Genomic DNA, 72,089 nt, shown 5'->3' on the forward strand with positions numbered 1-72,089 from the left:
GATATTAGTAATTATATTAATATTATAAAATATAATAATTATAATCTCTATTAAGAATATCTCTATTTTATTTAGAACTTTAAATATAACTTTAAGAAGATAAAGAAAGTCGCTATAAAGAAGATAGATTTCTTAAAAAGGACTAAAAATACTTTACTAGAGATTAAGAAATAAACGATATTTCTATTAAATGCTAATACGAAACGACTTAAGAAGGATAAGACTATCTATAAAATTAGATCTATAATAGAGAATATTATAATTAAAGCTAAATTCTTAAGAAAGATCGTTAAGAAATCGAAATTTAAGAACTTAAGTGATAAGATGATAATTAAGAAAAAATCGATTTATTAGTCGTTCGTTTTTAAGAATTCGAATTTAGAGTTAGAAGTTAAGAAAGTAGATACTTACGATAATTATATATATATAAAAAAGAAGATTAATTTATTAAAGGATACTCTTTTAAAAATATAAGAAAAGTTAATAATACTTTTAACGACGACGAAAAGAATTTATAGAATAATTACTTTATTCTTAATATAGTATAAAAATATAATAAAACTTATTAAAAGCGCTGCGAAACTTTTCTTTTTCTAAATTAAAATTATAAGTAAATTAAAGATAAGAAAATCGATATTAAGAGTATTAAGAAATATTAGAATATTAATAAGCTATTATTAAATAAGATTCTTAATACCTTAAATATAGTATAGAAAATCTTCGCTAAGGAATATCTAGATCTAATAATTATTATATTCGTTTACGATAAGAATAAGAATCCTTTTATAGAGTTCGAAGAGTGAAAGAAAGATTTTATTTCTAATGCTACGACTAAGAAGTAATATATATCTCGATATACTTTTCTTTCTCCGCCTCGAATCCGCCTATATATCTTTTTTCCTATATCTTTATTAAATCTTATCGAGATACTTTTACGTCTATTAAGAAAAGTATATATCTTTCTTTCTCTACCTCGAATTCGATTTTATCTTTCTTCTACGAAATTCGAAAATTAAAAGAAAGGATTTTCTATTTCTAATTCTATAACTAAAGAAAGCGCTTAATTAAAGAAAACGCTTTATACTCTCCCGATCTAGCTTAGATTATATATCTTTATATCTAAATCTTTACGAGATAAAAAATGCGAATATTCGAGATACCTTTACGTCGAATACTTCTACGCTTTCTCTTTTATTACTTTTTAATATCTATTTTAGATTTAATATAATATTTTCATAAGAAGTAAAACTCGTATATCTTCTTTTCTATATCTTCACGTTAGAAACTTTATAAGATATCTTAATTCTATTTAAAAATTATCTTCTTTTATACCTTATATATCTTTATATCTAAATCTTTATAATATAAGAAAAAGCTCGAGGATAATACGGCTTTTTATAAGGGAGAGTAATTATTACGTTCTTAATATAGCGTAAGAACTTAATATATCGCTTTCTTTTCTTTTTTCGAGAAACCTTACTAGCGTAACTTAGTATATCGCTTCCTTTCTTCGTAAACGTTTATAGCTTTAGCTTATCAATCAATCAATCATAATTAAAACTAAGAAATACCTTTTCCTTCTTCGTGAAACTCCTTTCTAGAAGTACATATATGCTTCTTACATAGTATTTCTAATAATTATTATAGATTATAATCTCTATAGAGATCTCGAATATAAAAGAAGAATATCTACTAGATAAGCTTATTAATATAAAATTTCTTACTTAAATAATTTTTAGAGATTTCTATATAGCTAATAAAAGAGAGCTTAATAAAGATAAATTTAATAAGATAATATTAATTAAAGAAGATTTTAATAGCTTTACTAGCTATATAGTAAGATTATCGAAGTCTCTAATTATCTTATAAAAGAAAGGCTTATTAATAGCTTAGTCTAATAACTATAGTATTAATAACTTAAATCTTAAAAAATTAAATCTAGTTTTTACTCTATTATCTTATAACGTAGATAAAAATCTTAATAGCTCTAAAGACTTAAGAATATAAGTAATAAAATATCGAATTATAAATACTATTAAAGGCTTTAATAGATTAAGATATAAGTATACTATTTTAATAAAGTCGTTAATTCGAAAGATTAATATAATTATTTTTTAATTAATATAGATATAAATAATATTAACATTAAGAAGATATTTTATTAGATTAAAATTACTTATTAGATTAATAAGATAGTAGAGACTTTTTAATTAATAAATAAAAGAGTATTAACGAAAGACTTAGATAGTAGAATAACTATAAAGAATTAAGTAATAAAGTACTATTAAATAAATAGATAATAGTGGAGAAGCTTCTAGATTATTCGATAGTTAATTAATATCGAATAATAATATTATTATTATATTATAAGAGTAATATAGAAATATAGATATAAGAGTAATATATAGTAAAGATAATTCTTTTTCTACTAAGAAGTAACTACTTATAATACTAAGCTAAGATTCTTATTAAGATATCTTCTTAGCAGATATAAAGGTAGATAAAACTATATATTTATATAGTCATAATAGCTTACTATAATACTTTTCTATTACTCGCGTAAGAGTTAATTAATTTTATTTTAATTTTAATTTAATTAATAAGAAGTTAATTTTAATATATATTATAGTTTATTTTTATTAATTATTTTTATCTTTATTTTTATATTCTTTTTACGATTTTTACGATTTTACGATTTTACGATTTTTTTAATAAGAAAGATTTATAGATTCGAATCGAGAATAAAGCGAAATACTTTTAAATTTTATTAAAATTACTATTACTCGACTATTTAAGCTTATATTAAAGAATATTCTTAATAAAGTAAATAAGTTTTTAATAAGCGATATTTAAATTCTTTATCTTAAAATATTTATAAGATTAAATTTAATAATTCTTTTTTTATTTAAAAGCTTATATTATATTCTATAATTTAAAAAAACTCTAGAATTTTAATAAAAATTAAAAAGGTTATTTTAAAATTTAATAATATATATCTATTTTTCTAATTAAGACTATCGACTATCGAGTAATTTTAATAAGCGAACTTTTAATTAAATATTTAAATTTCTTATCTTTAAATAATTATAGTTTTTAATAGAAAATAATAAAGTTATTAAGGGGTTAAAAGTAGAATAAAAAAAATTTAATAATTATAAACGTTAATTTATTTATTCGCGATTACTTAATCGATCTAATTAAAGAGCGTAGCGAATTATTAAAGACTTAATAATATATATAATAACTCTATATTATAGTATAAAGAGAATACTATTTATATAGAATTATTATAAGTATAGATTTTATAGTAAGATAGAAAGATTAAAAGATCTTAATACGCTAAGTCTAATTAGATTATAATTTAAGTAAGATTATTAAAATCGTAATACGAACTTAAATTTATAATTAACTATATATAACTTTAAGATTTTTTAAATTAACTTTATCTTATTCTTTTATATATATTAATATAGGCTTTTAAATAAAAAATGAATTTTTAAATTTAATCTTATAAATATTAAAGCGTAAGGAATTCAAATATCGCTTATTAAAGTTCGCTTATTAAAGATCGTCTATCTATTTACTCGATAGTATTAGAACTAGTATAAATACGATATTAATATAAATGAGATAAAACGAGAATAATAAGACTATCGAATTATATAAATAAAAAGAAGATATAATATAATAGAGAATATCTTCGTTAAGGTTCGCTAGTTATAGAATTAAATAATATATTAAGAATACGCTCGTAATCGATAACTCTAATTAAAAAAAAGATTATAAATTTAATTTATAAATTTTTACTCGTATTAATATAAAAGAATAATATAGAATTAAGCTATAAAATCTTAAATTTATATATATAGTTAATTATAAATTTAAAGTTATTACGCTTTTTAATTAAATTAATTAAGTTATTAATATATATAAAAGAATAAAATAGAGTTAAATTAGAAAATCTTAAATTTATATATATAGTTAATTATTAATTCGAGGTTATTACGCCTTTTAACTAGATCGACTAAATTATTACGAATAAATAAATTAGCGTCCGTAATTATCAAAATCTCGCCCTTCCGCGCCTCCCTTATTAAAAAAATAGGCGTATATTATTAATATATAGAATAACTTTTTTATTTTCTATTAAAATTTTGAGATTTTTTAAATAAATTTTAAACCGCCATTTATGCTTTTCGAATTCTTAAGAATTTTAAAATTAAGTCTTATAATTATTAAAGCGCAAGGAATTCAAATATCGCTTATTAAAGTTCGCTCGACAGTCGAATAGCCTTAATCAACTATACATTATTTGATTTTAGAATAACTTTTTTATTTTCTATTAAAATTTCGAGATTTTTTTTTAAATTATAGAACGAAATATAAGCTTTTAGAAAAAAAATTATAAAATTAAGTTCTATAATTATTAAAGTATAAGAAATTTAAATATCGCTTATTAAAGTTTACTTATCAAAGATCGCTCACCTACTTAAAAAAATGATTATGAATTTAATTTATAGGCCTTTACTCGTTATAAATAAATAAATCAGCGTTCGCAACTATTAAAATCTCTTATTCTACTTTTAACCCCTTAATAACTTTACTATTCTCTATTAAAATTTTTGAATTTTTTTTTTAAATTATAGCCCGCAACTTGCGCTTTTCAATGCTTTAAGAATTTTGAAATTCGGTCTTATAATTATTAAAAGGTAAGGTACTCAAATATCGCTCACCAAAGATCGCTCACCGATAGCCCTAATCAAAAAAATGATTATGAATTTAATTCATAGGCCTTTACTCGTTCTGTTATATATACTGATTATATACTGCATCAAACAAGCGAAACAAGTGGGCCCTCGGCGTCTCCAAGGGCCCGATGGTGCGGAGAGATCACCCTACGAGTACAACCACAACATTCACGTACGGTACAAATCTTCAACTCGACTACACCGTACGCGCCGTGCACAATACTCTTCTTCTTGGCCCAAAACGTCATCCACTGCCTTAGATTTCCTAAAGTATGGATTTCTCCAATCCCAAACGCTCCACTTCCGCATCTCACAACAAGCCCCCCTCTCGGCCCTCCACCCCTCTACGCCCCAGCTCACGCACATCCCTCCGCGACAGTCAAACCTTCACCCCCAAGACCGGCTCTTCTGCCTCTCCTCTCGAGTTTCTTGAGCCTGCCTTTGCCGAACTCTCCGACTCAATGGCCGACCTAGAGGCCAACTTCATGCATCTGCAATTGATGCACGAGAGCTTGAGCAGATTCAATGAGAGCTTTGCAAGTTTCCTGTATGGGATGAACATGAATGCTTTCTGCGTGGATTTCCCAGAGGTGCGTTCTGCGTCTTCTTGAGAGGACGGTGGCATTGAAGCATCGTAACAGGCTCCCATATTGGATTCCTTCAAACGCGCGAAACAGAATGAAGAGCATGGCCAATCTACAGATCATGTCTCCCGTCCCGACTTTGCCGATGAGACTTTTATGACAACGGATACATCCTTTGTTGAAAATCCGCCTTCCTCTCGAGGCCCCACCAAGTTTGCAACACCGGCACCCATGGCCCGTCCAAGTTCGGGGCTTAACAAGCGCGGAGGTGCTGAGACTCAGCCAATAGGAGGAAGAGGAGGAGCAGCGCGTGGTAATCCAAGGGGCAGCGGTATCGCAAGAGGGAAGCCAAGGGTTACACGTTGAAATGATGAGGGTTCCGATTCGGGAGGCGAATGACTATGCGCCACTCCTGATGTATGCCGTGCAAGTAGCTTGTGTTGATAGATACTCCAAATCGATTATAGTGTTAACCCCATCTAACAGAGAGTCAGGGGGTACCTAAAAAGACAGTAATCTGAACGAAGACTTACTGAGGTCGGGGTTTGCATAGATAGCAGTAGGTAAGGCTCGGTAGAGTACTACGTTTATGGAAGGTACACATATCGTGATTTACGCAAGTTTCCTCATTGACCGTAATGGGATTTTCATGTACAAGTCGGGCAGCACAAAAGCATAACAATGCGTACAGGTAATGCCAAATTGACACTCGCATCGATCCCCCTAGTCTTTCAATACTGCAATCTGTACTGACTTTCATTTCCCTTGCTGGTAACAAAGCCTCAGCGCCTCCTAAGGCAACACCGAGGACTACTTTCTCTGAGCAGTCTACAATTCTTCTTAAGCATTTGCCCCACTCTCGGTCTGCGCCTCTGCATGTCTTGCCATGGTGTTTAATGCACTGCCATCCTTGAACCACGCGATCTGGCTTTCGTTGAAGGTGTGCTGCAGCTTTGCTTCCCAAACCTTGCCATCTTTGGGGTGTACCCTCAACGTCAAGGGTTTGCCGACGGCCAATTGCGTGCACATAACATCGACTTTGTCATCTGGGTTGATTTTGTCATAGTCGGTGGGGTCGGCAAAAGTTAATGGCAACATGCCTTGTTTCTTGAGATTGGTTTCGTGCTGTAAGAGTGATAATCAGCGAGCCGATGGAACAGCCGGAACGTAGATGCGAAGCAAGCCTAGGGAAGAACTCACGATACGGGCAAAACTACGAGTAATGATCGCGATACCACCGAGATGTCTTGGCTCGAGAGCGGCATGTTCCCTTGAACTGCCCTCGCCATAATTCCAGTCACCGACTACGACCCATTGGATACCTTTCTTTTTGTAGTCTCTGGCTGTTGCAGGAACTGCACCGACCTCACCGGTTGCGAAGTTCTTGACCTTGTTGGCTTCGCCATTAGCAGCGTTGATGGCTCCAATTAACATGTTATTGGAGATATTGTCGAGATGACCGCGGTATTTGAGCCAAGGACCCGCCATGGAAATGTGATCGGTTGTCGTCTTGCCTTTGGTTTTGATTAGGATTGGGATGTCTGTAGCATCCTTGCCATCCCACGCTTGAAATCCGGAGAGGATCTGAAGTCGGTCGCTTTCTGGAGACACAGCAACAGAAATCGAAGCTCGCTCCTCGGGTGGTGCTTGGTAAGTATCCTGGCCAGGGTCATAACCGTTTGCAGGTAGGCCATCTCCGGTAGGAGCAGACAACTTGAACTCGTTACCGTCCTTGTCCTTCAAGGTATCGGTCAGAGGGTTGAAATTTAGCGTGCCAGCCAACGATAGGGCGACCACAAGATCTGGTGAGGTGACGAATGAGTGTGTTGCAGGATTCGCATCGTTTCTTCCAGTGAAATTACGGTTGTACGACGAGAGAATGGAATTAGCCTCGCCCTTTTTGACATCCCTTCGATCCCACTGACCAATGCACGGTCCGCAAGCGTTCGCCAAGACCATACCACCAAAATCCTCAAGAGTCTTAAGCTGACCATCTCGCGCGATTGTAGCACGAATTTGCTCGGATCCGGGAGTGACCGTGAACATTGATTTGGCCTTAACGCCGTGATCAAGAGCATCACGTGCAATTGATGCAGCGCGAGACATGTCTTCGTAGGATGAGTTTGTGCAGGAGCCAATCAGTCCAACTTTTAACTCCTCTGGCCACTTATTGGCAGACACCGCTTCTTTGAACTTGGAGATGGGGGTCGCCAAGTCAGGGGTGAATGGCCCATTGATGTGGGGCTCCAGTTCTGAAAGGTTTAATTCAATGAGTTCGTCGTACTGAGCCCCTTCGTCTTCATGCAACTCTGCGGCATATGTTCTGGCGAAGTCTCCAATAGACTTCCGCTTCGTCGCTGCCAGGTAATCATACATTCGTTCGTTGAATGGGAAGAGCGAGGTGGTGGCACCGATTTCAGCGCTAGAAATGCGTTAGTGTGATGCTCAGGACGCCATAATAGACAAAAAAGGAAAGAACAACTCACCCCATGTTACATATGGTCCCCATTCCTGTCGAAGACAATGACTTGACACCAGGCCCATGGTACTCAATGATGGCTCCTGTTCCACCTTTGACTGTCAGGATACCAGCAACTTTCAAGATGATGTCTTTGGGCGCTGTCCAGCCAGACATCTCCCCAGTCAGCCGTACACCGATGACCTTTGGCGCTTTGAGCTCCCACGGAAGATTTGCCATAACATCCACTGCATCCGCACCACCGACCCCGATAGCACACATGCCGAGACCACCCGCGTTAGGTGTATGCGAGTCAGTACCAATCATCAGACCTCCGGGAAAGGCATAGTTCTCTAAAACGATCTGGTGGATGATACCCGAGCCGGGTTTCCAAAATCCGATGTTGTATTTAGCGCAAGAAGAGGATAAGAAGTCGTAAACTTCCTTGTTGATATCCTGAGCTCTCGCAAGATCCTTTTCGCCACCGATTCGGGCCTCGATCAAATGATCGCAATGGACAGTTGTAGGAGTGGCTACTGATGGCATGTTTGCAGACATGAATTGTAGAATGGCCATCTGGGCTGTCGCGTCTTGACAAGCAACCCGGTCAGGTCTCAGCTTCAGGTATGACTTTCCTCGCTCGATGTCTTGTCCATGAGGATCGTCGAGATGTGAGTAGAGGATCTTTTCCGCATATGTCAAAGGGCGGTTAAGACGAGATCGAACAACGGAGAGATTTTCTGACATTTTCCTAGCAAAAAAAGCAAGGTTAATAATATTGACGATTTTGGGCCTCCCATGCCGGCATCCAGACATTATCCGCCATACTGCGTAGAAGCCGAATGTTGCGACATAGAAAGGTAGGCACATACTTGTAGTTGATATAGTGACCCTGTAAAGCCACATCAGCGTCCGATTCAATGGGCAACTGAGAACACAAAGCATTGTGGACTCTAATGCATGCAGGAGCCATACCTTTTCCCAGTTGGTCATCTCGACCTTCTGAGCCAAGGGATCATCTGTGACTGTAGCGAGTGTTCGAGTACTCGAGAGCTATGGAGGACGTGGGTAAGCAGATAGAACGGCACAAGCAAGTTTGCAGCTCTGGAGTTGGAGCATCCTCGATAAAAGACGATCGCGAGGGAAACATACAACTCTGACACTCGGGACCTGTTGATGCAGCTATCAGTATCGTCTTTGCTTGGATAGTAAGGCCGCTGCACGTATGCCCGTGGCCAAAGCTGGGGTGGGGAGCAACGGATGAACTTACCAGCTTGCCCAAGCGGGCAATGTGCCTTGTTGAAATCATCCTGATACAACTTGACTCGAAGAGAAAGTTGTGCCAGCCCGCACGCAACACAACTGTCGTGGGTAAGTAAGGTGGGGAAGAAGAAAGTTGCTGTTGGCGGCGCTATGGACAAGAAGGAGATCCGAGATAAGTGATGCCGAAAGAGGTTACCTCCCGTCACCTAAATGCAATACCCCCTCGATCGACAGAATCACTAGACATCTTCAGTCTACGTACTTTACTTCACGGACATCAAAGTACAGACTAAGGAGGTGTCGAAGTTTCTTCTCCATTAAGCCGAGTTCTGAGCGTTTCGGATTGTTGAATATTTGTTTGTCCAGAGTTTTGGCTTGCGTCGGAAGGTGACCAATCACAAATCAGAGATTTCCTTTATTCATCTCTACGACTCAAAATTTATTTTCCACAAATCATATTAATATCACACCCAAAAGATATTGATTGTGAGAATGGGTTCAATTCGAAGGAGCAAGACGAAACGTAGAACAAGGTCCGTTTGCAAAACTCGAGTCTGTATAGTAGCTAAACATGAATCCTAGAGATCTCGATCAGGTTCACGCAGATATCAGATCTGCAAAGCATTTGAGCCAGCATAAGAGCGCGAAACCAGCCGAAGACCGACCGGGCCTAGGCCAATTCTATTGTATTGAGTGTGCGAAATGGTTCGAGGGAGAGATTTTGATCCAGCACAGGAAAGGGAAGAAACACAAGAAAAGGTACTTTTGCCTTGGATTCTTGCTATCAGCTTTAATTTCAAAATGGGATACTAACAATCCCCAGGCTTCGTGCGTTACGTGCAGAGCCATACACACAGAAGGAGGCTGAAGCTGCCGTGGGGATCAGAACGGACAACGGCATCAGAAATAACGCATTAGCTGTGGCATCTGGAGAGCAGCCAGCTGCCATGGAGGTTGAGACTGCAGGTACCTGATGATATCCAAAATGGAAAAGTCAGAACGGCGAGATAATAGGTAGATCCTGAGTATGGCCACCGACTGTCGTCTGGGTAATTCCGAGACTGCAGACAAGCACTTGGTGCCAAGTTAGCCGATCCACGAAACCGCGGAGCTCACAAACCCATGTCAAATAGACAAGTATCTGATCGACCATGGATTACCCGTGGAACTGGAGGACAATGGCACGCATATCGAGGACTAGAGTCACATGGGGGAAAACGATGATCGCGAATGAAATGCTCTGTATAGAAGTAGCAAAGGTCGAACAGTATAGATGATTTCTTGTAGGAGAAACTGTTGCAGAGAAGCTCGTATTTCAGACGAGAGCAAATGAGGCCGCCTCTCGGGGTCGCTGAATTTGTGAGTTCTTGGTGGCTCAAACACCGCAACGAAGATTAATGCTTGGAACAGAATCATAGTAGATCCCAAAGTAGTAGAGCGTTAGGGCAAGAAGTCAATAAGAGGATTGCCAAGGTTTGCTGACGGGAAGCTCGCGACGATTTGTTTTCTTAGCAACAGTTCAGCTTCGTTCGTTCATGAGAAGAGCTGACCAGCCACAACTCTCACCTCACGCTCATTACTCCGCTCTATCCTTGTCTCTTGACCAATGGTTCTCTGTGGTATTCCATAAGGACTAATCAAACATGCCGCCAAAGTCTAAGGAAGGCGTTATGTTTTCAGGAGCCTGGATTTCCTGGGCTCATACAGTGGTGGCATATACTGCTTTTCTCGGCGCTTTGGTCACGGGCTTATACCTCCATTATCACAAGATCGTGGAGAATGAGTACTATGTACGTCGTCAACCCAAAAATTCGCCCGCTCTTTCAAGCTGACCCATTGCTCAAGGGCTACCCGGATGAATGGTTTCCTTCGGTCTCTGCCACCATTGGAGATAGATATCCGGAGCGTTCAGTATTTCAGATCTTCATTGCCATGACTTCTGGTACGCTCTCTCTTCTCGAGCTGTCCGAAATTTCTCGGCTAATAATGGACGCGCAGGTCCTCGTTTTGCCTTAGTATTTCTCTGGTATATTTTGACAGCACGCCCCGACTCGGTCCTGCCAATTTTTGTGGCAGGTACCGGCCTGTTCCGTACACTAACGTGCGGTGGATGGACGTACGTGACTTCTACGGATGACCATGGGTGGCACGACGTCTTCATGATATCCTACTTGGTAGCTACATTGCCCTGGACTTTGGGCTGCATAGCCCTCAGTCCAAAAGAGAATTCGAAGGCTTTGAGATACAGGAAAATCCTAGCCGGAACATTTTTCGGGACTTTGGTGCCTCTGATCTACTTCTTCATTCAGCACAAAGTTCACAGAGTTGCGGGAGGTCAGATTTGCTCTTGTCTTTCATATTAGGGTAGTTGCTAACCCCTACAAGCCTATACTACTTACGCCTTTTTTGAATGGGCTCTTATACTCCTGGATGTAGGATTCGACGCTGTCACGGCATTAGATTTCCAAGGCTTCGAAGTTGTGATCAGAGACGTCCAAGGATCTAGCAGAGGGTATGTCTACTGGCTTCCAAAGTACGCAAATGTAGGGAGATGACTTTGCTTTCCCATGGGCATCGGTCTGACAATTTGGTCAAACAGTAAGGATTTTCGGGTTTCTGATGCTGTGTTGGAGAAAGAGTACGTATACCACAATCCCTTCAGAATGTGTATCTCATTTTCTATCAGGAAAGGCAAACCTGCTGGGCAAATATTTGGCTCGGGCTTTTTCTGGTCCGAAGCAGTTGACGCTGCTGCTGATATATACAATGGAGTAAGTCCAACATTACGAGGTATTCCCGTAGTGACTACGCTGATAAATTCTGAAGTTCGTCTTCTGGTCGATGTTGACGTCTCTCGGGCTTACCGTGTGGTGTGAGTCCAGCCTCCAGCGCTGTTCAGGGTTGCCATTACTGAAGACTCCTAGACTTTCCACTTTGGCATATGGGCATTTCAGGTTACGAGGTCATGGTCATGTGCACCATCTCTCCTTTCTTGCTTTGCTCGTCATCCGTTCGCTCCCTCGTCATCAAAAACACTCGCTACGTCCATCTTCTATCTCTCACAGGCCTTTTGGCCTATCTCGTCAAGACTCCGGAGTTTCGTCTGTTTGCTGTGGGTTTCGGTGTTTCGATGACCTGCCTAGCCTGGTCAGCTACATGGTACGCCGAAAGATCCCAAGCTGCCCGCCTTGACGCACGAGTCTTAGCCTGGAGTATTGGCTTGCTAGCCTCGAGTCTGACGAAGTTTGCTTCGCACACCAACAACCCAATTTGGCCCATTATGCATGCCGAGAACGGCGGCTGGAACAAATTAGGCCTTTTCTTAGCATTGGCAGCTATTCTACGCTCGACTAGGCAAACCACAGACAACAGAGGGGGCCTCGAGACCATGGGTAGCCCAGCCAGCTCTCACATATTAGCCGGCCTTGGTCTCGGTGGCTTGATCTTTGGTATGCATTCTCTATTGTCGGACTCTAGCACCATGATCCTTTGGGTTTGGGAAGGCTTTCCAGTCAGAGGGCCAATCGCAGCCAATGGAGTCATTACGCTTCTTGCTATGGGTGGTGGTGTACTCCTCTTCATTTGGCTTCAAGAAAGAGCCTCAAGTTGGCGTAACTTCTCTCTGCTCGGTAGTGGAGCCTTTCTTCTCACAAACTATAGCAACTGGACAGGTTTTTTTGGTGCCGTACTAATGGCTATCGAGTTGATGTCCCTCGCCCCTTCTTTAATTGGGTCAGCCGCTCGTCGCGGTCCTGCGGCGTTTGGCTTAGGATTCTTGATATACAACATTTTGGTGCTTGCACATGTGTGGGTGGTTGCCTACGCCTTTGTACCTGGAGGACCTCTCATGCGCGAGCACACCGACTGGGTCATGACGGCAACTGTAGTCTTCATCGGTGCGGGTATCTATACCATGCCAGCATCAAAGGAGAATATCAAGTCGCGCCAAAGATCAAACAGGAATGGGCGAAGTAGGTTCAAGTCCTACTACGTCTATTCTCTAATGGTCCTTGAACTGCTTGCTATCTCCGTATCCTACCTTCGCTTTCCAACCAACGACTATACTCCCTACCATAAAGAGGAAAAGGTCATTACTGCGGGCGTTTGGACAATTCACTTTTCCCTTGACAATGATATGTGGTCTTCCGAGCGACGAATACGCGATCTGATCAAAGAACTCGAGGTCGACGTGATCGGGCTCATAGAGACGGACCTTCAGCGAATCATCATGGGCAACCGAGATACCACTCAATATTTGGCCGAAGACTTAGGGATGTACGTCGACTTTGGGCCGGGTCCAAACAAGCATACCTGGGGCTCAGCACTTCTCTCCAAATTCCCCATCCTGAATTCAACACACCATTTACTTCCATCACCGGTTGGGGAATTAGCTCCGGCCATACATGCGACACTCGATGCTTACGGCGAGCACATTGATGTTGTTGTCTTCCATTCGGGTCAGGAAGAGGATCCGGAGGACAGAAGACAGCAGTCTGAGTATTTGGCAAAACTCATGAAAGAATCGCCGAGGCCTTTGATCTTGCTGAGCTACCTGGTCATCAAGCCGCAGGAAGGGAACTACAATACCTATGTGGGCGACAAGAGCGGAATGAAGGACATTGACCCAAGTGATTGGGATCGATGGTGCGAGTATATACTATACAAGGGCATCAAGAGGTCAGGATATGCTCGAGTGAGTAGGTCGACTATCACGGACACAGAGATTCAGGTAAGCAACCAGGCTTCGCACTCCCTGACCGTTTCAACCGTGGCTGCTAATCATGGCCATTACAGGTGGGCAAGTTCATTGTTGGTGAAGCAGAAGGCAGCGATGAACGGGTTCCGGAAGAACAGGTTGCTGAGGGTTTGCGATTCCCTGCAATGTTCCGAGGTGAAGGAGTGCGAGGTCATCAATACCACGTCTTTGACGAGCCGAGGTATTACTATTAGATGGTCGAGATTGTCAAGATCTGCTGTATAATAACCATTCATCTATATCGAACCTCAATATATTGAAGCTCTAGTGCGAATATTAAGTCAAGCACATCTTGAATAAAACGGCTTGTCTTTGACGCCAAACAAGCGGACAAAGGCCTGTCAGACCAATTACCTGGGTGGCACTCAACGCTTGCGGCCTTGCAATTGACATAGTACTGTACAACAGTAACAATCAAGAATAATGCAGGCTGGCTATCTGGGCATTAGCGGTTGGGTGCTTCTAGCTTACGGTGAACTGGCCAAACTGGATGCACCAACCAAAGTAGTGCGGTATCTCGAGTCTCAGCAGAGCAGCGCAGAACAAAGAGGTCCACTATTATCAAGCTATTATATAGCTTAAAACGGTCGCACCATCTCGAAACGGGCAACAGGCTCCAAAACGTTGGCGCGTAAACATTCATTGGACGCCGTCCCTTGAAAGGAAATTATGATTGACGAGATTCCTACGAGTAGCAACCTCAAGAATTTCTTAGCGCCGGCCAGAAACCTTTCCTTCTCCCGTCTCCTGCCAACAAATCCGCCTCTCCTCTTTCCTACTACTATTTACTACTACTCTCCTCAACCACTCCAGCGAGTATGCAAATGGACGAGTTGAACGGCCTCCGTTCACACTAATCCCATCAATGCCATTCCTCAGCGATACCTGCTGATTTCAATCATTCTGCAGCATTGCCCACTGTCGTTACGTCCTCGCCTTGCTTAGGGGTCGCAAAAAGCTTTAATTCGAAACAATTACCTACATTCCGGTCACCGAAAGTCCATCCACCGCGACAATTCCCGATCTTTCAAACTCGAGTCACACGCACAAACGCACAGAATCAAAGGGCTGCTGGCAGTTCTTGGCTTCTGGATAACGCGTTGTTCATCTCACTTGAAGTTTGGGAATCTCCAACCGACATCGACCTTTAACACCGACATCGCAGCTCCTTCAGAACGATAGAGGTCGGATAGCCTTTGTGTGGGCTTGGACAAAGAACTCGTGACCTTCATTGTGCCACGCAACCAGCTAAAGCATTATTCACTCGTTGAGTCTTTGCACAATCAGCGTCATCTATTTCTCGAGGACAATCAAGGTAAATTTGCCCATCCAAGTTTGTGTTTGTCTTTGATAAGTCATACTACAACACCAGGTGCTGGATATTTGAACTGACCCATCACTCCACGATAGATTTTTGATAATAATCATTCATAATTAACCCACCCATACCAACAAGAACATGAAGTCGACATCGCTGAGGGCCGTCGCGACGGCCTTGCCTCTGTTCTACGCTTTTCCTTTGGTATTTGCGCAGTCTTCCTCTAGTCTGGAGCCTCCGGTCTATGAGGGTTGTTTTACTTCGTCGGCCGGCATGACGGATCTAGGCTCGTACATGTATCAGTCGCCAGGATACTGCCAACAACAATGTGTCAACCAAACCAAGCCAGTGATGGGCACAACCCTGGGATCTAATTGCTGGTGTGGTGATCTGCTTCCGGCGTCGAGCAGCAAAGTCTCAGATTCTGAGTGCAGCTCAAAATGTTATGGGTACAACTTGGATACATGTAAGTTGCAGCTAAGACCGCCGTTTTACTTGTTGCTGACTGTGTCACAGGTGGCGGGCCCAGTTCTTGGTCCGTCCAGCTAACTGGAGTGAATAACAATGTTGCGAGCCAAAGCTCTAGCTCAGAGTCGAGCTCGGATTCCAGTTCGACTTCGAATTCGGATTCGGATTCAAATGGCAGTGCAGCATTCTCATCGTCGTCGACGTCATCAGCTGCAGCATCACCAACAAAAAAAGGGCCTCCGTCCGTCGTCACCAAGGCTAGCACTATTATAGTGACTGCCGCCGGTCAAACCACCCCACAAGAGACGATCATTACCACGACACAAGCTCCTTCCTCGAGTGGGCCCAATAAAGCTGGCATTGCGGCCGGCGTGGTCGCCGGCGTAGTCGCTATAAGTGCTATAGCTGGAGGGATCTTTTTCTTCCTCCGAAATCGCAAGAGACGAGCAGTTGAAGCGGAGTATCGTCGCAATGTGGCGGGTGACTACGGTGCGAAGCTCCCGACTAGTTCTGCTGGGTCAGTGTCGGATGCCAGGCTAGAGCCCTCAGTCATGATGCAGAGGCGGCAAAGTGATGGCAGCATAGCAGACAATCAAGATTACTCGAGGAGGATATTAAAGGTATGTATGCTCTTCTGCCGCGGATGTACAATGTTACTAACATTATGCCAGGTCACGAATCCTGATGGCACGTGACATCGCGGGGTGAAGCTCTATCACGACAACGATTCCCGTCCTTCTCCAGCGCTCTGTCAGTAATGTATCTTGAATGTATCTCGAATGTGTTCTACTCTGCGCACCTCTTCTTGTATAATAGGTCGGTTTGTTCGGGGGTAGTGCACTACCCCCGAACAAACCGATGTGAGACGAAGGTACGAGGTTTCGTTTATACTTTGACTGCAGAGTCAAGGCCATCAGAAGGGACTTCGCGATTCGGACGACTTATGAGGGCAGACTCCCTTACTTTGTCAGTCCCCATCGGCATGCATTGGAATATATGTAGCACCCCCTTTTCTTGTGTTCGTGGCTTTACTGGAGGCGCATATATACCCTGGCCTTGGCGGAGCCAGCGTCATCCTGCTTGGATGATGGAGGTGAGTGGAATGCTGGCAGAACCGAATGTATGCACCTCATCTAGATTCGTTCTAGCAGTCTATCGCTCGAAGTCAAAGTGAAGATTATGTGTTTTCTACCAGCTTTACCGGTAACGGTGCTGCGTGCAAAAGTAGAAATTTCCTGTAGAAACTTTTGTCCATACAAATATATATGGTGTCTGATACATATCTGTAGTGGAAATGCATGTCCAGTGCTAAATGTGTCTCGCGATCAGTGCTGGATTTGCTAGGTAAATAGAACTCGGAAAGGCTAACGACTTCACCGCAAACCCACTTTGCACTCGCACTCAATTTGCTCTGTTTATCACTCCAACATCTTGTTAGTAAAAATCGTGCTCTTTACGCCAGCTAACTTCCTAATCACACGCATCCTACCTCGAGAATGTCCCTCCGCTCTAGCGCGGACAAGAAAGCCCCAAATGCACCTCAACCAAGTCTGTTGCACTCTGCCCCTAAAGAGCTCTCGAACCAGTGGCCAGTCAATTGTGCTGAACATGATACAGGTCAGGAGAAGCAAGCAAAGCTTTTAGCATCCGACACAGGCCATTTCTCCATGATCAAGTTCGGCTTTCTTTGCCTACTCGCCCTATTCTCTACTGAACTTGTCCCACACTGATCCTCGTCTTTTCCAGAGCTCTCCACCTCGCCGACCTGATCACCGAATTGAACGGTTCGTCGTCCTCCTTTTTACTCTCAGAGCTATCCATGCAGCTTCTTCTCACGCGTCCTTCCCAATACCATCGCTGATGCCCAACCGTAGGCTTCTGTGGTTTCATGTCCATCCTCTCCTCCATGCGCTACTGCCTCGGCCCGCCAGACTCTTTTGGTAACATGTGGGCCGCGCTGGCATTCATGCCATTCGGGCTCTTCTTCGACTTCATGGACGGCAAGGTTGCCCGGTGGAGGGGCAAAAGCAGTCTAATGGGACAGGAACTGGACTCTTTGGCAGATCTGGTACATGAGAAGCCTCTTTCAACTATCAATCCTGCCTGCCTGCACCAAGGAATGTCTGAAACTAAGCCTACATAACCTACACTTACCCCCCCCCCCCTCTTTTTTTTCATTGCATCAATGCTGACATCCCGCCTAGATTTCCTTCGGTGTCGCACCTGCAGCGTGCGCCTTTGCTCTTGGCCTCCGCACCCCACTTGACACCCTGTTCCTCTCCTTTTTCGTCCTCTGCGGGCTTACCCGCCTTGCCCGCTTCAACGTTACGGTCTCGTCTCTACCAAAGGACAGTACGGGCAAGAGTAAATACTTTGAGGGAACCCCTATACCTACCTCTTTAGGTATCGTATCCGGCATGGCTTGGTGCGTCTGGAGTGGCATGGTGGAGGGCGGCAGTCAAGGTGTCCTGGGAGGGGTCTGGGACCTCGGGTTTGGGGGAGGGGTGCACCCGATTGTAGGCATATTCGTTGGATGGGGTTGTGCGATGGTGAGTAAGAGCATACATATCCCGAAACCGTAGGGTCATGTAGTACGTGTAAACGTCCGGGAAGACGAAAGCAATTACAGGTTCCTTCTACTCTTGCCATTCTCGCTCAACGGTCGCGGATCACAATGCCACTACTCCCTAGCAGTGACTCTGCCAATCGTGCACGAGACAACCCTCCCGGTTTTTTTTGCATTCACTGCACACCTTATCATCTAATATCAAGCCCCCTGTCAACTACGTCTTCGGGCCGAAGGTGGTCAATTTTGTGTCCTGGCCCCTGATATTGAAGCTTCTAAGCAGCAGGGAAAGAGGAAACGCGGGCACGTTCAATCGAGAATAATATATATCTACTTGAATTCAAGTTGATAGAAAAAGGAGAGAACACCAGGTGCAGATTGGGATCAAGCAAAAAAAACCCCCAAAATCAAAAGCAAGGCGATTGATCCACCAAATGTCATGTCGAGTGATATTCAGCTGCAAAGCACTTTTCGAAGAAGCTGTTCGATCTCTACCTGCGCCAGCTGAACACCAATCATCTTCGTGTATCTTACATTATTGATCCCAAATCTAGCACTTCCCAAACAATTGAGCCGTAGAAGAAGCTCGTTCCTTGCATGCCAATCGTCAACTTTCAAGATGATCATCCCAGCCAGCTGGGATGACACCATTGATTACTCATTATATTCCTATTGTCGCTGTTCGCGTGCGGACGTACACCGCTTGTGGGAATCTCAACGATCCTCAACCCATTAAACCCCAACGTCCTTCCCACCGTTCTTTCCTGCCCCAAGCAAGCCGTGACTCAGGCCAAAGAACATGGTATCCAAAATCGCCAATGCGTTGCTGCCCGATCTCCAAACGAACGCCTGAATGGGACAACGCCAACTCCGACATTGCCTCCCTAGATTAAACTCCGAACGGCGCAAAGGGAATCTAGCTGCATTCCTCTGGCAGGCGTTACCATCCCTTCTTACGTGCGAAGCGCTTGTTCAGCAACGCCAGAACCTTTGTTACGTTGAATTGGACGTATTCCAGATCGAGCGCCTCCGTATTATCCTTCTGCATTTCAAGAAGATCATCGAGCTTGAGATCCAGTTCGAGTAGACCGCGATTTCGCCCTGTCATTTATATTATCAGCAACTTCGCAACCTCAACTGTTATTGAGGAAAGTAATAGACTCACCTTTGTAATGGAGACTGATGACGAACGTCCCGGGCAACGGACTGTTAAAATTGAAAAAGATATTAGCTCGGCGGTTCTCGGGCACATTACTCCGTTGGATAACGCCCTCTTTCTCTAACTGCTGATGCGTAAATTTATATGGTCCCAGTGCCTGCACCTTCTGCTTGCCTCTGCTCTTGCCCTCGCTCTGGCTCCGAACATTGTGCAAGTAAGACTTGTAAGTTTCTAACTGCCCTACGAGGTAGCTATTATGGTCTCGAATGGTGCGGAAGACCTCTTCGAGCTTCTTGGTTTCTTCGAGCACCTTCTCTTTGAGAGAGCCGAGGTGAATGAGTTCGGATTCGACTTCATCTCGAAGAAGCGAGAAGCCGTCCGATTTATCAACAACGCGGAGCTCCTGCAATTGGCTCAGAAGTTCCATACTTCTGATGCCCTTACGTACCATGACGGCATCGTTCTTCAGCGTCGCCGCTGCTTCAGCAACGCGGTCAAGGCGTAAAGGCCGCCGGCCGACAGATGAATTAGGTGGAAGCGACCTCAAGATTTGTACAAAGGTTGCCTTTGCTTCCATGAAGTAGACTTCTTCTTGGGTGATGTCAAGAGCAGCGGTGAGATCGTCGATGGCGTGCTCCCATTTGCTGAAGAGGGGCAGATTAATCGCACGGTTTTCTTTCCTTAGTAGCTGAGCCGGGGCTGGACCAAGCTCTTGGAGGATGACATTCAGGTGCGAGTCGTCGTCCTTCCCAAGCGCAGCGCTATGCTTTTCGAGCAATGCATGTGTGGCGTAGACTTCATTGAGCGTGATTGACAGCTCAAGATCCTTTTTGGAAAGAGCAACATAGTTGTCCATTTCTAGGCTTTCATAGAAATCTTGCACCTCGCAGAGGTCCAACATGAATTTGTTAACTCGCTCTTTGTTCTGATGGATGAAAGGTTGAAGCTTCAACATGTACGGCTCCTTGGCGTATGACGGCTTGTTCGCCAAATTCTGCAACATCTTGGCTATGTACGTCAACGTCCGCCTCGGATTCTCTGCGGGCTGACCGTCGATGAGCATGTAGGATCTCGGGGTGACGATAGCCGGGTTAATGAATCTTAGAAAGAAGAAACCCCCAATGAGGGTACAAACTGTTTGGTCGTTTGCATCAGGATACTTTCTTTTCGACAAGCTGCGAATCTGTTTGCAAATCCACCGTATACCATATGGTGTCTCATCCAGCCCTTGGATGATTTTCTCCAGGAACGAATTCGCAAGTTCAATTAGCTTCATGAGTCTTGGTGCAATGATCTCCTGAACACGCGGGTTCTCTGCGGCTTCTTCGGCCGTCACGCCTCTTGGAAGTGAGTCAGAAACACTGCCAGGGTCTTCCTCTTCCCTTTCAATCATGTTTGCGTACACTTTCAGTGGGTTAATTTCCAGGTCCACGTCCTTGAGTTCAATTACCGGATTGATCTTGTCTTGCAGTACGACCTTCAAGTAGCTTTGTCCTGGTCCGCGCCTGGTGTAAGTCGTCATCATGCGCGAAACGGGAGTGTTGGCCCGCAATAAGGAGGAATAATCGGGAGTATTATCAAATTGGTATGTCAGTACAGATTGGAACATGGTCAGCAGGAGGTGTTCTTCTCGGCTCTCGTATTGATTACCATATATTGTGAACATGACGGTTTGCAGCAGAGAGTCGATTTCGGCCATCGTGACCAGCCTACAGAGGTGTGCAATATGTCGAGGCTCCGATTGGAGAAGAAAGAGCAGATTGCCGTATTTTTGGGTTTTTTCGTCATTAGGGAAGAAACCTTCCTGCAAATCTGCGGCATCTTCGAGATGGTTCGCGACCTCGTTTTGCTGTTCGCAATTTTAGCCCAATCACAACTGGTGCGCACTTGAACATAGTACTTCTTCCAATGCCATGCGATTCTGAATCAAAAGCGCTATTCTCGAATCAAGATATCGAACATCCTTTTCGAGTACGAAATTCTTTTTCGATTGACTGGAGATTTTAGCTTTATAGTCGCGCTGGACCTTCTGGGCTTTGCGATCCGTCAGCGAATAGCTGGCTGATTTTTGGCTTCTTTCCTACCTCTTGCTAAATCATCTTCGATCTCTAGATCTTTTTCCTTTGCTGACATGGATAGATACAACGCGGTCGAGTACCTCTTCGACTGCCGCGCAGAGCGTCCATCGCTAGAGGAGACGGTATTTTGGCGGGAAATAGGGACATGGGATGAAGAAGAGGACGTCGACGCCCGCGAGAGATGCGGCATAATTGCTACAGACATCCTACTGTTGACCTTGGAGGTAGATTTTGCGATGAGGGCTGGATTCAGGGATGTCGCCCAGCGCCGATTGGTAGGCGTGGTTGCACTCGCATAGGAACCTGATTCAGGAACAGTGTAGGGGCTTCGGTTCGGAGGTCCGAGAGAGGGTTGTCGCTTGCAGTGGCCTTGATAGGATGTGCTTCGCCTTCACAAGCTCGCCAACAGCGCGGGACTAATTCAGACCTGCAGTGGTCCAGGGCGGGAGGGAATTGGGTGGGATGCGCAACGCTGTTCTGCCGAAGCCGTGATAGCTTGGGATCAGTCCGAGCAGACACTCCTAGCTGGAGGCTTCTTTTTCTGTCATGAAGTATTGGAATGTTGGGCGGCATCTAAGAGTAAGCAGACATGAGGGGAACCCTGACTTTGGCGTTCGTAGAGAGAGGAGCGGAGGGCAATGCAGCAAGATGCAGCAAAACTGATCTAGGATGTTACCCGAATTACAGGAGAGGGATGCGAGGATATGGAGTGACGCGGGTTGTAAACAATTGCGATGAGAAGTCAATGTTAAATGACATGGCCAACCGGAGGTCATCATCATTGGATGGCGCTAGTGGAGCAAAGGCAATTGGTACCTTAGCTCGCGGGGTGTTCTACCATGTACTATACTGTCATTTATATCTTACGCTTGCACACATATTTGTTCTAAGCTTCTGCATGCTTTCATTGATCGTTTAATGGCAAAGAAAGTGTGATAATAGTGTCGATCGAATGGTGAACATCCATCGGTAAGATGACCGCAACAAGATCGACATTGATTGCAGATACGTGCGACAGGCAGCGACTGTATCCGGATCTAGGTATGGCTCTGATAGAGTGCTGACGCTGGTAACCATTCTGCTTGTCATTCCTACCACAAGAAATAAATAAACCAGCGGATTCCAGGGAATCATGCCTTCAGTATAGGTACTCGTAGTAAGCGAAGGATGAGACGTGCCACATCAGCGTTCATTATCATGTCCATCATTTATCTCTTCTGCATAGATCCATATTTTCATTATCATATTTGCATTCAGGTACATACACACAAGCTCAGCTGACTGGAGTTGACGTGCAGCGCCGCGACTCCTTCACGAGGTGAGTAACCTTAGAGGCAACCGATCGCCGTTGTGGGGTCATGAGAGGCGGGATCTTCTTCCTGTGCAGGATCTTCTTCCTGTGCAGGATCTCCACGAGCTTCTCTGCTTCCGGCCGAGTAGCTGCCATCTGAATAGAGCACGGTTCTGTAAACCGAAGCGTCGCACATGATAGATATGCAATGCTACAGACTAGACAAGCTGTTTTCATGAAGCGAACAACTCAGTAAATATCATCGCTGCTCCCAATATTCTGCGTGTCTAGACTGAGCACCTGCATCCGCAGCGTCAACCTTTGAACGTAAAGCTTTTGCCTTCTTGCTCCTTCTTTGCCTTTCGCATTCCCTTGGGAGCATCACCCGATTTGGTGTAAGGATTGATTTCCTTGCCTGTTACCATCCGATTGCTGTCTCTTTGGGCATGTAAAACCGATGGAGCATCTGCATAATCGATTGGCTCTAGATCTCTAGGCTTCTTACTCTTGGCATCTTTTTTCTCTCGAAGCCCCTCTTTCTTCAGCCGCTTACTCTCAAGTCTCCGAGCGCGCTTTTCTTCTTTCGTTGCACCCAACACCCTAGAATTTTGATCGTGTTGCCCCTCGTTTTCGATAGTGGGAGGCGTGTCGACCTCGTCAGCGCGTTCTTGAGCGTTTTTGGCCGCGTTGCTTTCGGGTCTTGAATACGCTGCTTTCGGAGGATCGTACGAATCAGTTGCCTTGCGTTTACGGCTATCCCCAGCTTCTTTGACAACGAATACCTCATCTGCTTTAGGTTTCCTGTCCTTCACGTATTGATGCTCAGCACGGGCGCCAGGACTGGTCTTAGATGGCTCAGTAGCAAATGCGCCGGCTGCATTTGTATCTTCGAAGATTTCTGCAGTAAGTTGTGCCATCGGCAATGCTAGACAAAGGCCCTCCCCTGGTACCTGGGCGGTTGCTCTTTGATCCATATCATTCGGAACGGTGGAGCCCCAGAAATGCGAATCCCTACTCTGAGCTGGCAACCTGCTCAAATTACGTTGTAGCTGAGGCGGGAGCGCCAACTTTGCAGTGGCAAGTGCTGGAAATACTTGCTCTGACCCGTTTGCTTTGGAGAAGCGGTCAGCAGTCATAGCCTGCATTGTGTGCATGAACTCTTTCATATCAGACCCTTTGTGGCCCAACATTCTCGCCTTCTTGATAACGGCAAGTATTTCTGATTTGCGGTGCTTAAAGCTTTTGGAAATGGGATGAGAGCAACCAAGCAGAGTAGGCATGTCGACAGGCATCTCTCTGGCAAGATTATAAAGAACATGTTTTGGCATGATGACGTGAACACTCTCGTCTTCCTCTCTGGCAATTTGATCTCGCCATTGGTGTACTGCTGTAAATACTGCGAATTGCTCCCGGTTGAACAGAGCTGGCGTACGACAGAGCATGTTGTACCAACCCATCGGTCCTGACCCACGGTGTATGTCATATATTGGATGCTCATAACGCTGGAGCGTTTCTTCTTTCGAGCAATTCATAACAACCTCAATAAGGTCACCGACTTCCTGGGAGGTGTTCGACCTATCGATGAGCTCATTGCGCATGTTGTCATAGACGTGGAGTAGAAAGTGGGTGTCAGAGCGAGCATAGTTGAACATCTCCTCCGGAAGTGGTCTACCCCATAAAGTCAGTGTGAGATGGCAGAGATTTGACTGATTAGACTGCATTCGAACCGTATTCGCCAATCCGCCATCTGGTATTGTTTTGCTGCGTCGAAATTGGCGAATCGTTTCAGCAAATAGGCCAGCCCATGTTTTGGGTACCCCAAGGATCGCGACGCATGAAAAGTATCGAATAAGCCAACAACGTACAACCCGAAGTCTCTTTGCAGCCAAATCATGTCCATTGAGGAACCGTGAAAAACCTGCTGGAATGAGTGAAAGATCGTCAGGTCAGCCTTGCGGGCTTACTTTGAGTATCTTCGGGTCTGTGAAGACTTCGTTGAGCACCTGAAGCTTCTCCCGCCATGGCTTCAAAGTATCAATTACCCAGTCTTTGTCTCTTGTGCTGATTTGCATCAACGATACTAGACCTATATAGGAATGTTCATCATGGTGCTCTAGGTCGACGGCAAGTTCCTTTGCTAACTTAAGTTCTTCCAGCATGGAACGCAATGTCTCGGGTGTGTCAACCAACGTCGCTTCTGAACATTCGTACGGCAAGAAAGGTATTGGGTGCACTTTCACGCGGGTGGTAAGAGGATACTGAGAATTTCTGATCTCGATTTCGTATGGGTGATTGTACCTAAGCTGCATGTCAATCAGTCCTTTCAAGGGTGCTACAATATGTTTCGAAGACAAATAAAATTGTAGGTCATACTGCGTGAAACTATCTTCAGCGACAACGAGCTTGAGGCTCTCGTCAAGTGGGACGATGGCATTAGGCTTCATGCGTAGCAATGGTCTGAATGGAGTTGTCTCGTCGTTGGTAGGGACTTTTTCGAACAACAGTTGAGGTTTTGCAATGTTCTGCGTGCGATAAGCTTTGCCAGGCTTTTGCTTCCCAGGAGCAGGTGCAGCTTTCTTTATTTGCTCTTCTTGAGTTGGGCTCAATCTTCTGATGACGCCAGTGTATTCATCAAGACAAGCGTCGGCTTTCTCGAGGAGGTTGTCGACCACATCTACAATTTCCTTCCAATTATCTTCGACGGAGTCCGCATTGACAACGTAAGGGTCGGTGACCGCGGTGCCTGAGGCTGCAGAGCTTATAAGGCTCCGGGCAAGGCCGAGAAGTCTTGAGTTTCGTTGCTCAAGCAAAGGCACAATTGAGGGTTTGGAGGAACGATGGAACGGGAGATCCTCGTTTGATATTTGACTGGCAGTCCGAGTGGTATTAATCAAGGCCAAAGAAATGCTATTCTTCAAGTCCTTGAAGGTAGCATCTGAAGCCATGACCGGAAAACTCATGCCAAGTGATCGCCAATAAGCATTAAGAGAGGTACTCGCCGCTGAAGTGGAATCATCTGAATGACGAGTATTTTGGGTTGATGATCTGCGTTTTGTAGATTATTGCAAGGATCCTAAGCCGTGCTTTAGCGCTTCCGCAGAGCCTCGGCCAAAATTGTTCTAAACATTAACTTTGCCAAGAAGGCCTGAAAGCTGCGGGGTTTTTTCAGCAAGACTCTAGAAATGCTCAAAAATTGTTCAAGACCTGCATAGAATGTCCTCCTCTCTTGCACCGGAGTGTAATGAAGTCAAAGAGTGAGTGTATATCCTTGGCCTTGGCACAGGTCTATCTAATGTGGCTCTAGGCGCTACGACTCATGTTTCCTTAAGTGGTACAGTGACAGTAAGGAATCATCGTCTCCTCTTTTTGCATTCTTCTAATTGAAATGCAGAATACTTACGGGGGGAATCAACCATGGATGAATGCCAATCGCTGTTCAAGGATTACAAGATTTGTCTTGATGTAGGCAGGCTTAGAGCATCACCTGGCTCTGAGAGCTAATGTTCTTCAGAAAGCATTGAACGAAAGGAATATCAACTCCATGTTGGAGGATGCAAGGAATGATAACAAGGAGACTGACGCTGAGCATCTCAAACGAAAATGTGAATACTTTCGACGAAGGACTAATGCTAAGGGTCTGACAGTCTACAGAAGCTTTTATAACCTTATATTCATAGACGCAATATTAACTTAGTACCGAGATTGCCTCGTATTTACCTTACCTACTTACTTATATAATTTATTTATTTATATAATTTATCTACTTATATAATATAAATTTTATAATAAATATATATCTTAGATGTTATGATAGTAGAAAACGAGTAAAGGCCTATAAATTAAATTTATAATTTTTTTTTTAATTAGGGCTATCGAGTAAATAGATAATCGATCTTTAATAATTTCTTACGCTTTAATAATTATAAGACTAAATTTAAGAATATTTTTTTTTCTCTAAAAGCCCATATTTCGTTCTATAATTTTAAGAAAAAATCTCAAAATTTTAATAGAAAATCAAAAAGTTATTCTAAAATTAAATAATATATATCTTATAAGAGTAATATGAAAATATAGATATAAGAGTAATATATAGTAAAGATGATTCTTCTTCTATTAAGAAGTAACTACTTATTAAAAAGCTAGCTTTCTTTCTATCGATAAGTTTTAAAAAGTACTATCAAGATCTGAATCGAGAAAGCTAGATATCTATTCGGGAAGTAATATTATAATAGTATAAGATCCTTAGAAATCTTTCTAAGAAAGACGTTTCTTGATGTGGTAAAAGGATGATTCTTCTCTATAGAATCTAATTATCTAAATATATCTTAGTGCTAAGTCATATTAAGCTATTAGTCTCTAGCTTCTATTATAAATATAATCTATAATATATATTAATAATAAAAAGAAAGGTAGCGTTCTCGCTGTAAGCAAAGCTATAAAGAAAATTATATAAAGATTCTTATTTCTTTAAGTAATTAAGAAAGCCGTTTTTTTAGATAAAGCACGAACTTTCTTTCTTCTCATATCACGATCTTTCCCATAAAAATAGCCTTTCTCGAAAGACGTTTTATTAAATAAGAAGTCGTATACTATAACGGGTAGTAGAAGGATTTAATAGCGGGACTAGCGATAATATAAATAAAGATAAATCTATAAGAATCGTTTTTCGAGAATACTCTAGCTTTCTAGCAATAATAGCTTAATTTCTAATAGCGTTAGCTTTAGGGGATTTCTTAGCTAATACTACGCTTAATAGAGTAAGAACTTTCTTAATTAATACTTACGCCGGTGTTTATATAGTAGACTATTTCTTTTCTTAACGATTTCTTATAGAATTAGTAGAAATTTAAGCGTCGTATTCTACTATAAGATTTTTTGCTTTCAAGAGAGTATATAATAGATATCAAGCATTATACTTCTTATTACTATTCTTTCAATATATTAAATACTTAATATTTCTTTTAATTCCCCATCTATTACTTAGTTTCTCGATTTCGAATAATAGAAATCTAGCGATAAGGTCTAGATCTATCTATTTTTTTTTTTTTTTCTATTATAACGACATCTGCAAATCTGAAGTTTCTATAAAATTTGAATTGTAATCGCTTGGAATTACAAAATCTGATTAGTAAATCTTTGAATTTATCTAAATCTATTTTTCGTTTCTTTACTAATTATAATTAATATATTTTTCTACTTAATTTATAGTAATATATAAAAAAGAAAGTTCTAATAATCGACGTTATAATAATAAGGTTTTACGATAATAGTTTACGTCACTTAAATTTAGCTATAAAATTAAATAATTTAATAAAATTGTCGCTAGATAATCTCTAATATAGCGTATAATAATACGTATTTAATAATAATATTATTAATATTTATATATATAGAATAATACTTAGAGTATATTAGAGTATATTACGCAAAATTTTTAAAGTTTTTAAAAATTTTTTAAATTAAAAAAAAAAAAAAAAAAAAAAAAAAAAAAAAAAAAAAAAAAAAAAATTTTATTAAAAAAAAAATTATTAAAAAATTTTTTTAAAAAAAAAAAAAAAAAAAAAAAAAAAAAAATTTTTTTTTTTTTTTTTTTTAAAATTTTTTTTTTTTAATAAGAATCTTTAGCTTAATCTAATATAGGCTTTAATTAAACTATAGATATTATAGAATAAATATATATAATATTCGATAGATTTAGTCGATAGATAAGATTTTTAACTTTCTTTAATACTTTAAATAATCCGACTCTCTAATTAGAAAGCTTAGAATTAACATCGAAAATAAAGTAGCTATAATATAGCCTTAGATAAACTAATAATTTTTTATAAAGATTAATAGCTTTATAATTACTATTGTAGCGAGTTTTCGTTATAATATTAGCGAAAGTAATAGTATTATTAGCCTTCTCGCGTTTAATAAAACGTAGTTAATCGAGATTCTCTAGCGGTAAATCTATAAGTAACTCTAGAGTATCTCTTACTTAAAATCTATAGGCGATTTTATTTAATATAAATCTCGTTAATATAATTAAGTTATTAAGAAATATTTAAAGAAATAAAAGTACGTTTAATTAATTATTTATAATAATAATAAGATAAAATCGTAGAGTAATCTCGATAGTCTAATTCGTTTTTTCTAATTATTTATCTATCTAAGAATAATAAGTAGTTAAAGTTACTATAGTAGTTTCGAGCTTCTTAAAAATAGTTTTCTAGAAGATATTTATAAACTTAATATTACGATCGCTAATTACGATAATAGAAATATCTTAATTATAAGATATTAGAGTAATAAGTAAAGTATTTATTTAATTAGTCGTAATCTATTCATTAAATTCTAATATAAAAAGTTTTCTCTTAAAGAACTTACATATTATAATAAGAAGTATATTCTTATCTTCTTAGAAAGAAAGTACGATAATAAAATCTATTATTATAATATAGAATAAAATCGATAGCGTATAAATTAAATTAAGCTCGCTATAAGTAGAATATCATTTAATTTAATTAAGTTAATACTTCGAATAATATTTTAGATAGATCTAAAGATGCTTTGATAAGTCTTTAATATAGATTAATAGCGAGATCCTAGTATAAGTAATATAAAAACCGATATGGAAACTCTAATTATATACTAGCTAAAAAACTTCTTACTATATAGACTTAGAAATATAGAGTTATTACTTACTAATATAATTAAGCGTTATACTATAAATAAGATTACTATATTTCTAAAAGCGAAGTTTTTCTAATAAGTTACTCTGCAATCTGAAGTTTCTTAAAATTTGAATTGCTATCGCGCGTTCGTCGCGGAAATTATAAATTCGCTAGATTAGTAAATCTGATTAGAATCCACTCAATTCTATCGTTTAGTAAATCTAATTAGAATTTATCTAATTCCGCCGGTTTAGTATTATTCTATTTTTTGTAGTTCTATTAGTTTAATAGTAATACGCACAAAAAGAAAGTTCTAATAATCGATTTATGATAATAAGATTTTATAATAATAGTATTACGCTAACTTAATTTAACTATAGATTAAATAATTTATAAAATTAGTCGCGTAGTAATCTCTAGTATAGCGTATAATAATGCGTTTTATATATATATATTAATGCTTATATATTAGATAGTACTTAGGTTATTAAGTGCTTACGTAAATTTTTGAGTTTTAATTTTTAAGTTGCTAAACTAATAGACTGGCAAAAGATTGAATAGTTACTAAACCGACGAAAGGTTGATATGGCAAGTCTGCTAAATGACTAAATCTGCTTATGGTGCGAACCCGCGAAAATCGTCACTTTGTTTGGATGTAGGCTACTTAAGTAAGTTAAAAATCTTAATTTATTAAGAATTCTTACTATACACCTCGATAAGACATTTTTTAAAATTATTATTTATTTCTATTAAAGTTATATAATAAATCGAGATTTCTTCGAGCGATACTATCTATTTATTTAATTCTAGAATACTTTTATAAAGACTTTCTAGTACTACTTACTTTTCTTCGAAATCTATATTTATTTAAAGTTTAAATAATATATTAAGAATAATATTCGCTTTATTAGTCTTATAGCGTATAATAAGATTAAATTCTAATAAGTATTAAGAAGCATAAATTAGTCGAAGATTTAGTTTATTAGTAAACGACGTGAAAAGCGTAATTTATTAAGCGATCTAAACTATAGTAAAGTAATTAATATAAATTATTATTAATAATACTTCTAATATTTCGATTAGATATCTAATCTTGCGAACTACTTAAATTATAATAGCGATCTTAAGTTTTATAGACTAGTAATTATATTTCATAGTATTAATTAATTTACTTAAAAATATTATAGCTTATATATCTCCTCTAGTAAAAATAAAGACTTTCTTTTCTTCTTATACATAATAAATTATAATAGCGAATCTCTATATTTTAAAAGTATCGATATCGATATATAACTTTCGCTTTCGATTAAAATATACTAGAAAGAAGAGTAAGTAAAAAATATTCTATAAATTCTAGAAGATAAAGATTTTATCTTAAGTCGATTTATAGCGTAGCTATATAGAAGTTCGCTTATATATAAGTTCGATAAATTACTTCTTAGAAGTAGCTTTAAATTAATCTAAGAAAGTAGTAAACTTAGCTATTATTACTTAGATAAGAAAAATCTTTCATTTTTATAACGGCTAAGTACGCTATATATAGCGAGAAATCGAGTTTCTTAGCTATTCTATTAAGTTAAGAAAGATCTTTAAATTATAGAGACTTAATGAAAATCGAAGCGTAGTAATTATCTTAATCTTTTCTTTTATTATAGATATACTAAGAGAGTTAACGCGCTATTCTAGCAGTATTATAGATAGAAATTCTAAAAAGAATTTCATTAATATTAGAGAAGCACATTTTTCTCATAATAGCTAAAAAAGCTATCGGAGATAAAATTTATATTTCTAAAAGATTCTACTAAAGATAATAATATTATTTATAAAAGTATATATAAAAATATAAAGTAGATATAATAAGATATTCGTCTAACATTATATATATAGTAGAGATTTCTTATATTTTATAAATACTATATTAGATTCTTTCTAATCGCGATAGTTAATAATAATAAGTTTATATCTATTAGAAAGCTTTATACTAAATTAATAAAATTATATAATTTTATCTATAATAGAAATATAGATATATTCTACTATTAATATAATGATATTTAATTATAAAAGTAATAAATAGCTATTATTCTCTATTATAATATTAAGTTCTCGAATATTAATAATAATCCTTCTCTTACGACTTTATAGTATATCTTATTAAATTATAAAGTAAGGCTAATTATAAAAAGTTAGCTATATAAAAAAGCGAAGCTTTTCTTACTATTATAACTTATCGAAAGTAATATTAATTACTTCTCGATCTTTATAGTTAAAAAAATAGATCTTCGATAACTTTACTTTAATATCTGACTTTAGTAAAATTAGTATCTACTATTCTTTAGAAATATTTATAATACTTTCTAAATCTATAAAGACATTTTTAAATTCTATTATAATAGAGCTAAAAGTATAATAAGTCTCGTTCTTATTATAGATAATTACGTCGTTTAAAAGTATATACTTAAGATTAAAATCTATTATAGTAATATAATTTATATTAATAGAATTATTTATAACTACGATAACGATAGCTATCTTTAATTAATTTAAAGTATATTATCTATAAGCTATTAAGCTAGTTAACTTATAAGAAACTTAATAGTATTTATTTATAATATACTCTATTATAGTATTTAGCCTCGTATTCTTAGAAAGTAAAACTAATACTTTTATAGAATTTCTTATTTATATAAAAGTTATAGCGGAATTTACAACGTAAATAAAGATATCGCCTTCTCTATCTAGAAAAGTAGAGAATTTAAATTTAAATAGATAATTATAATTATTAAAGAGCGTGCTATAATAGCTAATTAAGATATTTATTATAAAGTTAAATAGTAACGTAAGTATTAACTTTACTTTTACGACTCGCTTAATTTAAGAGTAAAGCTTCGTTATAAAATAAGTAGAAATCTTAATATTCTAATAACTACTTATAATAGTAGACTATAATTTATAGTTTAATAGAAACTTATATAATATAAGAACATTCGTTTTAATTAATATATTAGTCTTAAGGTTATTTATTAAGTAAATCTCTATCTATATCTTAATAAGAATAGCTTTTTCTATACTTCTTAAACTTTCTAGAAAATATAGATTTATAAGAATATACTCTATAGTATTTATAATTCTATTATTATAGCCTCGAATCGGTATAGAAGATATTTATTTCTAGATTTATTTCTTGAAGTTAGATATGAAAGTTAATAAAATATAACTTTCAAGAATAATTAAATATCTAAGATTTAGATAAACTTTTATATTAAAAGAATTTAAATTTAAGCGAGTATTTATCTTAATATATTAGAAATTACGGAAAGCGGTTTTTTATTTATATTTAGGCGGTATTACAATAGTAAACTTAATAATTTTAAATATAAAATTCGTCTTAATAATATAAGTATCTACTTCGATAATATATTTAAAATTCTTAGAATTCTTAGAATTTTCATAATTCTAGTATTACTGTCTAAGGTGATAGAATAGCTTATTTCTAGATTTAAACTTCTTATAATATTACTAATAAGAGTGTTTTAATAGCGGCGAGTTAATAAAGTTAATTTCTAATTTTATACTTCTATAAGATTCGTAAAAGCTAAAGTAATCGTTTTCTTATCTCTCGATTTTCTTCTTATTATAGTCGTTATAAAAGCTATTAGAATTCTTCGAGTAACTTAGATTCTATTAAGAATTATTAAATCTCTTTATTTTATTAATTAAGGTTTAATAAGCTCGCTACTTTTATAGTTAAAAAGATCGAGTAATAGTATTCTAGTAGGCTTCTTTCGATCGATATAGGATATAACTAAGCTAAAAAGACTAACGAGAATTATACGTATTTTATTATTAATATTAATTTAAATTAATAGTAATCTGACGCTATATAGATAAAGCTAATAGTTAAAGTACTTACTATATATCTCTTCGAGAGTAACTTTAATAAGTAGAACTATCGTTTTAATAAATAATTTCTAAAATTAATTATAAGCTTGATAGTTCTATTAATTAAGGAAAGTTGAAGATTGCTACTATAGTCGATTAGAATTCTAGAAACTAGAGTTTATAGGTCGATTAGATATACCTTTTACTTAATTATATTAACTGAGATTACCTCTATAAGATAGATTTAATATATAAGAAGTATTACTTATACTTATATTAGACTTCGTTATTCTTAAAATCTTTATCTACTATTAATTCTTTCTTATATTTATAGTTATAAGAAATTAATTAAGTATAATTTAAATAATAAATAAATCTACATTAGACTAGAATTCGATATTAAGATTATTTTAGATAATATTAAGTTAATTATATTTATTATCGAGCTTTATTATTTTAATAGCTTTAATAATAATTATAGTATACTTCTATAACTTATAATATCTCGTTATATCGTTAATTATATATCGTTTCTTAACGATAATAGCTATTTCTAATACTTTAATAGATTTAAATCTCTTAAGTAAAGTAGTACTCTATTTCTTAATATTATTATTATAAGTTAGTAGATACTTCTTATTATTAATAAGCTAATATATATTTTAGTAAAAGGAAAAAAAAAAAAAAAAAATAAAAAAAAAAAAAAAAATTAAAAAAAAAAAAAAAAAGGGGGCCCCCAAAAAACCCCCCCAAAAAAAAGGGAAAAAAAAAAATTACTTAAATACTTCGCCTTAAAGATAAATTTATAAATTATTCTATAGTAGCTCTATACTCTTAACTCTCGTAATATTCTTAATTCTATTAATAAAGATAATAATGATATCTCGAAAATAGATTTCTTTTCTAATATACTCTATGCCTACTATTATATTAGAAGATTTATTATTATAGAAAGAATTAAAGAATTCGATATCGCTACTAAAAAAACGAAGTTTATTACTTTTATTAATAGTATTCTAACCTAGTATTTCTAGATCTTCTAGATTTTCTAATAAACTTAATAAGTTAGAAGGTTCTAGATTTAGATAATTTCTTATATAGCGATTAATGATATTAATAATAATTGCTTCTATATCGATAACTTAGAGATCTACTCCGAATTCTTTATTTATTATTCTACTATTATTACGATAGCGAATAGTCTTATTAATAGAGATATTTAAGATTTCTAATAAATAATATTATAGATCGCTAAACTTAGCAATAAGTTAAGGATTATTACTTGAAGATCTAGTAGACGAGATATTTATAGCTTAATCTGAAGGGGTATATTTTTTTATTTCTAGAGTATTACTAATAGATAGAGAATCGAAGAGATAACGTTTTTAAGTCGTAGATTCTTAAAAGAAACGAAGTGTTATTCTTAGAGTAGTACGATCGATTACCTAATCTTTCAACTAAGTTTATTAAAAAAGCGAATTAAATAACGAAGAATAAGACTATACTCGTTATTTTTTTAATAATAATAATACTAGTCTAATAGGTCTAAAGATATTCTTAATAAGATATTAAATAACCCTTCGAATAGTTTTATTAATAAGAGAGCTTGCTTAATAATCGAAGGCGATAAAATCTCGTAATTATTAGATTTAAATAACTATATTATAAGAAGCTAGCTTAATAGATATATAGAAATAGCGAAAGATAAAGAAGTACGAAGATTCTTCGTTCTTATTTAAGAAGTATAAGAATTTTCAACTTCGAATTAATCTAGTATTAATGAAGAACTCTATTAGTTTCTAATAGTAAATTATTATATAGTAGCTACTACTATATAGATATTACTACTACTATTATAGTAGTATAAGATCCTTAGAAATCTTTCTAAAAAAGACGTTTCTTAATATAGTAAAAGGATAATTCTTCTCTATGAAATCTAATTGTCTAAATATATCTTAGTGCTAAGCTATATTAAGCTATTAGTCTCTAGCTTCTATTATAAGTATAATTTATAATAAGTAATTAAATTTCTTAACTACGAATATTAAATTTTATTAATAATCTTAACTTTATCTCCGTCTCTTTATTTCTTCTTTAAAAGAATTCTATCTCTATAAATTATATCTTAGTTAACTCTTTTCGATTATAATATCTCTTCTTCTATTATTATACGTACTACGAATCGTTATTAAAAAAAGCGTTAATAATAGGAAAATAAGCATACCCTCTCGCAATTACGCTCCCAAAATCAGCTATAATTTTAGAGAAATTAATAAAATTCATAATAACGTCGAGATTCCACACTCTATAATATAATAATACGCTATTAAGTTTAGCCTGCAATATCTTATAGACCTTCTTAATATATATTCGAAGGCTTTAATAAATCATCTATTAGACTTCTCTTCGATCCTCCTCTTCGATATAATAATCTCTAATTTCGCTATTAAGATTCTATATAACGTTTAATCTTTAACGTATAGAATTTACATCGAGATTATAGTCTTTTCACTTAATAAGACTACGATACTTATTATTCGAAGAATTCTATTCGTATTTAATAAGTAGAGCGAGATAAAGAGCTTCGGGGTACGGTAGAATAGCTGGAAGATACTTAGATTCTCTACGAATATAATATTATTCTAAAGCTATATAACGATATTATCGATATCGTTACTACGAGTAAAGATAAGAACGACGAGGATAAGGATAACGAGGATAAGGACGACGACGACGACGACGACGACGACGACGACGACGACGGGATACGTCACGAGCAGTTACTTGACGCTCTCGAGGACGTATACTCTTGGGTGCAGAGCGAGTCTCGCTTGGCCTTCTCAGAACGATTGGCATTTGATCGTAACACATATGTCTACTCGGCAATATCTACTGCAATTCGTTACGGTGATCATGAGGCTGTAGAGAATCTCATATATTCTGACTCCTGAGATTAACCGACGATGTAACCTATTTCTTAGATATCGTTATGGGGAGGATCCGGAGAATCAATCAAATGCAGTACCGTAAACATGTTCAATTGTAGCGATGTTCTCAGTGTTCCCATAATGCTTGGCTAGCTTTTCACTACTGGGTAGCCCGCGCCCCAGCACATATTAATACTAAGCTAAGGTTCTTGTTAAGGTACCTTCTTAGCAGGTACGAAGGTAGGTAAAATCATATATTTATGCAATTACGACAGCTTACTGTGACAACATGCCGCCGATAAAAAAAGCTCATGGCGACCTCGGCATGGCAATGAAACGAATACAGGTAGTAAGACTCTCACATTGTTAATTCCTTCCTCCTGGGTATCACGACCGCAATAGCTTTCTCCGTAATAGGCTTCGAAGGTTCGATCGCGGAAGGCTTCTGCGACGTCGTTGGTAGCGGAGGTGGTAGCTCTGGTAGCGGAGGCAGTGAAGATAGTGATCGTTTTATTGCGGAAGGCTTCTGCAACGTCGTTGGTAGCGGATGTGGTAGCTCTGATAGCGGAGGTAGTGGTTCTGATAGAGGCGACATGGCGACCTCGTAGTCTTTCACCAATTCCGGAGCATCGCCTAGCTGCTTTACATTATACCATTGATCGTACTTAGAACTATATCCTTTCCAACGTACTAGATATTCGATTAAATAACCTTTACTACGACGTCTAATACGCTTAATATGTGCTGGGGCGCGGGCTTCCCAGTAGTGAAAAGCTTGCCGAGTACTGGTTTTTGATATATTTGATTCTCAGGGAGATCCCCTAAAACCCCTCGGACCCTTCGGGGGCTCTTTAAGGGCTCTCCGAGAGCTTCTGTCGAGGGGCTGTCAAAGCAAGCTCGAAATTTAATTATTTTATGATATTTGATTGATTTCGAGCTTGCTTTAATAGCCCCTCGACAGAAGCTCTCGGAGAGCCCTTAAAGAGCTTCGAAGTGTTTAAGGGATTTTAAAGGATCTAACTCTAAGAATCGAGAGAGACGTTAGAGAGAGACGTTAGAGAGAGACGTTATATTTCACTGAGAATCGAGAGAGACGTTATAATTTATTTGATATACTTAGAGGGAGACCCTCTGAAACCCCTCTAACCCTCCGAGAGCTCTTCGAGAGCTCTCCGAGGGCTTCTGCCGAAGAGGCTCTTCTCGCAAGCTCGATAATTCAAGTAAAAATCTTAGTTTTTAGTATATCTTTACGGATACTTTATTAAATTTCGTCTACGCTATACTATTTAAAAGCGTATAGTTAACTCTATAACTCTACGTACTTAGTTTATTATTATATTTTTAATAAAAGAAAAGAAATTAAAAAAGGTAGATTTGAGGATTTTGAAGTTCTTTTCCAGCTTTCTCTTTTAAACGTACCCGTATACACCCGCTTTTAACTTAGAAACGAAGAAATAAGATGAGTTTTAGCTTTAAAATTACGAAATCTAAAGATCTAATTAATTAACTTTAAATTTATAATTATCGAATATTTTATAATTTTAGTCTTAAGTAATAAGAAAGTAAGCTTTTTAATTAAATAAGAATTATAGTTTATATAATTTATAGTTATTAATATCGCCTTTTACGTAGATAGAATTAAACTTCTCTAGTAGTAATTTATAAAAAGAATTAATATTAGCGAGCTATAGCTTTAGCTATACTATCGAGAATATAGAATAAACTCTTTAATAATTAGATATATCGAGGTAATACGCTTACTTATTTACTTTAGTAATAACTTTAAAAGAGTTAATATAATATTAGTTAATCTTATTTATCTTAATAATATTAATAGATTATAGAGTAGAGTAATCTTTATATAGATATAAGAGTATTTATTTCTCTTTTTAAAGTATATAGACTAGTACTTATAATTATAGTAGAATTTTTAAGATATTTAAACGAAGCTTATTATATCGATAATTTTAACTCTAATAATAGCGTATATTTATTATAATAGTTCGAATAATATAATAAGATTAAGAGCTTTATTAAGAGGAAACTCGTAGAATAGCTTATTCGATAACTTAATTATAATAGTTAACTATATATTATTAAAAAGTATTTATATATATAAAAGAATAGTAGATTATATTAAAGGCTTCTCTAGAATATATAAATAAAAGTATAAAGCGATTTTAATCGTCTAATTAATACGTTTATTATTATTATTTATCTAGAGATAATAAATTATAAAGTAGTAGTAGTTATTGAAATTCGGATTACGTAACTCTTAGCGTCTTAGCGATCACGTAATATGATTACGTGATACGCCTTAGCGTATTTATATCTAGTCGCTCTTTTCTTTATAGTAACTTCATAATTAATAACTAAGTATCTTATCTTATATTTTTATAGATTATAAGTCTAGACCCTATTTAATAACTATTATATTATAATTATTATTCGCCTCTATAACTATAACTATTTTTAGACTTTTAATATCTATCTTATAATATCTAAAGCTTATTATATAGAGATAGTAATAGCTATAAAGATATTCTTTTAATCTTCTTAATAGAGATATTTTCTTCTCTTAAAATAATTATAGACTTAAGCGAGTATAATTCGTTAATAATATAAGGGGTTAAGAGTCGCTATCGCCTCTACCCTAAGCGAGTTAAGATATATCGCCTTTAATCGAAATATCGAACTCGCTAAATATACTAAGTATATAATCGTATCGTTATATAACTAAGTTATATTATTAAGACCTCTAAATCTTATTAATTTCCGCTAAATTAAAATATTTAACTCTATTAAAAGTAAAATTATTTTATATTAATATTAACTTTAAAATTATATATTAATTATCGAATTAATAATTATTAATTAAAAGTAATTAAATATTAATATTAATAGTTTAATCGTAATTTAAAGCATTTTAGAGCTAATATTACTATCTTTTAATACGCTTATAAGTTTATTAAGATTAAAATAATAAGAATATCTTATTAATATTAGTTTTTAAACCTCTAGAAGCCTCTTAAAAAAGAGAATTAAAGCCTTATTATCGAATTCTTTCTTCGCGATTATTTATATTCTATTATCGTAATTATAAAGCTAGAATAATCTTCGAAGTCTTATAATAATAGCTAGCGACGTAGATATTTTAAATCTAAGTCTTTAAATAAATAATATAAGAAGGATATTAATCCCCCTTTAAGAAGAAGATTCGTATATCTATAATAATTATACTCTATATAATCCCGTTAGAAACCAGCCTTTATTTATAAGTTATTCTTATTATTAAATATCTTTTATTCTAATTATATTATTTATATCTATTATAGCTCTATATATAAATACTTTCTATTTTTTATATAAGAATTTAAAGTTTAAAGATAATAGTTAATTAATATTAATAAGATCTTTAAAAACTTTAATAACGATTAGAGTATCTATTCTACTTTCGCTACTTTATTAAATAATAATTTTATTAATCTTAAATTTGAAGCTAGTAAAAATACTCTTAGCTCTTTAAGTGATATTAAGCTATTTAATCTTTATACTAAAAAGTCTATTATATTCGCTTCGAAGTTACTTTTAGAATCTTTCTCTAAATTTATTATCTCGCTTAAAATAATAACTAAATTACTATTATTATTATTATTATCGCTCTCTTTATTAATATTCTATATATCTTTATCTAGATTATCTTTTAGCGATAATAAATTTAAATAATTAGTTATAGCGTTTTATAATTAATACTCTTAATTAATTTTAATTTAACGAAAATAGTTTTTCTCTAATTTTTATTATTATTCTAAAATTTAATATAGAATATATTAAATAAAGATAAGATATTAAGAGCTAATTAATACTTAATAATCTTTTATTTTTTATTAAAATTATAAAGCTTAAAATTTATATAATTATTTTCTAATATCTTAAATATAGTAATTATTAGCTTATCGAGATTAATTACGATAATAAAGATTTTTAGATAATATTAAATATTATCGCTAAATATTATAAGTCTAAAGACTTCGAGCTTTATACGAAGTTAATTTATTAATTACTTAATATTACTTTTATTTTTAAAAAAGGCGTTTATTAATATAAAAAGAATTTTTATAAGATTATTATCGAAATCGCTAACTTATATAAATCGCTCGCTTTATTAAAACCTTTTCTAATTTAACTCTTTCTTATAAAACTTAAAAACTCTTTTAATATCTTTATAATTATTTATATTTAAATTTATAAGCTATATAATAATAAGATTATTAAATTTAATAAGATTATCTATATCGTAATAAATAAAGAGATTTATCTACTATTATTTAAAGATAGCGATATTACTATATACGCTATTTATAATAATAATAATAAGAATAAAGATAAGTAGTTCGCTAGATATTATAAAACCGGCGACTTAAAAGCTAATCGCGAAATTTATTTTTTATATAAAATTATCGAATATAAATTTAAATATTCTTTCGCTAAATATTAAATTAAGTTCTCTTATTTAAAACTCGAAAAGTTTATATTAAATAAGGAAAAGAAGAAAAAGACTTAAATTATCGCGATTAATTTTAATAATATAGAGGAGAATTCTAATATTAAGCGTAAGCGTATTAAAGAGATATTCTTTAATATCTCTATTTTAGAGAAGAATAAATATCTTAATATTAACTATATTTTTTTAGAAGAATTAAATTTAATTATATATTATATAGATTCTAGTTTTAATAATTTTAATATTTTTAATATAATTAATAATAAGAAAATTATTAATTTAATAGTTATCGATTTTAGTTTAAAGTATAATTTAATAACTACTAATTTTATTAATCTATACTCTTATATAATAGTAAACTCTAATTACTCTTATTATTTCTTCGCTAATTATTTAATATTTATTATCTATAAAAAGATCTACTCTCGCTTTATTCGTGATATTAAGAGTAATTAAGTTTAACTTCTTAATCGCGATATTATTAACTTAAATTACTCTATTTAAGATAAGTATATAAATATTACTTTACTTAATATCTTATATATATTTAATATAACTATTAATCTTTTTTTTATTAATAAATTTTTAAATATTAATATTATAGTTATTATCTATAAAATTAATTACGCTCTAATTAAAGATAATTTAAAGCTTATAAATATTTATAATTAAGATCTATTCTTTCTTAATCTCTAAAATAATTTAAATAATATCTTAATAATATATAATATTTCTTTAAATTTAATTTATTAACTTTAATATATTTATATAGACTATTTAAGTTAATAAAATTTAAATAAGCTCCTCGCTATAGCGATAAATATAGATTTTATTAAGAATATCGCGAATAAATATACTTACGAGTATTATATTATAGGGCGTTAGAAGATTATTTTCTATATTAATTCTACTACGCTCGATATATAATTAAATAAATTTATTTATAATAATCTTATAGAGTCTCTATTCTCTACTAATTTTAATAGCTATAAATACTTTATAATATTTAAAAATAATTTTATCTTTTATTTCGAAGTTTATTATATTTATTATAAAAGTAAGATCTTCGCTATATTCTTATAATTTAAAATTTATCTTAAATTATATAATTATAAGATTTTTTATATTCGCCTCGATAATAAAGATAAATATATATTTAAAGTCTTTCTTAATTATCTCGCTTTATCGAGTATTAAATAAAAATCTATTATCTTTAATAACTTCTAGATAAATAATATAATTAAGCGTTTTAAATAAATTCTATTATATAAAATATATCTTATTCTATTAAACTTTAATCTTAATAAATTCTTTTAATCTAAAATCGTTATTATCGGTAATTATCTAACGATATAATTATCTAATATTAAAACTATTATAACTTCTTTTAAGATCTTCTATTAATAAAAATCTATTCTTTTCTATTTATATATAATTAATTCTATTACTTACGCGATAAAACGAATTTAGAAAAAGCTTATAAATTAAAGTAAAAAGTATATATTACTAGAATATAAAGAAGAGTATATCTTTTAATTATATAATCTTATTAAGAAGATAATTATTCGCGCTAATAGCGTATATTTTATAAAAAAATAATCTCTAATTATAAATTTAAAAGAAGAAATTAAGATTTATAAGCTTTCGAATAAATAGTAATATTTAATAATACTAATATTTACTATAGGAGAGATATTAAATAAATAATATATTACTAATATTTCGAAAGACGTTAAATCTAAAGAAGTATTAGAAGACGTTATATTTATAATTAAAATAACTATTAAATCTTTAATAATTTTAAGATCTTTAATATTTATAAGATTAAGATTAAATTTTCTCTAGCTAATTAATAAGAAAGCGCCTTCGCGAAGGTCTATATAAGAGTTTTTAATATAATAAATCTAATTAATTACGCGAGAGCTCTTAATTTAAACGCCTTTAATATAGATTACTCGATTAAATATTATATCTATATCTATATCGATAATTCGATCTATACTATCTATATAAAAAATTTCTTTAAATTTAGATTTACTATCTTTAGACTTAGATTTATTATTTATTATTATTAAAGTTATATAAATTATTCGCGAAGATTATAAGTTAAGCGCTATTTAAAGAATATTATATAATTATTTAAATCTTATAATTTTAAATTTATAAGATCTATTTCTTAATTCTCTTTCGAAGACCTTTATAATATTTATTTTACTTATAAATTATATTAATAAATCGAATATTTTCGAGCTTATTATTTATAAGTAGACTATATCTAATTAGCTATTTTAAATAAATTAAAAACTTTTTATAAAGAATAAATATAAATCTCTTATAGATAATAATACTTAATATCTTATCTAGACGTTATCTAAAGCTTATATTCTAAGAGATAGATAAGTCTATATCTTAAAATAAAACTTTAATAAAAAAACTATTTATTATAAAGTATATTAAATTATTTAAGAATTCGAATAGTAGAAGAATTATAATTATTATAATACTTTCGCGTTAATAATAAAGTCTATAAGTTATAAGACGATCTTTATATTTATAACTATTTTAAATTAGAACTTAAAGTAAATAGATATTAAAATTATCTTTCTATATAGTAATATAAAAAAAGAGATTTATATATATTAACTCGATAGCTTTAATAAAGATAATATTAAGATCTATAAATTAAATAAGATACTTTATAATTTAAAGTAATCTCTTTAAGTCTAATATTAATATTTCTTAAAGTATATAAAGAAGCTAAGTCTTCTCTCTATCGAATTAAATAATAGCGTATTTATAGACTCTAAAGAGAATATTATTATAGCGCTTTATATCGATAATATCTTAATTATTAATTTTAATAAAGTTAAAATTTAGCGGATTAAGAAGGGACTTAACGCGAAGTTTTATATATTAAATTTAAAATTATATATCTACTACTTAAGTATAACTATTAAAAAAAATTATTATAGCGATATTCTTTATTTAAAATAAAAGACTTATATTACTTAATTCTTAAATTATTTTAATTATTAAAACCTTATCTCGATATTAATATTTCTTAAAATTAATTATAAACTAGCTTTCATCGAAGAAAGCTATATTATCTTAAAAAAATTATAAGAGAACTATTAATTTATAATAAGATCTCTTATATATATTATACTCGATATTTATTTTAATATTATCTACGCGATATTATTAATAAGTCGTTATTTAGTTAACTCGACTTTAGCGTATTAAAATATAATTATTTAAATCTTTCGATATTTAAAAGATATAGTATACTACGAATTTATATATAAAGGCTTTTTTTAAGAGCTTATTAATTATATTAATTCTAATTAAGCTAGTAATATAACTCGAAGATTTATATCTAATTATCTCTTTAATATAAAGAGTAATATAATTAATTAATTATTTAAGCGTTAAGTTATTATAATATTATTTATTTATAAGATAGAGTATATCGATTAGATATAAATTATTAAAGAAGCGATTTAACTAAAGAATCTACTTAATTAACTTCTTCGCCCTAACGATATAGATCTTAAAATTATTATTATTTTCGATAATAATTAAAGCGTAATTATTCTCGTAAAGAATACTTAATTTTATACTTGTATTAAGTATATTAATATTATCTACTATTTTATATAAGAAAAAATTAATAATAATATTATAAATATATAATATATTTTTACTAATAAATAAATAGCTAATAGACTTATTAAGGCCCTTTACTTAAATAAATTTATTACTTTTTAAGATACTCTTAAGATAAAAGCTATATCTACTTATCTCTTAGATAGTTACTAATCTTACTACTATCTTAATATAGCCTTATTTTATAGAGAAGCTATTCTACTATATCTAGATTTAGAGGAGTCGTCTACTACTATCTACTTTAGAAAAGCTATTTTATTAATTCCCGCACTATAAATAATCTATTCGAGTCGCTCGCCGAGCCGCTATATTAGACTTAGCACTCTATAAACTCGCTATTTTATATCGAAATAGCTATTTCTTTAGCGCTATAGCTACTATCGCTATTAAACCTCTAAGACTCTTTTAAAAAACTTATATCTATTTGTTATTAATATCTTAGATATTATATCTCTAAATTACCGCTATTAATTACTATTACTAAGAATTAATTATCTAAAATAACCTTTATAGAGGCCTTATAGCCGGCGATATATAGCTAGAAGAATTTCTTTTAATTATTTCATTTAGCTATTCTTATAAATATCCTCCGATCTCAAATTAATCGATTTTTGATATATATTAGATGGCCTAAAAATAAAATTTTCGAAAAACCGCTTTTTAATAAAAAGTGGAATTTAGATCGAATTTTAATAGGGGCCTAATCTAATATAGTTATTTTTAGATTTCAACTTTTCACTTTATCTACTCTATTTTAAACGTCGCGAACGTTAAATCTTATATTTTTTAATTTTATTTATATAGAGGGGGGTAGAAGTATAGAGAGTATAAGAGATATATTTTTACGCTAACTATCTAATACTAACTTATCTTAACTATCTAATATTAATTTTATTTTTACTATTTAACGCTAATTTATTTTAATTACTCGACTTAAACTTTACTTTAATTATTTAACGTTAATCTTACTTTAATAACTCGACGAAAATTAATTAAATTATTTTATCTAATTTATTCGGTTTTAACACCGTTAATATTAAACTTCGTATTTATTAGATTTCGCTTATAAGAGAATATATACGAAGAAAAGTATTAAAATTCGAATTATATAACTCTTAGCGTTTTAGTGATTATATAATATAATCACGTAATACGCCTTAGCGTATTTATATCTAGTCGCTCTTTCCTTTATAGTAACTCCATAGTTAACAACTAAGTATCTTATCTCATATTTCTATAATAGTTTAACTTTTAGTTTATTAAATATAATTTTTTATAATTCTAATAGAAATTTAGAATTTTTATTAAATAGTAAGATCTTTAATACTTTCTAATTATTTATATCGAGACGATTTAATAAAGTAATAATCTACTCTTTAATATTCTAGATAGATTTATTAGAAATATAAGTAATTCGCTTTATAAATTTATTTATAATAATTATTATATAATTAAATTTCTTATTAAATAATAATATAGTAAGAATAAAATTAAGTGTTAAGATATAAAAAGATAGAGTAGAACTCTTTATAGACTATAGATAATTATAAAGCTTATAGCGGCGAGTCTATAATACTAAATATTTAGAATAATACTTAATATAGCTATAAAGGTACTTAGATAATCTTTATATATATTATAATTTAGAGATTATATTAAAAGATCTTTTAAAATCTAGATAATTATTTCTATAGGCGATTTCGAGGATATCTTTAATTAGCGATTAGGGTATATATAATTATTTAAGACTAATAAATTTATTCTTATAAAAAATAAGATTAGAGTTCGTAGTAATATAAATAAAAGAAAGCTTAACGCCTTCGCCTTTAGCTATTAGCTTTACGTTAATATTTATAATACTATTAATTCTTATTTAGTTTAAATTTATATTATATTTAGTAAGAAGTCTACTACGAAAGATTTTATTTATCTCTATTACGATAATAGAGTAATTATAAATATTATTATAATCTATTACTTACGTAGTATAGATATATAAGATATTAAGCTTCGAGTAATCTTCGAATAGCGTTAACTTATCGATACTAATAAGATAAGAGAAAGCGTTTAATATAATATATTCCTTATTAGACTTATATTTTATATTTAGATAAAATTAATAAAGAAATTAAGAAGTATATATTAATTATATATTTAGTCTTATTATAGATATTATAGAAGTAATAGAAGATTACTTTATAATATTAAGGATAACTAAATAATTAGTCTAAATAATAATAAATCGCTTAGATAACTTTATAAGATATTAAATCTTTTTAATAATTTATATAAATTCTATTATCTCGAGTTTTATAAATTAATAATTCTTCTCGATAAATATTAATATTCTTAATAAGTATATAATTAACTTTATAATAGTTCTAGATAATTACTTAATATTAGCTATAATAACGTATTCTCTTTTAATATAAAATATCTATATATCGAAATCTTATTTTCTAGAGATATTTAGATCTATTTATAGATTTTTATTTAAATTAAAATATATAAATAACGAGAGCTTATTTAAAGCTTTCTATAGATTTTTAAAGCTTTATTTCTTCTATCCGATAACCGCCGAGCCGAGGCAACATTTTAGCTTCAAAAATCGCGTCTTTCAAGAACGCGACTTTTTTATATCCTTCCTTACTATTCTATCAAATACAGTTTAATATAGCTAAAATTACTACCCTACCTCAGCCTAATAAGGACGAACTATATAAGGCCCAGAAACGTCAAAAAAAAGAGGCTACGACCGAGGTAAGAAAGGAAAAACTCAAGTAACGTAATATTCTTCTTCGATATATACCTGTATTATCTAAGTATTAACTACTATAAATTAAATATCGTATACTTATTAATCACTTTTCGAATAACTTTATAATCCTCTTATATCTAGTATTTAACTTTATATAAACTACTATTATCTAGAATATACTTTATAAAAATACAAATTTATATACTTCTCGGCAGAGTCCTCTAGATCCTTATTGAAAACCCACCCGTGTTCCGGAGCTAAAAATCTTCATCGCTATTATAATCTATATAGGAATCTATTACTTTTCTACTATTTATAATTATTAGAGGATTAATAATATTACTTCGATATCTTCGATTCTTATTAGCGAAATAGTATAAGATCGCTATATACTTCTTCGGAGAATAATTTATTATTTAGATCCTAACGAAGAGAATTCTTTTACTATTAAAAAGGATAGATATTAGAAGCCTATATAGTATAAGAAGATACTTTTATTTATCGATAAGATATAAAGTAATTAAAAGAAATTATATATCTTAAGTAGTTACTATATAATTAATAAATATATAATTAAAGAGATAGGGCGTATTTATTATTCTATTATAGCTTTAGATAAGCCAATTAAGAAGGGATATAAGGTTTTTATAATTAATAATAAGGGCTATCTTTATAATTATATATAATATTCGTCTAAATAAGACCTCGAGGATAGGTTTAAAGTTAAAGATCTCGAAGATATAAGCGCTATAATCTTTAAATTAGTTACTGATATATTACCCTCTAACTTCATTCTCTTTATAAATAACTATTTTATTAAATTAAAGCTTACTAGTAAGCTAAAGACCTTAAGAATTACTATATATAAGACTATAAAGTTAAATTAAACGAATCTTTTAGAATTGCTTATAAAGATAAAATAGCGATTTGCTAAGGATATTCTATATAATACCTTTACTGTAGTAATTTAGAACGATATTCTTATAATAGTCTAGTAGGATAATAACCTTATTTTAGCCCTTATTACTATCTACGATATTAGAGAGGTTAATAATAGATAGCGACTATATATATAGCCTCTATCTACTAGGCGTATAGCCTTTATTTACTAGGCGTATAGTCTCTATCTATTAAGTGTATAGCCCTTTTAATTAAATTAGCGATTACGCGAAAGCTAATAAAATCTAATTAAAAATAATAAAGAATTTATATCTAGTATCTTTAAGTTAAATATTTTTATAGTAAAATATCTTATAATAATAAAATTAACTTCTACTCTATCGCTCGCCTATATTCTTCGCTTAATAATAATAATCTTAATTCTACCTCTCGATAACTAGATAAATACTTTACTTAATACGCTTATTCTATATATATAATAATATATAAAATCTTAAGATTATATTATTCTTAAAAGGTATATAATTATTTTTAAAAATAGATTTATAAAAAAGATATAGCTACGATATAATTATAGCGGAAAGTTAGAAAAGAATAGTAAGAGTATAGATAAGCGTATTAAATCTAGTCGATTAATAAATTATCCGTTTTAGACTATTACGTAATATATTAGAATAGACGATATTTAGACGAATTTTACTCTTATAATTATTAATTCTATTTATAATTATAACTATATCTTATCTAAAATATATTTAATAATATATAAAATCGCTATAATTTAGAATATTTAGAATACTATCGTTAATTAAACGCGTTCTAAAGCCTTATCGAAATAGATTATTTTATTCTTATAACTTAATTAAGATAAGAAAGATTCTATTTTAAAGTTATACGATATTTATAATATTAAGACTAAGATTAAGAGCGAGGTATTTAAATCTTTAATTTTTATATAGATTTTAATATAATAGCTATATATATAAGAGAATTAATTTATATATATAAAAAAGAGTTAGCGAACGTAGTAGATTAAGTCTCTCTTCTTCGCTAGAAAATTATTATAATAAATATTATAACTTAATTTAGAGGTATTAATCTTAGATATAACGTATAAAACTAATAAATATAAACTTTTACTTCTTATAATTATCGAAATTATTACTCTTAATATATTCTTCTATATAAGATTTATCTTTATAAAATTAAAATATATTAAAAACTATATATAGATAATAAAATAATTTAAAGTCTTATATAATAAGCTTAATTTTTTTTATTTAGATATACTTCTAATAAACGCGTAAAACGCTTTAATTAAGGCCTATAAATTTATCTTTTTAAGAGTTAAATATATACTTTATATTTAATATATTAAGAATAACGTTATATCGAATTATAGTTAATACTTTAATAAGTAAAAGAAACTAAATATCTTTAAAAAGGACTTTTATTATATTATATATATAGTTATTAAAGAATAATTTAAATATAAATAAAACGTCTTATAGAAGAATTATATTAAGTATTATTTATTTATAATTATCTATATCGCGAATAATTTAATTTCTTAAAAGAAGAAGTAGATAATCTTTTAGATTAATTAATATCTATATTTTAATAATTAAGCTACTTCGCGAGGGGAGTTAAATAATAATAAGCTTAAGAGATAGCTATATAGCTTATCTATTAATAAAATTACTCTTACTTTATATAATAAAGTAATAAATTAATTAAAAAATATTATAAATAATTTAAAAACTATTATAAATATTATTAATTTAATATTTATAAATAAGTATTTAAATTATAATATCGTATTTAATAAGATCTAAATACGCCTTTCTATTTATATTAAGAAGCCTATTTTTTAAGACCTATATATTAAAATTTTACTATTCGCTCTTATAAAAATACTATCTTACTATAATAAAGTAATTAATTATACTATAAAGCTATATATTAAGTACTTTATTATAATAATAGAGTTATTATATATATATATTATAAAGCGTTATATATTAAAAGAATTAAAATATTATTATTTAAAAATATTTACTCTTATTAATAAGTCGATAAGTCTATTAATACGCGTTATTATAAAAGTAAGAATAAGAATAATAAAAAGAAGAATAATAAAGAGAAGAAGAATAATACTACGGACGCGCTTTTATATATTAATAAATTAGCTATAATTTAGTCTAGAGATTAATCGATAAGAGTTAAGAATAAAAAGAAGAAGCGTATTTATAAGAAAGTCTTTAAGAATTCTATCTAATATAAGCTCTCTCGATTTAAGTATATATAGCGATAATAATAATTAATAATTATAGCGAGTTAGATAAAATAATAAGAGAAGAAGAATAAAGTAAACGCGTTCTTTAATATTAAAGGCTAAGAATTAAAGCGTATATCTATATCTATCTCTATATTTATCTCTATATTATAAGCTTTATAACCGCTATAATAGTTATCTCGATAATTAAATATTATATAAAAAAGATAATAAGATAAATAAATTAAATAGACTATAAGAGGAGAATAGCGAGATAATACTATATAAAAATAGCGAGATAATATTATATAAAAATAGTAAGATAGTATTATATAGATTTATATATAGAGTAATAAGATTATATTTAATATATTTTAGATATAAAAAGACTAGCTAGTCGATAAATAGTAGATAATTAAATATAATAAATATATTTTTAATAATAAGTAGAGAGAGTAATTAGCTAATCAGCTATCGCTATAATAAAATTATTTAAAAATCTTACTAATTAACGAATTGAAATTATTCGATATTATAAATCTATAGAGAGAGATATAGAAAGGCTTATTTTATTATTACTAAGTATCTTTATAAGAATCTCGAAGAGATTAGATATAGATTCTTTATTATTTTCGATTAGATTTCGTTAGCTTTCGCGCGGTCGCTAATTAGATTAGAAAGATTATATATCTAGTAGATAAAGGCTATACGCCTAGTAAATAGGGGCTATATATCTAGTAAATAAAGGCTATACGCGTAGCCGCTATCTAATAATACTATTATTAAAAAGAGAAAGTATCTTAATAGAATAAGTACTAATAATCGCATTATCTTATCTGCTTTTAAAGAGAATAAGAATAATATCTAATAAAAGGATTTCGATATTTCGAAGATCTTTTTCTACTATAATAGATATATAAGGAAGATTAATCGATTTAATATACTGGTAATTATATATTCTTTTTATAGAGCTTATAATCGAATATAAATGCTCTAATTTTACTAGAAATTAGATAGAAGTCTTTCGAATACTTTTAAACTCTATGAATCTATAGGAATATTTCGTTAGGAGTATTAGACGTTTTTTAAATAGGTAATAATAGGATTACTTAAGAAAGATAGAGAAGATAAGCGATCTCGACAACCTCTCACTCTACTTTCTACTCTATCGAAACTAATACGAGATAACCATAAATAGCAAGACTTAAAGACCGTTCGATAGTGTTTTATATATCGTTTAGATCGTTAGAAGAAAGGATTTCGAAGGTTTAATAAAGAAATAAGCAGTAATAGTGAGGGAGTATAAAAGACTAGAGGGAGATACGCTATCTATAAAATCTCTTTATATAAGAAAGGAACTTATATAGAACGATTCCACTATAGAAAGGATTAAATGAAGTCTATATAATAGATTACGACCATTTAATATAGATTATATAGTAGTTTTATAGTGGTAATGTAGATAATAATACTAGAATTCTCAAATATTGCCTTTCGGCGGTTATCGGATAGAGAAGCCTTTAATAGACGAAGCTTAAAGAAGTAAATACGATATAAATTATTCTTAATAGATACTTTTTTAAATAAGCGAGTCTTTAGTGCTTATAGAGAATTAGTAAGCTATATATAATAGTAAATTAAATTTCTTAGATAATCTATTAATTTAAAATAGTATTTAAGATTATCGAGTATATTAGAGTAAGTAATCTTATTAATAACTTTTAGCTTATTCTTAGCTATTACTATATTAAAAGAATTAACTTAATAATTTAATAAATTAATATTAGAAGATTCTAAAAAGATTTTTATAAGCGTAATAATAATATTATATTTAATTAAGATTTAAAATAACTTTTATAAATATATAATATACTTCTTTAAGATTTTAAAGTCTAATATAATATTATTAATATATACTTAAATAAAATCTTTAATAAGTTATAGAATTTTATTAATCTATTGTTATATATAAGCTATAAAATTTATATATCTTATAATTAGCACGTTAAAAGTCTCTTAATCTCGATAAGAAATTATAATAAATATATAATAATAATTATAGTAAATAAGCTATTAATAAAAAAAAGATATTATATCGAGTATAAATAAATAAATATATTTTAATAGTTTTACTATAATATCTAATTATAATAATATAAGATATATATCTAAAATAATAAGATTATTAAGGCCTCTAATATCTATTATAGCTCTTTTCTTTCGCTTATTATTTAATAATATTTTCTAAATTATAAATATGAAATAGCTAAATAAAATAAGCTTAATAATATATTTAAGCTTATCTTATTATTGTAAATTATCGAATATATTATTAATTATCGCTTTATTATTAATATCTAGAGAGTAAATCTTTATATAATTCGACTTTAATAGTCTACTTTACTAGTTATCGCGTAGTATAATCTTTATTTAATTATTTTTAAATATCTTAATAAAGCCTTTATCTCTTTATAAGATAGAAAATTTATTAATTAAATCTATTAGAATCTAAATATTATATCTATTATTATAAATTATAATATTATTTAATAACTTAATCTTTTTAATAAGATTTAATTAGAGTATAATAGCGTTATAGACGAGCTACGAGAGGCTATTAGTTATACTTATTAATACTATTATAGTAAGAATAGCTACTTTCTTAATCTAATTACTTATAATAGATTTATCTATAAAAGACTTTAATAAAGATTCTATAAAGAAGATATTTTTATAATCGACTTCGTATAGTATATTTAAATAAAGCTTCTTAAAGATTTAAATAACTTAATTAATTTTTATTTTTATTAGAACTTTAATAATATATAAGTTTATAAGATAAGCGTATAGAGTTAAGTTTCGCTATACTATTAATTTAAAAATATAGTTTCTTTCAAATAATTCTTCGAAAGAGTTAATAAGTATTATAATATCTATATAAAATATTATAGTTAAAGTCTTACGAGTATAAATAATATATCTCTAATATAAATTATATTATTAACTAATAATATTAATAGTAATAATATAGCTACTTAAATAATATTAAATATAATCTTCTTAGAATTTATAATATTATTTTCTAATAATATATAAGCTTTTAAATTATTAATAAGATAAATTTCTTTTTAAATATAATAGAGAATTTTACTATTATCTATCTTATTAATAAAGATATATATTAAAATTAAAATATACTTATTAATATTATATATAGCTAAATCTAAGTTCTTAATACGAAGAGATAAGATTATTCTTCGAATTTTTATAAGAGATAGTAATACTAATAATTACGATTTATTCGCTAGAATAACTTTATAGTCTATATTAATATAAATCTTCTTATCGATTATATTAGATTATAAAAATATAAAAATATAAGTATAATTCTATTTTTAAAAAGTAAATTTTATATCTAGATTAAACTTCTTAATAAAGTTAAAGTTAATAATTTTAATAGAATAGAAGTCTTAATAATAGAAGACTTTTAATACATAAATAAAAGACTTTTATTTAGCTATAAAAGACTCTTATAAATAATCTTTCTATAAATATTTATAAAGTTTTATTTTAGATATAAATAATATATTATAGTTTTAATAGATTATATAAATATCGACGAAGTTAATATAGATCTCTTTATATAACTATTCTTTATAATTATTAATAAAGCTTTTCTTAGATAATTCGCCTTAATAAGCTTCTTATACTTTATTATACTTTTAAAAAATATTAGATTAATCCTTATTAATATAATTAGTTTAATTATAAATTATTTAATTATTATAATTAATTTAATAAATAGTAATTTAACTACGATAGATATCTTATAACTACTATAATTACTTATCTCTATTACTTTAATAACCGCGATTATCTTATCTTAAAAATCTTTTATCTTAAGAAGAGTTTAATTATTTAAATTAATTCGAGAATATCGAATCTAATATATTTAAAGAATCGATGATTTAAAGGCGTAGCGGTATAATAAGTAAATAATTATCTTACGAAGTATATTACTAATTTAATTAATAATTATACTATTAATTATTATAAGCGTATTATTCTCTATTATAAGATCTATTCTAATAATTAAAAGATTATCGCGAATAGAATTAAAATTAAAAAAAGTTAAATAATTAATTTCCGTAGTTCTACTAATCTTAATAATTAATATTTAATTAATCTAATCAAAGACTTTAATAAAAAGCTTAATTATTACATTATTACTATAATAATTAACTTTATTAAACCCTTTAATAAAACGATCTAGATATTTTAAATTATATATTTTTCTTTAATTTAAATATTTAAATAAATAAAGAAATCGATATTATAGTAGATAATAGATCTATAAAAGTATATAAGTTTACTATAATATCTTAATAAATAAATATTAATTAATTTTCGATATTATCTATATTAATAGACTTAATATAATAAATAACTATTTATATATAACCCGAAGACTCTCTTTTATTATATATATCTATTAAGATATACTTCTTAATAATAAAATAAATAAGTATTACTCTAATTAATTTCTTAAATTATCTTAATAGTACCTTATACTATTTCTTAATATCGTTATCTATTTATAAATTAAGCTTTTTAAAATCTAATAACTTAATAATATATTATAATAACGCTATATCTCTTAATACTATATTAAAATTAATTTTAATTATAAAAAAGTCTTTTATAATAACTATATCTTATAGTTATTTTATAAAAAGAATAACGTTATAAAAGTAAATATCTTTACTAATTATAACGATCTCGCTTTCTTTATAAAATTTATCGAGATAAGAGTTAAAGTAACTAAGATTTAATAGATTTTATTAATTAAAAGTACTTAACGAAATAGATAGCTCTTTAGATAAATCTTATAATTCTAATTATTCTATAAGGCTTATAGGATTAGATAATATTTATAAATTCTATAATATTTAGATTATAGCTTTTTAAATAATATTATTAATATCTTATTAAAGCTATTAATAATCGAGAGAAAAGTTAGAAATTATAATATTATTGTAAATTATAGTCTTTATAGAGATCTTAAATATAAAAAAAGAATATTTACTAGATAAGCTTATTAATATAGAGCTTCTTACTTAAATAATTTCTAAAGATTTTTATATAATTAATAAGAGAGAGCTTAATAAAAGCGAATTTAATAAGATAATATTAATTAAAGAAGGCTTTAGTAGCTTTACTAGCTATATAGTAAGATTATTAAAATCTTTAACTATCTTATAAAAGAAAAGTTTATTAATAGCTTAATCTAATAGCTATAATATTAATAACTTAAATTCTAGAAAATTAAATCTAGTTTTTACTCTATTATCTTATAATATAGATAAAAACCTTAATAGCTTTAAAGACTTAAGAGTATAAGTAATAAGATATCGACTTATAAATACTATTAAAGGCTTTAATAGATTAAGATATAGATATACTATTTTAATAAAGTCGTCGATTTAAAAGACTAATATAATTACTTTTTAATTAATATAAATATAAATAATATTAATATTAAGGAGATATTCTATTAAATTAAAATTACTTATTAAATTAATAAAATAGTAAAGACTTTAATTAATAAATAAAAGAGTATTAGCGAAAGACTTAGATAGTAGAATAGCTATAAAGAATTAAGTAAATAAAGTATTATTAAATAAATAGATAATAATAAAAAAGCTTCTAGATTATTCGATAGTTAATTAATATCGAATAATAATATTACTATTATATTATAAGAGTAATATAAAAATATAAATATAAGAGTAATATATAACAAAGATAGTTATTCTTCTACTAAGAAGTAACTACTTATAATACTAAGCTAAGATTCTTATTAAGGTATCTTCTTAGCAGGTACGAAGGTAGGTAAAACCATGTACCCATGCAATGACGATAGCGTACTATGATATACCTATTTTTTGATTAGGGCTGTCCGGCTGTCGAGCGAACTTTGATAAGCGATATTTGAATTCCTTGCGCTTTGATAACTATAAGACTAAATTTAGAAATTCTTTTTTTATCTGAAAGCCTATATTTTATTCTATAATTTAAAAAAAAATCTTAAAACTTTAATAGAAAATAGTAAAGTTATTAAAGGGTTAAAAGTAGGATAAGATTTTTTAATAATTGCGGATATTAATTTATTTACCCGCGATAATTTAGTCGATTTAATTAAAGAGCGTAGTAACTCTAAATTTATAATTGGCTATATATATAAATTTAAGATTTTTAAGCTTAATTCTATCTTATTCTTTTATATATACTAATTAATTACTATTACTATTATAGATTTATAAATTAAATATAAGATAATAAGATTCTATAAAGAAATTTACTAGAAAGTATTATCTGCTAATGCGCTATTATAGCGCTATCTTCTACCTCTTCGTTTCTATTATATCTATAATAGATATTAATAAATAGAAAAGAAAGTAATATTCTCGATACTTAAGTAAGAAAAGTCTTTTTTTTTAGAAAAAGCTATTATATAGTAGAAGAAAGTCTATTCTTTAAATAAAGCTAGAAAAAAAATTTATTTCTTTAATTAAAATATTAATTCTTTAATAGAAAAATACGAAGTATATAAAGAATAAGCTTCGAGAAAGTATATTCCTTAAAGAATTTTAAGTAAAGAAAGATATTTCTTTAGAAAAAGTATAACTTTCTTCTTAAGTAAGTATAATACGATAAGTAAAAGCCTATGAATTAAATTTATAAAGTTGGATTTTTCTAAGTTAAATAGAATTTTAGCTTTAGCTCTAAGTTAAATCGAACTCTAATCGCTTACTATACGTTTTTAATTTACTTTTATTATTATAAAATTAATAAAGAAGATAAAAGCTCTAACTCTAAATTAAATTAAATTATATTTACTTTTTATATAATAAATAGCTTATTTCTATTACTATAAATCGCTAATTAATTATATTCTTATTTAAAAAAGAAGTATCTACTTAATAATCTTATTTTTAATATATCTTATTAATTAAGTAAATTATTATCTTAATAAATCGTTTAAGATTATAATTAATAGATTAACTTTATTAATAATTTAATTTAAAATTATATATAATTAATTATAAATAAAAATCTTAGAATATAAATATAATAATTAGCTTTAAATCTTATTAATCGTTATATTAAAGATTAATTAAATTAAGAATTAGATATATCGAAAGAGAGTATATAGATTATTTAAATTAGACGAAGTTAGAGAAATATTAATATATATAAAAGAATAAGATAGAGCTAAGCTTAAAAATCTTAAATTTATATATATAGCCAATTATTAATTCGGGTTCGCTACGCTCTTTAATTAGATCGACTAAGTTATCGCGAGTAAATAAATTAGCGTCCGTAACTATCAAAATCTCGCTCTCCCACGCCTCCCTTATTAAAAAAATAGGTGTATATTATTAACACATAGAATTACTTTTTTGTTTTCTATTGAAATTTTAAGATTTTTATTTTTATTTTGTTTTTAAAGCGCTATTTATGCTCTCGGAATGTTTAAGAATTTTGAAATTTAGACTTATAATTATTAAAGCGTAAGAAATTCAAATATCGCTCACTAAAGTTTACTTATCTACTTACTCGATAGCCCTAATTAAAAAGATAATTATGAATTTAATTTATAGGCCTTTACTCGTATAATATATAATATTATTTATTATTATATTTATCTTTAAGAATATAATAATTAAATATTTTAGATTTAATATACTTAATTTATAAATATATTCTATTATATAGATTTATATATTACTTTAAATTAGTATATATAATAGAATAAGATAGAACTAAGCTTGAAAATCTTAAATTTATATGTGCAGCCAATTATCAATTCGGATTCTATACGCTTTTCGGTTAGACCGGCTAAGTTAGCTCGATAGCCCTTCCGCGTCTTTCTTATTAAAAATTTATATATAGAAGTTTTACACTTTAAAGTACTCAGCTTACGATATATATAGTTACTTTATAATTTCTTAAACTATAGAGCTCGCTTTACGCTTTCTAACGCTATAAAAATTATAAAGTTTAGTCTACTATTAATGAATTAAATAAATATTTAAATATAATAGTTATAATAGTTATATTAGACGCGTCCGAGATCGAATAATAATCCTTTCACCTATTTATATAATTATTCTTCTTTTATTATTCTATTAATTTACTAATATAAATATAATCGTTCTCGATATCCCTCGCGGAAACGTTACTAAACGCTTCAGACACGTATACTCCTTTTATTCGCCTCTTCTATAGATTCCTCTTAAGCTAGCGATAGTATTTTTTAATCTAGCGATACTATCTCTTAAAACGCGTCTTTCTTCTTAATTTATTCTTTATTACTCTATTTTAACTATATTTCTTCTATAATTCTATTAATTTACTAATTATAAATATATTCGCTCTCGATATCTCTCGCTTAAATGTTACTAAATATCTAAGGCATATATTCCTTTCGCTCGTCTTTTAAACTCCTTACTAACGCCCTTAGATTACTTCTCGACGAATTCGTTACTATTAATAATCGAGGCCGTAAGCGAGCTCAACAGCTATCTACTACTGCTTAAAAACGCGTTGAAAGATCCTTAAAAAGAGCCGAACGGATTTACAGCTATTGTCTTCCTCTATACTTCTCCTAAGCTAGCGATATTCGATTAGCCGCTTAGTTAATACTATCTACTTTATTAGCTTAGCAATTTACTTAGTTAGATCGTTAATTAATTACTTAATTATTTACTTAGTTATTTACTTAGTTAGCTACTTAGCTAGCCACTTAATTTAATACTCTATAAGAGAAGAAGTAAAACTTTTTTCTTCTAGGCCGACGATCTCGCCTAATCACACTTTTATACTAAAGAAATTTAATCGTATCGAGTATCGCGTTATACGTATCCGATAACCGCCCAACTATAATAAATCCAATTTTTTCTACCACTACACATTATAACACTTTATCACCCTATTATAATATATTAAAAAAGCGCTATATCTACTCTTTAGACTTTACTATAGTTTCTCTACTATAAAATCGTTCTATATAGTCTTCTTTATAATATAGAAAGACGTTATATATAGTATAGCCACCTCTAATCCTAGAAGAACTTCCTCTATTCTCACTTATTTCTCTATTAAAACCTCTATTCTTAATATCTATACGATACTATATATACGTTCTACTACCTTTTATATCTTACTAGTTATAATTATCTCGTAGTAATTTAGAGAGAATAATAATTACGGGCGGAGATGAAATCTTTCGATTAGATACTCTATTCTTTATTAAATTTACTATTATCTATTTTAGAAAACTCTAATACTTCTAACGCTTCTTTTCTATAGGTTTATAGAGTTTAAAAGTATTAGAGAGACTCTTATTAAGATATTAAGTGAATAGAGATATCTAAGTTCGATTATAAGCTTACTAAAAAGTGTATATAGTTATTAATATATTAAATGGATTAATCTCCCTTATATATAAGTTGTAATAGAAGAATATTCTCGGAATATCGAAATTCTTTTACTAAATGTTATTCTTATTCTTTTTAAAAGTAGATAAGATAATACGATTATTAATATTTATTCTATTAAGATACTTTCTCTTTTTAATAATAGTATTATTAATCTCTCTAATATTGTAAGTAGTAATAAGAGCTAAAATAAGATTATTATTTTATTAAGCTATTATAAGAATATCGTTTTAAATTACTATAGTAAAAACTCTATACGAAATATTCTTAGTAAAAATCTATTTTATCTCTATAAGTAATTTCGAAAGATCTATTCGATTTAGCTTTATAGTCTTATATATAATAATTCTTAAAGTCTTTAGCTTTTTAATAAGCTTTAATTCGATAAAATAGTTATTTATAAAGAGAATAGAGTTAGAGAGTAGTGTATTAGTAGCTAATTTAAATATTATAACTAATATTTCTCTAAGATCTTTAACTTTTAGTCTATTCTCGAGATCTTATATAGACGAATATTATACGTAATTATAGAGATAACTTTTATTACTAATTATAAAAAGCTTATATTCCTTCTTAATTAACTTATCTAAAGTTATAATAAAATAATAAATACGCTCTATCTTCTTAATTATATATTTATCGATTATATAATAAAAACTTAAGATACGTAATTTCTTTTAATTACTTCGTATCTTATTCGCGAATAAAAGAAGTTTTTTATATTATATAGACTTCTTATATCTATTCTTTTTAATAGTAAAATTATTTTTTATATCGGGATTTAAGTAATATATATATCTACGAAGAAGAACGTAGCGATTTTAAATTATTTATCTAATAATAATCGAAGCTATTAAAGTAATATTATTATTTCTTTAGTAATTATAAATAGTAGAAAAGTAATAGATTCCTATATAGATAGTGATAGCGATAAAAATTTTTAGCTTTAGAATTTTAAGAGGTTTCTAAGTAGGATTAAGAGTACTCTACTAAGAGGTATATAAATTAATATTATCGTAAAGTATTTCCTATATAGCAGTAGTTTATATAAGAGAAAATATTGAATATAAAGTGACTTTTAGGCCTTTCGGAAGGTGGTTAACGGTCTTATAATGTGGAATTTTTATTAGTTAATACTCTGATAGTTCAGGTATATCTTCGAGAAGCTTATCACGTTTCTCGAGCTTGTCCTTCCTTATCTTGCTTTAAGCTTCTCTTTTCTAACGCTTTAAGGCCTAAGCTACTTTAACTTTATTAGAAGTAGATAGAGTAGTAATTTCAGCCATAGTAAACCTGGTGTGGTGGAGTTATTAAGAAGAATAGGAAAGAGACGCGTTATTGATATACGGAGAATTCTCGGTTAATTTATTACCTCGGCCTAGGCGGTTATCGAATACATCGCGCGATATAATCGCGATATAATTAAGTTATAGAAAATTTATTCTATTATTAATAAGTATTATAGAAGAATAAAATATCTATATAAAATAAAAGAGAATTCTATTAAGATAAATTAAATAATATTATTAATAATTAACTTCGTCTTTTATATTAATAAAAATTTAGAATATAATACCGTCCTGCCCGTTTGTAAAGTTTCAGAACTAGTGTATTACGGTTATGGAACGGTATTATAACGGTTCTATGCTAGTTGAAAAACCGTTCTAGAACCGATTTACAACCGTTTTACAACCGTTTTACAACCGTTTTACAACCGTCGTAAACTAAAGACCTCTTCCCTTAGAACCCACCACGGTTATAGTTTTACAACCGTTCTACAACCGTTTTATAATGGTTATAATAATATATTTTTATTTTTATTTTTTTTACTAAGTCTCGAATAGGCTAGTAGTATTATATAATATATCTTCTAATATAAATTTTTTATAAAAATTTGAAAAAAACCAATTTTAAGTTACTAGCGTTGATATTTAAGCCTATATATACTAAGCGAATTTTCAGCCCTATAAAGAACTTTAAAATTAAAATTTATTTTTAGTTATTATATAGATTATTTATAGTTCTATAAGAATCGTATAACCGTTCTATAACCGTTCTATAACCGTTCTACAACCGTTTTACAACCGTTCGACAACTGTCACGTGACCGTCACGTGACCGTTGAACAACGGATGTGATATCATGAGTTAGAACAATTCTTCTAACGAGTATGAATTGGGTTTCGTATCGGTTGTACATCGGTGATACATCGGTTGTTTATCGGTTATTAGTTATAGAACCGTTGTATAACGGTAATATATCTTTAGTAATGGCCAGAACAGTATAGAGAAAAGAGTTATTAGAGTTACCCGCGTAGCGCGGAAAAAATAAATCTTTTTTATCTATTAAAGAAATTCGCTTTTTACGCTCTAAGTAGAAAATAAGAATTATTCTATTAAGATTATCGATCTAAACTTAAAAAGAAACTATTCTTATCTAATAAATTTAGATATAAAAACGCGTAAAGAATCTTCTTAATCGTAGACTAACGATTTTAAGACTTATAAATTTTTTAAGAATTTTTTTAGAAAATATATTTAGAAAAATCGTAATTTAGACTAAATATTGCGATAAAGGCGAGTATTCTTTTTCTCTATCGTAAAAAATTTTTAAAGGCCTTTCGACTTAATAGATCGTCTCTAATAGTATTTAAAGAGAGTTATTCTAGAAAAACGCTATTATTATAAATATTTATAATAAAATAAAATATTAAAAATTTTATCGTAATACTCTACGCTTAACTTAAGTTTAATAATAATCTTTAGAGTATAAATAGTTCTTCGTAAATAAACTAATAAGACGTTTATATTACTAGAGATGATCTATTAAATCGAAAGATCTATAAGAGACTTTTATAAATTATAATAATTACGTATTATTCTATTTTATTCTTATAATTATCGTCGAAGTAAGCTAGATAATACTATAAATAATAAAAAGTATAAGCGATATTCGTAGTTCTCTTTATTATAGAAGTACGTCTATTCTTTATATATTTAAATATCTTCTAAAAAATCCTACGAAGAATACTCTTATTACGTATTCTTCGTATCCTTCTTATTAATCTTTTTATATTTTCTTTAAATCTTAGAGAGTAATTTCTTATAATAAGATTGACGATAAGATATAATTCTTATATTACTATCTATCTTCTTTCTCTTATTTAAAATATTAAAAGTATTTTAAAAGTCTTTAAATTTCTTAAACTCTTAAAATTATAGATAATAGTTTATTTAAACGAGAAGAGTTAGTATAAACTCGATTTTTTTATAAAAAGAATAGTAATACTTAATTAAAACGAATCTTTTATTCTCTCTATAATATCTTAAGAATATATTAAATAATTAATAGATTTTTATAATATAGTTAATATTAATAGCGTATAAGAATAGCGTATTTATTTAAAAAGAGATATCGGAAAACCTTTTAATTCTTAATTAATTCTTCGATATTTATATATAATATTATCGAAGAATTCTTAGATATATTATTTATATAATAAAATATTATAAGATTATTAAAAGTTAGATATAAGAGTTTTAGTTTTAATATATTTATTATCTATTTCTAAACCTCTTAAAATTATAGAATATCGAGATTATTATATTAAACGCTATTATAAATATCGCGTAATACGATTTTAAGAAAATAAGTAGATTCTAGCGTATTCTAAAGAATATAATATATCTTAATTTAATAAGAAATATTATTAATATATATAAGTCTAGGTATTAGCGTTTTAAAGCTTATAATCTAAAGATTATAAATAATATATAAAGTTAAATTTATTAACTACGATAAGATTTTAATATTTTTAAGATTTTAAAAAGAGTTATATAATAAAATAGTAAAGAGAGAAAAAGCGTAAGAAGATTAAACTAATCTACGAAGAGATTAATAATATTTATTAAAAAAGAAATTATAGAAAATAATTACGAATTAAGCGGGTATTCTTTATTTTCCTTCGCTTTTTTCGTAATATCTCTCTCTCGCTATCTCGATATATATTTATACTTAATTATAATATAGCGATACGCCTATTAATTTAATACGTTTTTCTTATCTAAAAGTTAAAGATTTTAAAATATATAATGTTTCTAATTTTTTAAAGATTTTTAATTTATTTACGTATATAACGTAGTATAACGAAAATCTACTTTATTAGATTACTACTTTTTAACTCCTCGCGATATAATAAATATAAGATTATAAAAAAATTATAAAGAAAATAAAAGAGTATAGAAAAAACGAAAAGAGAAAAAATATAGAGTTTAATTTTTTTTAAATAATAATTAAGAAAACTTAAATTAAAAATAACTTATACTTAACACATTTAGTATTCTTTTTTTTTATCGAATATTTATAATATCGAAATTTATAATTTTAAATCTCTTTAATACTAAAGAAGTCGAATTTAATATAGAAATTAATAAACTTTCTACAAAATTTACGAGTTAAAGTCTTAAGAAAGATCTTAACGATATACGTACTATTATTATTATCTTCAACTTTTTCGAAGTTTAGAAGACTATAATAAAGGCTTTATAAGGCGCTTTAATAGAAAATACTTAGAGAGATTATAAAGAGTTAATATTCTCTCGATAAAATTATATTTAAGATCTTTTATTAATATAAAATTCGTAATTAATAAAAGCTTTTTAAGGCCTTCGCGAAAAGAGAATTTAGAATAAAATTAGTTAAGCTAATTATTCTCTTAAAAAATACTAGAATATATTATCTTTTAGATTTATTTAATCTACGATATTTTAAATCTTATATTAAAATTCATAATATCGAGAAATATTAAAAATAAAACGTATTCTTATATAAAAAAAATGTAAGTTATATATAATAATTACTACGTCAATAATCTTCGACTAAAAAATATAATATTTTGACGAGAAAGAGATAAAATATAGAGTAGAAATTTATCGCTATCTTATACTATTTTACAATTTATAAAAGCTCTTTAATAATAAAAGATAAATTACAATTTTTTAAGACGAAATCTCTTTTATTCTTTTTTTATAAATAGTTTTTTTATATCTATATTTTTATTAAAGTAATTTACTAATTTATAAAAGATTAAAGCTAATTATATTTAATACCTTACGGGAGCTACTACATATGGGAATTTACTATTAATAAAAAATAGATAAACTATTAGCGATAACAATACGATTTGTATAATAAGGACTACACACCGGATACATTTAAATTTTACGTTTCATATAACGTATGTCGAATAGAGTCATATAAAATTTTCTATTTATAGCAGATTCAGCTAAATTTATTATTAATGGATAGTTAATGGATAGTTAATGAAATATGAAAGAGATATCGATTTATTATTATTTCAATACTACGCTATAAAGTAATACATTAATATATTACTAGTAGTAAATTAATGGCTAGCGGTAATATATGAAATTTTTCGAAAATTTCTTTAAGTCCCACAGCCCTATAGGGCTATATATCTTACTTATATATTAAATTTCGAGAAAAATCCAAAAATCGAAAGATAAATCACGTAACGTTGATGAATAGGCTATTATAAGTAAAGCGAGATACCCGAACTAGTTTAAACCTTAATATATAATAAGGGAATTATAAAATAAACCTCTATTTATTTTCAATATCGAAAATTTTAATATTATAAAAAATTTAATATCAATGAAAAGTTGATTGGAAGTTGATTGAAAGTTATAAGAGATATCGAGTCAATGATATAGTCACGTGACATACCCTAATCGTATATTTCCTCTAAGGTAGAGTATAAAATCGATAAACATCTCGATTTTAGAGCGATTTAAGAACTTTAATTATTATTTTTCGAAAGATCTTATCTTATAAACTATCGTAAAAGACGATTAAAATTATTAATTTTAGATTAATTATTATTAAAGATTAATAATATAATATATATATAAAATTACGTTTTTATATTTACTTCGTTTCGATAAAATAATATATATTTAATATTATTATATTAAGGTTTTAGATATTTATAGAGATTCTATAGAGTTAATTCTTTTATTTCGAAAGACGTATTAAATTAGAAGTATATATTTACTAAAGTTATTTATTAATATTTCGATTTTAATAACTAATTTTTTTTTCTAGAGATTAAGCTATTCGTTCTTTATATTAATAATAATTATTTATATCTAAACGCTATTTATCTTTTATTATATTAGATTTATATTTTCGATATTAAAAAAGAATTTATTTTTTAAGTATTTAATATCTATAATTAGTTATTAAGCGTAAATAAATCTATTATAAATACTCGTTTTTATTAAAAAAACTTTTTTTTAATTTATTAATAACGCGTTCTTTTTAGACCTCTAATATTATAATAGAGAATTTAAAGAATAATCTATTAGATATCGAAATAGATCCTTTACTTTATAATATATATTCTTTTTATAGAGAGGGTATATAGTATTTATCTTATTAATATTATTAAAATATTTAAAAATTATATAACTAGAAAGAATAAAGTTTAGCTTATAATAATTTAACGATTATTTATTATTTATAGAATTAGAATAATAATTCGATAAATACGTGAGAGGATTTTATAAATTTTAACGCTTAGATAAGGATATTATATAGAGCGTGTGGTCGTATATATAATTATACGTAAGAGATTCTAATTTATAGAAATAATAGAATTTCTATTCGTTTTTAAAGAATAAAATATAATCGAGAAAGATCTTAATTATTACGAAATATCTTAATCTTTATTAAACTTTTTAAAATATTAATATATATAAAAGAATAAGATAGAGTTAAATTAGAAAATCTTAAATTTATATATATAATTAATTATAAAATTTATTAGATCTATACTTTTTAATTAAATATCGCGAATAAATAAATTAATATTTATAATTATTAAAAATTTATAAAAATCTATATATAAAAATCTTTCACTTTAAAATAATTAGCTCTCTAAAAATATTATTACTTCTTAATTTTATAAATTATAAAATTTAATATACGCTTTTTAACGATATAAAATTTATAAAATTTAATCTATTATTAATAAATAAAATTAACATTTAATTATTATAATTATATTAAACGCGTTTAAAATTAAATAATAATTCTTCTATCTATTTATATAATTATTTTCTTTTATTTTTTATTAATTTTATTAATTTTATTAATTTTATTAATTTTATTAATTTTATTAATTTTATTAATTTTATTAATTTTATTAATATAAATATTTTTATTTTTAATATTTTTATTTTTAATATTTTTATATTTAATTAAATAAAAAAAGAATTTATAATAAATAAATATAAAAAATATTATAAAGAAATTAAGTAATATTAAAATTTTAATATTAAAAATATAACTTAGCTTTTTAAGATTTTATATTATATATTTTTTATAATTTTATATTAAATTATTATTTAATAAACGAAGAATATTATTATAATTTAATCTATTATCTCTATTATATTAAAAAATAAGAGGAAAAATTATAATAAATAAATATAAAGAATATTATAAAGAATATTATAAAGAATATTATAAAGAATATTATAAAGAATACTATAAAGAATATTATAAAGAATATTATAAAGAATATTATAAAGAATATTATAAAGAATATTATAAAGAATATTATAAAGAAATTAAGCGATAATAAAATTACTATTATTAAAAATATAACTTAACTCTTTAAAATTTTATATTATATACTCTTTATAATTTTATATTAAATTATTATTTAATAAATAAAGAATATTATTATAATTTAATTTATTATCTTTATTATATTAATATAATATATTATTATAATAATATTATAAGAGAAGAATTTATTATAATAATTATAATTAATTAAATCTTTATAAAAGAAATATTATAAAAGAAGAAATTATAATAGATAAATATAGAGAATATTATAAAGAATATTATAAAGAATATTATAAAGAATATTATAGAGAAATTAAATAATAATAAAATTATTATTATTAAGAATATAACTTAACTCTTCAAAATTTTATATTATATACTCCTTATAATTCTATATTAAATAATTATTTAATAAGTAAAGAATATTATTATAATTTAATTTATTATCTCTATTATATTAATATAATATATTATTATAATCTCTATAAAAGAAATATTAAATAATATATATTTAAATAAATTAAAATTATTCGATATTTATAGCTATTTTATTATTTAAAAAATTTTATTATAATAAAAAATATTATAGAATTTATATTATTAATTAATATATTATCTCTATTTCTTTTTAATATTTTAATACTTCTTACTATAAGAATATAATCTTTCTTTATTTTTTATAAATAATTATTATAAATTAATTCTTTATATTTAATATATCTTTCTAATTAAATCTTAGCGTATTTCTCTTTATATATATATATTTATATATTATATAAATTAAATTAATTTTATAATAATAAAAGTAAATTAAAAATATATAATAAGTAATTAGAGTTTAATTTAATTTAGAAAAATTTAACTCTATAAATTTAATTTATAAACCTTTATTTATAATATAATAATAATTTAATTTAATAATTAATAATAATTATATTACTTTTATTGAATAATAATTATTAAAAAATTACTATTATTAAAAGATAATTATTAATAAAGAATTACTATTATTAAAAGATTACTATTATTAAAAGATTACTATTATTAAAAGATTATTATTATTAAAAGATTATTACTATTAAAAGATTATTATTATTAAAAGATTATTATTATTAAAAAATAATTATTAATAAAAGATTATTATTATTAAAAGATTATTATTATTAAAAGATTATTATTATTAAAAGATTATTATTATTAAAAGATAATTATTAATAAAAAATTATTATTATTAAAAGATTACTATTATTAAAGAATTATTATTATTAAAAGATTATTATTATTAAAAAATAATTATTAATAAAAAATTACTATTATTAAAAAATTACTATTATTAAAAGATAATAATAATTATTATTAATAAAAGATTATTATTATTAAAAGATTATTATTATTAAAAATCTACTATTATTAAAAGATTATTATTATTAAAAGATTACTATTATTAAAGAATTATTATTATTAAAAGATTATTATTAATAAAAGATAATTATTATTAAAAAATTCCTATTAAATAATTACTATTAATAAAAACTTATTATTATTAAAAGATTATTATTATTAAAAGATTACTATTATTAAAAAATTATTATTATTAAAAGATTATTATTAATAAAGAATTATTATTATTAAAAGATTATTATTATTAAAAGATTATTATTATTAAAGAATTACTATTATTAAAAGATTACTATTATTAAAAGATTATTATTATTAAAAAATTATTATTAATAAAAGATAATAATAATTACTATTAAATAATTACTATTATTAAAAAATTACTATTATTAAAAGTTATTATTATTATTAAAAAATTATTATTATTAAAAAATTATTATTATTAAAAGATAATAATAATTACTATTAATAAAGTTTTTTTATTACTATTATTATTATTATTATTATTATTATTATTATTATTATTATTATTATTATTATTATTATTATTATTATTATTATTATTATTAAATTTATATTATTATTATTATTATTATTATTATTATTAATAAAGAGAATAAATCTTAAAAGAATAGTTCGATATTATTAAACTATTTAACTACTTACTCGATTTTATTAAATATCTATACTATATTATTACTCTCTATATCTTCTTTCTTCGACTTATTAAATTTAATTATAATTACTATTTAAATATAATATTAAAAAGATTCTTTAAAAAAAATAAAGGATTTCTTATTTTCTTCTACTTTTATAATCTCGTAAACCGTATCTATATGTAATTGTAAATTCGCTATCTTCTAAAAAGTCTATATTAAAAACGTATATTAGAAAAATAATTTTAATAAAATAGAAGAATATATATTATTAAAGAATATCTCGAAAGTATATATTATAGAAATACGATATTAATTAAATATCGTAGGATTTAAGTCTTTACTCTTTAGAAATATCGTAATATTAAAAAATAACTTTATAAAAACTAAATAGATATATTATTTTTTTTTTAGCTAGAATACGAGGATTATTAGCGCGTAATTAAAGCTAAAGTTCTAATATTACTTATTAAATTAATTATTAAAAATAAATAACTAGAAAATAGCTTTAGAAAAAAAGAAGAAATCTCTATTTTATATTTATATTTATATAATAGTAAGTTAAGATTATTTAGACTAACTAAAAATTTATCTTTAATTAAATATAACTATTATTTATTAATTATAAAAGATATTAATAATTATTCGAAATTTATAAAGAAATATATCTTATATTCTTTATTATATATATAACACTTTAAACTATACTCGACTTTTCGAAAAAACTTCGCTCTAAAAATTATTTAGAAAAAACGAATAAAAAAGAAAAGATTGCGATAATATCGTAGCTTCTTTTTCTTATTTAGATTCTTATCTATAGATTTTAAATTATCTTTTTAATAATCTTAATATCTAGCTTTATAACGCTTTCTTTAGAAAAAACGTAATATTAGATTTTCTATTTAAAAAAATAGAATAAATAATTAGAAAAAAGAGAATCTTACTTTTATATCTTCTTTAACTCTTTATTTTAACACTTAATCTACTTTTTCTAGCTCTTATTAATAATTAAAAACGCGATATATACGTAATAAGACATTCTAATAGATATATAGAATAATAGAGATAAATTAATATAAATATAAATATAAATATATAAAATAATAGAAATGTTGTAGTAAGAACGAAGAAATAAGCGATATAAGTAAGTTTTTATTTAGAGTTATACGCTAATTACGCTAATTATATTAAGTTCGCGTATCGACGATTCTTACTTAAATCGTCGGCCTCTAAGGAGAAGTAAGAGGAGAAACTATAATAGGTAAATGCGGAGAATACTACGAAGAAATTAAGCGGTAATAAGGTTATTATTATTAAGAACACGGCTTAACTCTTTAAGATCCCACGTTATATGCTCTCTACGGCGCTATTAAATTATTACTTAGTAAGCGAAGAATATTACTATAACTTAGCCTATTATCCCCACTATATTAATATAATACATTACTACAATAATGTTAGAAACTATAATAGGCAAATGCGGAGAATACTGCGGAGAATACTGCGGAGAAACCAAGCGGCAATAAGGCCATTATGGTCAAGAACACGGCTCAGCTCTCTAAGATCCCACGTTATATTAATCATCCACTCAGTTAGTTACTCAGCTAGCCACTCAGTCTAATACTCGTGCTATTTAGGTGTGAGTTACCTCGCTTAATAGCGCCGGAAGAGTTAACCAATCAAACTACTCAGTTCTCCGCGAAAATCGTAGTTTGATTGATTAACTCTCCCGGCGCTATTAAGCGAGGTAACTCACTCCTAAACAGCACGAGTACTCTACAAGAGAAGAAGTAAGAGAAGAAACTACAACAGGTAAATACGAAGAATACTGCGGAGAACACTGCGGAGAACACTACGGAGAAACCAAGCGGCAACAAGACTACCATCGTCAAGAACACGGCTCAGCTCTCCAAGATCCCACGTCATATCAATTATCCACTTAGTTAGTTACTCAGCTAGTTACTTAGTCTAATACTCTATAAGAGAAGAAGTAAGAGAAGAAACTATAATAGGTAAATGCGGAGAATACTGCGGAGAATACTACGGAGAATACTACGGAGAAATTAAGTAGTAATAAGACTATTATCGTTAAGAATACGACTTAGCTCTTCAAGATCTCACGTTATATACTCTCTACGATTTTATATTAAATTACATAATTATTACTTAGTAAGCGAAGAATATTACTATAACTTAATCTATTATTTCTATTATATTAATATAATATATTACTATAATAACGTTATAAGAGAAGAATCTACTATAATAATTATAGTTAATTAGGCCTCTATAGAAGAAATAATTTAAATATATATTACTCGATATCTTACTCTAACAGCTATTTTATTATTCGAAAGATTTTACTACGATAGAAGATAATATGAAATTCATATCACTAATTAATATACTATCTTTATTTCTTTTCGATATTTCGATACTTCTTATTATAAGAATATAATCTTTCTCTATTTTTTATAGATAATTATTACGAATTAATTCTTTATACTCGATATACCTTTCTAATTAAACCTTAGCGCGCCTCTCTCCGTATATATATACTTATACTATATAGATTAAATTAATTTTATAATAATAAAAGTAGGTTAAAAACGTATAGTAA

The 72,089-nt window shown here is 29.2% G+C and overlaps 9 protein-coding genes across 9 annotated transcripts; 6 read left to right on the forward strand and 3 right to left on the reverse strand.

The window, feature by feature from the left end:
* Positions 1-5,020: 5,020 nt before the first annotated feature.
* HO173_001061 (uncharacterized protein) lies at positions 5,021-5,698 on the forward strand (the record flags this gene model as incomplete). The annotated part of the gene is made up of 2 exons (XM_037303007.1): positions 5,021-5,338; positions 5,390-5,698. The coding sequence occupies 2 exons, from the start codon at positions 5,021-5,023 to the stop codon at positions 5,696-5,698; spliced, it is 627 nt and encodes a 208-aa protein (XP_037170514.1).
* A 474-nt stretch (positions 5,699-6,172) lies between these two features.
* Positions 6,173-9,099, reverse strand: HO173_001062 (uncharacterized protein; the record flags this gene model as incomplete). The annotated part of the gene is made up of 7 exons (XM_037303008.1): positions 6,173-6,457; positions 6,533-7,754; positions 7,819-8,541; positions 8,663-8,682; positions 8,766-8,843; positions 8,943-8,960; positions 9,061-9,099. 7 exons carry the CDS (start codon positions 9,097-9,099, stop codon positions 6,173-6,175), a joined length of 2,385 nt encoding a protein of 794 aa, XP_037170515.1.
* A 446-nt stretch (positions 9,100-9,545) lies between these two features.
* On the forward strand, positions 9,546-10,027 carry HO173_001063 (uncharacterized protein; the record flags this gene model as incomplete). Its single annotated transcript, XM_037303009.1, has 3 exons — positions 9,546-9,586; positions 9,636-9,812; positions 9,877-10,027. The coding sequence occupies 3 exons, from the start codon at positions 9,546-9,548 to the stop codon at positions 10,025-10,027; spliced, it is 369 nt and encodes a 122-aa protein (XP_037170516.1).
* A 669-nt stretch (positions 10,028-10,696) lies between these two features.
* On the forward strand, positions 10,697-14,003 carry HO173_001064 (uncharacterized protein; the record flags this gene model as incomplete). The annotated part of the gene is made up of 9 exons (XM_037303010.1): positions 10,697-10,843; positions 10,899-10,995; positions 11,052-11,387; positions 11,439-11,565; positions 11,653-11,691; positions 11,740-11,824; positions 11,880-11,925; positions 11,978-13,782; positions 13,848-14,003. 9 exons carry the CDS (start codon positions 10,697-10,699, stop codon positions 14,001-14,003), a joined length of 2,838 nt encoding a protein of 945 aa, XP_037170517.1.
* Positions 14,004-15,268: 1,265 nt separating this feature from the next.
* HO173_001065 (uncharacterized protein) lies at positions 15,269-16,290 on the forward strand (the record flags this gene model as incomplete). Its single annotated transcript, XM_037303011.1, has 3 exons — positions 15,269-15,593; positions 15,644-16,215; positions 16,267-16,290. 3 exons carry the CDS (start codon positions 15,269-15,271, stop codon positions 16,288-16,290), a joined length of 921 nt encoding a protein of 306 aa, XP_037170518.1.
* Positions 16,291-17,091: 801 nt separating this feature from the next.
* On the forward strand, positions 17,092-18,177 carry HO173_001066 (uncharacterized protein; the record flags this gene model as incomplete). Its single annotated transcript, XM_037303012.1, has 5 exons — positions 17,092-17,143; positions 17,213-17,270; positions 17,342-17,379; positions 17,470-17,663; positions 17,800-18,177. 5 exons carry the CDS (start codon positions 17,092-17,094, stop codon positions 18,175-18,177), a joined length of 720 nt encoding a protein of 239 aa, XP_037170519.1.
* A 924-nt stretch (positions 18,178-19,101) lies between these two features.
* HO173_001067 (uncharacterized protein) lies at positions 19,102-21,019 on the reverse strand (the record flags this gene model as incomplete). Its single annotated transcript, XM_037303013.1, has 2 exons — positions 19,102-19,262; positions 19,327-21,019. 2 exons carry the CDS (start codon positions 21,017-21,019, stop codon positions 19,102-19,104), a joined length of 1,854 nt encoding a protein of 617 aa, XP_037170520.1.
* Positions 21,020-21,046: 27 nt separating this feature from the next.
* HO173_001068 (uncharacterized protein) lies at positions 21,047-21,697 on the forward strand (the record flags this gene model as incomplete). Its single annotated transcript, XM_037303014.1, has 3 exons — positions 21,047-21,199; positions 21,254-21,291; positions 21,460-21,697. The coding sequence occupies 3 exons, from the start codon at positions 21,047-21,049 to the stop codon at positions 21,695-21,697; spliced, it is 429 nt and encodes a 142-aa protein (XP_037170521.1).
* Positions 21,698-23,003: 1,306 nt separating this feature from the next.
* On the reverse strand, positions 23,004-25,634 carry HO173_001069 (uncharacterized protein; the record flags this gene model as incomplete). The annotated part of the gene is made up of 3 exons (XM_037303015.1): positions 23,004-24,357; positions 24,417-24,607; positions 24,654-25,634. The coding sequence occupies 3 exons, from the start codon at positions 25,632-25,634 to the stop codon at positions 23,004-23,006; spliced, it is 2,526 nt and encodes an 841-aa protein (XP_037170522.1).
* Between the last annotated feature and the right edge of the window lie 46,455 nt (positions 25,635-72,089).

The sequence above is a fragment of the Letharia columbiana genome (genome assembly GCF_014066305.1).
Source record: "Letharia columbiana isolate WasteWater2 chromosome Unknown Sc0000001_s0, whole genome shotgun sequence".
Taxonomy (NCBI): domain Eukaryota; kingdom Fungi; phylum Ascomycota; class Lecanoromycetes; order Lecanorales; family Parmeliaceae; genus Letharia; species Letharia columbiana.